Below are 72,089 nucleotides of genomic sequence, written 5' to 3'. Positions count from 1 at the left end.
TATTTCCACTCCATTTCCAGACTTGGATCAACAAGAATCAGAAAAGTGCTTACTAATTGGGGATCAAAAATCAAGCTTTGAAAAGAAAAATCTACAAGTCAAAACTAAAGAAAATTCCTTTAGTCCAAATCAAAATCAAAAGCTATTGGACTCTGAGGTCAAGGATAAAAATCCTATGAAAGAAAAAGAACAAGAGATGATCTCCCCTAATATCAAAATAACTGGGGGCAAAAGTTCTAAAATTTCAAGTAAAAAAGAATACTTGTTGATCCTAAGTCTCCATCATGCTATCCTACTTTCACTTCTTTTCACAATCATAAGCCTCCATCACTCATCCACTTGTTTCACACATCCATTCCCTTCTAGCGATACATCATGGACCTTTAATGAAGCTTCCTCTAGGGAATTTATTATCAGGGATGCCCAAACTTCTTTAGGTGACACGCATATGAGCCTACGTATTCCACATACTAGTAATTCTATCTCATTTCCTTTATGTAAAGCCTCACACATTTGAGGTAGGTGACTTGGTTCTTAGAGAAAATCCTAAAAATCAGCAAGACAGATAGGATAAGGACAAGTGCGAACCAAATTGGCTTGGTCCTTACATCATTACAGCAACATATGGATCTGGGGCATATCAGTTCTCAACTACAGAAGGTGTAACTTTGGAGGATCCTATCAACAGCATGCACCTTTGCAGGTTTTACACATAGCTCTTCAGAGTATCCTAATTCAAAAAATACCAAAAAATTCAAAAATTTCAAAAACACAAAAAAATTATTAAACAAAAAAATCGTTACTTGGTGAAAACCTGACAAACAGGCGCCTTGTGACACAAAAAAAAAAAAAAAAAAATTGAAAAATCGAAAAAAGTAAAGAGAAATAATTTCATCCAAAGGTGAAAACCACTTTGGTGGCGCCCTGGGCAAGTACCATGGTGAAAAATGGGTCACCAATGCCATGCGTAGAGACATTGCTCCTCCCTCCTTCAGGATTCACTTTCATCCTTTCACTTTGCACACACTCACAACCTATTCGTTCATAATAAACTTACCCATTCCCATCATGGCTTGTTATTGATCTACCCAAGATTGGTTAGCCATTCATAATAAACCTCCCTTTTCACCTCCCTTTCCATCCATAAAAAATCAGATCCTATTTGTGGCTAAGGCAAATCCTACGTCTAGTGATGGGTGTGGAATTGAGAACATCACATGTTTCGAGGAGTACAGTTTCTTCCAACTTCCTTCAGTCTATCCGTGCACAATCTACAATAAAGCATCATCTGCATCGCCAATCCGCAATAAAGTTTCATCTTCTCCGCAATAAAGTATCAGTTTCATGGATTCAGTTAGTTTCAGATGAGACAGTAGCAACAATGGACTTCAACAAAATCAAATCTTTCAACAGACTCAAACAACATATGGTTCTGTGCTATCTATCCTTTTTGTGAAAGTAAACATTGTGACCACAATCAAATAAGAATTATACAAGTGACAAGAGACACTAAATTTGAGGACTACAGTGCATGTTGGTGTTGAGTCTTGATTTTCTTTTGATTTTATCTTTTGGTGACATGTCTTTTAGCTTTTCCAGGATGTCTCTGACTAGAGATTCTATCTCCAGGATGTCTTTGACTAGAAAGGTGAGGATGGGGTATCATCACCTATTTGTATTTGTTGTCTGTGGATTATCTTTTAGTAATGCCATGACTTGTCCAAGGATATGAGGACACTGTGAGTCTAGTATGAACTGGGGCATTCCTTGTTTGCAACTGTCTTATCTCCATGCAAACGGGTACAATGACTTTCTGGGTCGAACATATACCTTGATTGTCATAACCTATTTTTCCATAATAAAGCTCAATGATGATAACGCACAAGAAGCTCTTTCACTTTCATATCTTCTATCTTTCATCCCCCTTTCTTGATTGACTCCCATCGTCCTTCTTGAGTCCGTGTATCCTTCTATCACACGACTGAGTATAATGATACACCACAAACATTAACATTTCATGTAGTTGCACCTGCATTACCACATATAAGTATTTCATACATACATATAGATATCACAACTACATCACATCCTGCACACAACACCTATTAACACAATTTACATTTGCATTATCATATTCATCTGCATTACATACATTCACATTTGCATCATGCATACACATATAAAACATAGAAGAACAAAAAAATATATTGCATTGCATCATATACATATTTGCATCCATTTCATAAGCATCACATAGAAAAATACATCACATAGGTACGCATGCATATAGATGCCGCAAAGATGAATCATCTCATATATATAATCATAAGTGTCATGATACAATAATGTCAAAATCATATGGCTACAATCACCCACAGGTGTCTACATCATCATACAAAATGGTACAAAACTGATACATAAGAACCCACCGATCACTCCTGCCAATACTACTGGTAGTGCTAATCCTGTCTGTGTCATCGTGTCCCATGCCACGTGTCCAGCCCTCATCTCTAGTCCTAGATCCTGAAACATTCATCTCAGGGCCTCCCTATCTCCATCTCGATCGTATGGAATCAACTCCCCATCGATCGGTATCCGCAGAATCTTGTATACATCCTCTAAGGTGACTATCATCTCCCCCATTGGCAAATGAAAAGTGCAAGTCATAAAGTGCCACCTCTCCGCCAGTGCAATCAACAATCCCATGTTCGCCTGAAACTCAGGCACATACAGAATATGTCTCAATCCCATAGCCTCAATCATAGCTCGGTCCTTGGCTGTCAACTCAGGTCGCAACCTCTGAGTCGATGGGAATCTCTCCCGTGACTCCAGCATAGGCAAATACTCTTACAGTCACACAAATCAATCATCTCAGTCCTAGTGACACTCACTCTTCATCACAAAGTGTTGCTTCTATCCTAGTGGTACTCCATGTTCATCACAAAGTACTACATGTTTGGCACTCCCTGTTCATCACAAATTTCTACTCACATTTGCACTCACTGTTCATCACAAAGTGCTGCTCATATTTTAGTACTCCCTGTTCATCAAAAAGTACTATATCTTGGTACTCACTGTTCATCACAAAGTGCCTTGATCTATCTTATCCTAGGGCCTATGCTTGAGTGAATCCTCTTGAGTAGTTTCCTAATTGGCAACGTATCTTCTATCACAGAATTGTCAATCCTAGCCCTATTTGCTATCCTAGTTTTCCCTAGAGGACCTGCTTGAGTGTATCCTCTCAGCAACTTATCCAATCGACAGCGTATGTTCATCACAGAACTGTCGATTTGACCTAGAAGACACCAATTCACATTTTTGGACACAAACGCATTTTCCTGACATAAACGTGCATTTATTACATTATCTAGCATGCATTAATGAAAACAATAAATGCATCAAAGTACAAGGAGGTTTTGTGGTACTTACTAGCTCTCCTGCCTTTGCTGGCCTCTGGAATCGGCGAATGCGGTCGAATCTATGAACCAAAGCCATCACTGCTGACTGCTGCTGCTCTTTTCTCTCTCTGCACTCTAATCTCTTGGAGGTGTAGATGACAATGAGGATGTATTTCCCTCATGGTCTATCTTATGGACTGCCCTAGCCCTTGTCTCCCGAGTCAGTCTTCATTATCCCGTGACTCTGTCACTTTATCTGGTCAGTCCATTTTATCCTGTCTTTCTTATCGAGAGATTGTCTGCGATCTTTCCAGACATTTTCATCCAATCTCTCAAGGGGGCATATCATTCCCATCTTGGGGCAACTTTGTATCAGTTCATATTATCTTCTTTGAAACAACACGACAAGCTGCATTGTCTCAAAGAGGGGCAAAATGTAAACACCTAAAATTGTCCAATCTAATTAAATAAATATCTTTATTTATTTAATTACTTTAGCCTAATTCATCTATTAATTAAATAAATCCTTATTTATTTAATTAATTCATTTATCCTCTTCTAGCCTTATTTCTCATTTAGATAAATACATTTATTTATTTAAATTTTCCTTTTTCTAAATTAAATAAATATCTTATTTATTTAATTATCGCACTTCTTCTATTAATTAAATAAATCTTTATTTATTTAATTAATTCATTAACCTTTTCTACCTATGACACATGTCATTCATCTCTTAATTAATACACTACCTACCCCTTTCATTATTTTATTATTTCTTTTACCTACCCTCTAATCATAGCCGACCTCCTTTTACACCTCTCAATCTTATCCCTCCATTTCATATAGTGTCTTCTATATAAGGAGATTCTTCCTTCATTATCAAACCCTAATCAATCTATGCACCCCCTGTTGACTACTTGACTACATTACGCTTTTGAACATAGGCAATCCTACTTGCAACCACATTTATGTTCTTTGTTGAGCTCTTGTGCACACATAAAATCTGAGAGCAAATATATCAAGCAAGATCAATGGAGATAGGAAGAATGGAGATCCAAACCCTATTGGACATGTGATGGTATAGTCTTTGTGATTTCATTTGATTTGCATTGTCTTAGGTAATCTTCATATGTTATGGTGGATCTTTGTTGTTGTTAGGCTAGGGTTTTGTGGTTGAATTCATTTAGCTTTTCAATATCGTTATTATTGTTATCCATTTTCACCATATATAGGGACCACTCCATACTGCATCAAATTTTGAGTGTTTCCCAGGTTTTGCTCTGTCAGCATCCCATTTTAGGATAAAATCTCTAACTTGCAAGGTCCTCAAAATGGATTTCTTGTCAAAATGTCTCTTCACCTATCCCTAATGTACATTTAAAGTTTGCTTGTCTTTCTCCCTGACCTCTTCAAGCTATGTAAGTTCAGTATACCTTACTAACAAGGCATCATTTTCTAGGAGCTCCAACTGATTTGCCAGGTCTAGGGATGGAAACTCAAGGGATAGAGGGAGCCTAGCTTCCCTTCCATATACTAGCATGAAAGGTGATTTTCCCAAATCCCTCTTGGGCGTAATTCTATCAGCCCATAAGGTTGTTCCCAACTTGAGGTGCCATGACCTCTGATTGTCTTGAAGAGTCCTCTTGATGATTTTGATGAGATTTTTGTTAAAAGACTCAGCTAAGCCATTGCCTTGGGGGTAGTAATTTGATGATATTTTTAGAAAGACATCATGTTGGACTGCCCACAAACTAATTTGAGATCCCACAAAGGCCTTAGCATTGTCCAATATGATGGTGGAAGTGGCTCCAAATCTGGTTCCAATCCCCTCAAAGAATTGAGTCACTGAATTTTTTATTGCCTCCTTCAAAGCAACAACCTCTATCCATCTTGTGAAATATTCTATTGCAGCCAAAATCCACTTGTGGCATGTACTTGACATTGGATTGATAGAGCCAATGGAATCAAGCCCCCATTGTACAAAAGGTTGATCAATAGAGATGGGATTAAGGGGCAGAGTTGCTAATATCCACTTACCTACAAAAAGTGCATACTCTTTGCACTGTCTAACCCATTCGTGAGAATCATTTAATAGAGAAGGCCAATAATAACCTTCTCTCATGATCTTCATAGTTGTAGTTTTTGCTAAGAAATGTCCACCAGAGGGCCCATTATGAAATTCCTTTAACAACCTACCAGTCTAATCTCCATGGATATACCTCAGCAAGACACTATCTAGGCTCCTTTTGAATAATATACCATCCACTAAGGCATAGAGGATGGATTGCAATATGAGATTCCTTCTCTTGGTTCTATCAAAGTGGGAAGGATAGCTGCCATCTTTTAGGAAGGCAGTCATAACCTCCAACCAACCTGTTTGTGCATCTCCCTAGTTACCAACCTATTCTTCTACGTGTAGCAAGAGAGAGGTCTCTGACTCTTCCTTAAAAGATGAATTGAACTTCTCATAGAGTCCTCTTCCCCTCACTAATCTGGTAATTTTGATGTCAATTTCATACTCCATGACCTTAGTGATCCATTTAGCTCTCTTCTCACCCATATCCTTGTTGAGAAGGAAGTCCTTAATGCTGACATGTGGGACTAGGAGTTGAATCCTGTTGTTTGAGAGAATGTGTCTGAACTTTTTTAGTGCTCTCACAACTATGATGACTTGTTTTTCCACATAGTTGTACCCAAGTTCATAGTCTTTTAGGCCTTCACTAAAAAATGCTATGGGCTACTCCAAATTATCCCGATTTAACTATGTTAAGCCAGCAGATATGCTAGATTCTCCTCCCAAGGTGTAAAGGATGAAATTCTTCTCATAGTTTGGATTTACTAGGACAGGATCTTGAGCAATGGCATGTTTGATCTGATCAAAGCCCTCCTTCCCTTCCTTAGTCCATTTGAAGGGTGGGTCCTTCTTTAGCATGGTTATGAGAGGCTTAACCAAAGCTACAAGGTTTGGGATAAACCTTCTGACAAAGTTGATTCTTCCAAGGAAGTTTGGAAGTCCTTTCTTATGATGTGGAAGTGGAAGAGACACAATGGCTTCCACTCTCTAGATCTATAGCTAGACCATCTTTGGATATAATGTGTCCAAGTAGTTTGCCCTGATCAATGGCAAATACACACTTGTTGGGGTTCAAGGACACACCATATTCTATGCACCTTTTGAAAACTTTCTCAAGATGAACAAATTGATCTGCCGCATGCTTGGAGTATACAATAATATCATCAAGATATAGTAATACAAATTCTGCTAATACTCCCTTGAAATCCATATCCATGGCTCTCTAAAAAGTTGCACCTACATTCGTTAGTCCAAAGGGAATATTACAATAGGCATAAGTGTCCCATTTAGTAGTGAATGTAGTCTTGTATTGGTCAGATTCTTGGACTAAGATTTGATTATAACTTGAGTATCCATCCAAGAATGAAAATCTTTTAGAGCCACTAACCTTGGCTAAAAAAATTTCCATGTAAGGAAGGGGATAATAGTCTTTAAGGGAGGCTCTTTTGAGGTCCCTAAAGTCTACACATAATCTAATTTCCCCATTTTTCTTCCTAACTGGGACAAGACTAGCTACCTAAGAAGAATGTTTTATTGGAAAAATAATGCTAGATTATATAAGCTTGGATAGCTCTTTTCTCATCAAAGGCTCAATTTTGGGGTTTATAGGCCTTTTCTTTTGTCTAACTGGTTTAGAATTAGGATCTAACTCTATGGTATGTTGAACTAGAATAGGATCAAACCCTTTTAGATCCTCATAGGTAAAAGCAAAAATGTCATTATATTCTTGATAGAGATTTAGTAAAGTATTTTGATCTGATTGGAAACATACCTTTCCCAAATTGAGATTGTGAGGCCCCACCCTGAATCATTCTAGCATTTCAGTGATCTTATATGTTGAGACTATTTTGGATACTTTATTTTATGCATTTTGATTTATAACTTATATGATTCCATGATTTGGGATAACATTGATGTATGTTGATGCTTCATTTATATGCATTATGATATAGATCTCTATATGAATTTTAGAATAGGATAGATTTGTGATGGTGTGTGTCATTATTGGAATTGAAGGACTTTATCATGATGATATAATCAAGATGTATGTTTTATGTATGGATCAAAATTAGGAGAATTATGATAATTGCATATGTGGAGTTATTGGGATGTAAGATGTATTGATTTGTTTTATATGTATATACCGTATGCAGAGTGTTTGATGTGTACTATTATTCTTGTGTTTTATATTATATGAGGTTATTTGAAGTTACTAATGTGTAATTGAGATGCGTAGGAAGTTATCCATCTGACCATGGAAATATTATGGAGAACCAAACCTAGACCTATGTATGTTCATAAAACCAGGGTTTGTCTATTTGGAGAGACAACACCTTGTTTGTGTCGTATTTTATTCGTAATAGTAAATGATGCATGTGTGTTAAATGCTATTTAATTGATTTATTTAAATCCAACAAGAGACATGATTTCATGTATAATTTTGTAAAAGTATTTTCTTTGTGTCACTTGACACATGTGTGGATTTATGTTTGAGTTTTTTTAAAATTTGTCTCTTGGAGGGAATTGTTTAACTATAGCTTTTCAATTAATGTAATGTGATTCCATAAATGTCTTGGGTAAAGAATATTTGGGATGGTCAACATAGGTTTGACCCGAAAATAAACTTCAGAGGGGTTAAAAAAGGGTTAAAGGGACACCTAGGGGTAGTTTAATAGGGTTTCCTAAAGCCCATAAGGTATACCTAAGGGTTAGGGGTAATTTTAGGCAAGTTTCTACTCCCATGTGACCTTTTAGACACCCTAAAAAGTGACTTCTCTAAGTTGTGCGAAAATTGAAATTAGAAGGCTTGAACTAAGTTGTGAACCTTCCTTTTCGAATGAGAGTTCCCTTTTCCATTTTACCTTACCTTCCTTTTTTCAGTTTTTAGAAACTTGTGAGAACTCTCACAAAGGGCTTCTTAAGAAAGAATTAGAAAATTAGTGGGTAATCACCCACTCTCCATTCTTTGGAGACAAAGAATTTTGAAAAGAAAAAGATAGATTTGGGATTTAGAATTTGGCTAAGTGTAGAAAGAAAAGACTTGTGAAATTGGGCTGCTCATCCTCAATAAAACTAGCATACCTTTGGGTAGTTTAAGGTTGGTTCTACCTTTCTTGTAACATTTTCTTCTTGCATGTTGTTTTGAAAGAAATGCTTGTGTAAAAGACTAGTCTTCTTGCATGTATTTCTTGGAAATTTATTTGGTGTTTTGTGCTTATGTAATGTATGTGTTTTGGGAGTAATCAAGACCTCCTACTCTTGGGAGAGAGGATGGTCTTATAGGTGGTAGAAGTGACAGCCCTTGAGTGAGAGGCTCTCGTTATGAGAGTGATCACAAGGGATTTTATGTGACCCTTGCTGCATGGCTTGTTTATGCATTGGGGGTCATAAGGAGGGAAATAAGACATGAATTCCTTGGGGGGCATAAGGAATATGGGGTTGTTATACTTGATGTATTTGGTTTTCCATGAGGTGGCTATATGTTTTACCATACTTGCAGTCTCCTCAGGGTACTTGGTCCACTACCACCCTTGAAAAGACATCACAAATGTGTGGTGCAGTGTAGCCTGGGTTGGGGTTGTGTTTGAGTTTATGTATTCTCTTGTCTTTTGTGTTTGCATGTGTGTTACCTGTCTAGGGCTTGATTCTCCAAGCTCGGGGGTGGCTACCAGTTAGCCTAGGCTGGGAGGTGAGCTCTCCATGGTCATAGCTTTTGATTTAATGCAGGTTGTTGGAAGGAAGGAATAGGACATGTAGATGTGGCTGGAGTTATTTGTTGCAGAAAAATGTTGTAAATGTAATTAATATTCTCTTAAAGTCCTCACTTATTTGAAAGGAGAGACCTATTTGTAAAGTGACAATAAAGACTTGGGAATATGTTTTAAAGATATGTAATATTTATTCATGCAATACTATAGAAAAGAAATGAGTAACTTTGGTTTTAGTTTTCTAAATGTCTGAAAGATAACATTGTTGTGTTTTAGGATATTTTGATAAGAAAGTGATTTATTTATTCCTTTTATGCATTTAAAACAAAATATTAGAAAATAAATGAATTTGATTTGCATGCATGCAAGAGGCTGAAAATAAAAGCATTTAGATCAATTCATGGAAATGTAAAAGTCATTTTATTTAATTCTGTGATTTTATTTTTATTTGCAGAAAATAAAGCCTAAAGTTAAAATAACCATCTCTATAGTTTTATTTTAATAATTTCTAGATAAATAAAGTGGCTGTTAGAGTTTATTTAATTATTGTCATTCATTTATATGCAGAAAATAAAATCTAGGGTTAAACAAATTATTGGAAAGTAAATAATTTCTAGATCTAAATAGCCGTGTTTTCAAATTTATATACTTCAGTCAATTTTTAATTTCATGCAAAGGGTAAATCTAAGGGATCATCAAACTATCTTATTTAAATTTTAGCTGCTTGGCATTAAATTAAAAAGACGTATATACATTTATTAAAATTTGAAGCCTTTGATTTATCTATTAAAATAATTTTCAAATATACAAAAGAAAAAAAACAAAAAAAACAAAGAAAACAGCATAGATTTTCAAGAATGCTCTAAGTTTAATACGCAGTTAAAATATAAGTATTTAAAATATATATATATATATATATATATATATATATATATATATATGAAAACTATATTCATTTATTTAAGTTTAAACGAATTCATTTTCTTTCTTTTCTAAAAATAAACTTATATATCATATATATATATATATATATTTATATATATTTATTATTCTAAGCATTTTTAAAAAATATATATATTAAAAAAGAAAAGGCAAACCAGAGGGCTAGGGCTCGGGCCGAACCCACTGTGCGAAGCACAGTGGCCGGCGGGAAAGCCGAACCACTGTGGTTCACACAGTGGACGGTGCGGCCTACAACCGCCACTGTGGGAGTCTACAGTGGACGTCGCCACTGTGGCATCCATAGTGGATGGCCCGAAGGCCGCCACTGTGGGTGGCCACAGTGGTCGCCGCCACTATGGAAACCCACAGTGAACGACGCCTCCGTGAACGCCCGCTGCCATCACAACCCCCACCCTCGCCTAAATGCATGGCCGCTGCTCCTCGGTAAAAAAAATCTTCGGCCCCTGCACAAAAAGATAAACAAATTCAAAACCCTAACCCAGTTTGGGTTAGGGTATTCGAATAGCAATGAAGGAAGTAAAGAATGAAAGAATTAATAAAAAAAAATATATATATATATAGATAAAAGAAAGAGCATTTTTAAATTATGATAAAAGAAGGCTAGGGTTTTCATGGTGATTAGGTTTGATGTTATTATATATATATATATATATATATATATATATATATATATATATATATATATATATATAGTTATACTTTTATTCATAGAATTTAAAATGAAAAAGAATAAGACAAATTTTTAGATTGAAAGATTTAGTAAGTGTTATAAATTATATATGTCTTAATAAACATATGGATTAGTAATTGTTTTGATAGCCATAAGGGTATTTTAAAGATGTAAAAAAATATATATATTAAATTTTTCAAAGTCTAAACATTTAGAACTTTTATAGTAAACTGGGTAAAATTAATTTTGGATATGGGAAGTTAATTAAACTTATAGGTAAATATCCATTATGAAATTTATTGGCCTTTTTTGTCAATTATATTTTAGCGAGTTGGTTTAAAATAAGCTATGGATTAAAATTGAGAGAATGAAATAATAATTCTTTTAGTATCTGCATATGATTTAAATTATTTTTGTTTACTTGAGTTAGAGGTTTAAGTTGACTTAAACATAGTTAAGACAAAACATGTTATAGCATTTTATATTCGTCAAATTAATGTTTTAAGATGTGATTTTTTTGAAAAAAACAATTATCCCATCCTTGCCCTAAATTTTGGGCATGACAGAGATATTTTCCTTCTGCCATGGCTACTGATTTGTAGTCTCCTTTCTTGGAAGTCAGGTTCATTGCTTTCCCTTTCATTTGATCATCATGGTTGAAGATCCCCTCAAAGGTGATCAACCCTTGGGCAACTTGTTAGATTCGAGCTAGATGATTTGATCTCCATACTGGTCCTGTAGCATGCCCTGCTTCCTATGGGAGAACTTTGCTTCATCTTGTAGGAAGTTCACAATCTGTTGATTAGAGTCAAAGACCTGCCAATTCACTTGGTTATCAGGTCTCACCACCAGTTTGATTTGTTGTTCTTTCTCTGCTGCAACATGAGATGGAATGTCATGTTGGGCACATATGGTTCTCAATCTATCAGCATGTTTATTTTGATTTCTCGGGACACTAGAAATATTGAAGGCTTCAAATCCCTCAATTAGGTCCCATACTCTATGTTTGTAGGACTTGAGAATGTTTCTCTTGGTAATATTTTGGTCTCTGACCTGATTTACAACCAGCTCATTGTCTCCATGCACCTTTAAAGATTTGATCCCTCTCCTTTGTGTTGTTTGGAGACCCAAAATCAAAGCTTCATACTCAACTACATTGTTAGTGCAACTAAATTGAAGTCTAAAAGAAAAGAAATATTTCTCCCCCCTGGGAGATATAAGCAATACACCAACCCCTGCATGATTTTTGTTCCTTGAACCATCAAATAACATGTCCCATATCCCCTGCATATCATTGTCTTCCTTTGAAATATTGGGAATGGGGGTGTCTTCTTCATGTATACAATATGTACCCAAGCTGGTACCATTGACCTCATCAATGGGGTCAAATTAAAATAAATTTGCCCACTCATAAAGTAGGCAATCAAGAACCTCATCCAACTAAGTTGCAAGCTCTCTTACTAAAATATCTTCCTTCTCCTCATGGAGAGTACAATTCTTGTTGATAGGACTTGGGGTATAGGGTTCGATATGATCATTGACAACAAGTTCATCCCTAATGGTGACTTTGGTACCATATCTTGTCCTAAACAACATGTGTGACCAATCAGAAGATAGGTAGCCACCTATCTTGGCAGTGAATTCCATAGATAAATAAATGGAAAAATAAGCAGGGATGTCAATTATTAAGATGTCTTTCAACACACTACAACCCGGGCATGCATGCAAGGTTATATTTAAATATTTAATGAATCCCATATTCTGAACTGATATGCCATCAAGATACACCACCCCTCTTGTTATATGTTCATACTTGATACCTAGGCGGTCAGCTATCCCCTTTGGCATAATCGAAGTACTAGCCCCACTATCTATCATGCAATTATGAACAAGTTTATCTCCTATGATTAATGATAGATAAAAGGGAGGAGGCTTACAAATTTTCTTAGAATTCTCTACCTCTAAAGTTTGCACAAAGCTTGTGGAAGTTGAAGAACTATAACCTTGACTGGTACCTTCCGCAACATCCATCCCCTTTAGGGCTTCTTGAAGTAGGTCTCTTTGAGATGGGATAGCAAAAGAATCCCACATAGATACATTGAGGCTGGCCCTCTTCATCTATTCAACAATATTGAAGGGAATGATAGCCTTAGTAGGGACCTTTGCCACAACAAGGTCCGGTTTTGATATTATAGGGGTCTTAGGTGGCTCTCCCTCCTTAAAATTTTGTGTCAAGTCTCGCTCTTTGTTCGGAGAAGTCACCTTGTCAGGGGGCTTTGGCATTATAGTCTATAGGACAGGTTGAGAAGCTTGAGCTATAGATGGAGTCTGAACTACTACTACAGAACTTGCACTAGGATCTATGGCCCTTCTTTTTGATCTTGTGTTGTTGGCCACATTGTCCCCACTCGCCTGATTCATTCCACAAAAATCGGCCTCCTACCAATTCATGAAAGTTGTATCCCCTTGTGTATGATTGGGACAATCAACAAATTGATGTTGCCCTAATGTTGTTGGCTCCTCTTGTTCTACTAGGCCTCAAGAAAACTCACCACTCTGACATGAGGCCTGATTGTGGGGCTAATTGCATGAAAGAAACCAATCTCGTTCCTCAGCAAGATTATTCTGAACTGGCACTATAGCCTTTGAAGTTCTTGCAATTGTGGGATTTAAACTGTTCAAGGGCCTAGCATTACTCCATTGGTTCTGCCCTTAAAAAGTAGGCCTCTCTTGCTGATAATTCTAGTTTTGGGGCTAATAAGGCCTATTGCTAGCCTATGGCAACTATCTCTTGACTGAGACCAAATCATTTCCAAACCCTTGCATCTGTTGGCTAATATTTTGCACTAAAACCTTGAGCTCTTGAATCTTAGAAAGTGGAGGAGGTACAGGTGTAAGCATTTGACTTGCAGACGCCGTCGGTATTGGTGTTAAAATGGGTCATTGGGTAGGATCCTCTATAAATAAGGGTATTGGGGGCCTAGGAGACAATTTTGCTACCTGTATTAAGCAATTTTTTGCCCTTATGGCAATTTCATAAGATAAAGGGAGATTATTTCCCCTCATGGATTGAATCATTGCAGCTATGTCACTATTCAAAGCCTTGAGATAATATAGAAAATAATGGTTTGATGAAGGCTTCACTAATGATGGGGTTATATCCCATGTCTTTTAAAATCTATAGTTGAAGTCACCCATGAACTCATGGGGTGTTCTTTTAATTGTGGTCAACTGTTCCATAAGTGTTAGATGGTCACTTTTATCCTCAAAATGCTTGCATATATTTTCTCCTAACTCATCCCAATTGCGAATGGAGCTAGGATCTATCCCTCTATACCATTGGAGGGCTTTCCCCTTGAAAGAGGAGGCAAGAAGCCTCATTGCAACATTATCTTCTGTGACATCAAACACTATGCAGATACTTGCCAAATTTTGGATATTCGCTTCCAAGGAGGTAGATGTTTCTCCAATAAAAAATGGTATAGCCTTCAAGGATGCCACTGGAATATCATTCTTTTGGGCAAGAACTAAGGGGCTGCCACCATTGAAGGTGATAAAGGTATATTCTCTTGGCACTGCCATAGCAAATAGGGGTTTGTTGATATGCATGGCAGGGCCTGTAGACTATGAAAGTCTGGTAAAAGAAGGGGTAGAATGAGACCTTAAGGGTGTAGGTGATTCTCCTTGAGTTCCCCTTGTCGATAACAATGAAATCCTACCTCTAGTTCTTCCACAATTTGAATATGAAAGCTCAAAGTATTGGAAATTACCTCTAGAAGATTCTCTAGTTTGAATTCTTGGCATGTAAATGGCAACTGGTCCTCACCAAGAGTCTAAATTTGTTCCTTAGAGTCTCCAAGTGCTTGATTGATTTCCTCCAAAGGTTGGGTTGCTAAGAGCAAAACTCAATCCTTAGCAGATATGTTGGAATTGTGTCCCACCAAGCGTGCCAAAAATTGTTGTCACAAAATTTTTCACCCTTGGTGATCAGGCTTGATCACCAACCTTGTGAAACATGGAAACAACCTCTCAAGTGTGGGATCTTGCTAAATGTGAGGTTGAGTCTCTGAAGAAGGATAACTTCCTTTCCAATCAGATGCAGGTGTTGGACAAACCCAACACTGATAAAACTAATCTATGTTTTGACAGGGAAAAGAGAGAGATAAGAGGGTTGCATGAAAGAAGGGAAATAAGGCTTGCACCTAGACTAAAAGTTGATCTACCCCACTTGTAACTACACAAGATATTGACAAAACCGCCCAAAGATACATTAGTTCCTATCTAAGTCTAGCTTTCTGAGACTGAGTCAAGGTTGGAATTATTAACAATGGCAAAGGAACAAACAATGTTATCAGATGCCACTCCAAGAGGGATCAACACTATTACAAATGCTAAGAAAACATGCATTCACACAACTAGGTAAAGAAAATACATAATTTACATAAAATGAAACTAGGTAAGACAAGCAGATTTTATTAATGAGAGGCAAGGTGATCATACGGTTGCAGAAATCATGGATTACTACCAAAGAAAAAAGGAGAAGATCTTAAGAAAATGTTACAAAATTGCCTTTATAGTTCAGGCATAACTCAAATGGGCTACAATTGAGAAAACCCTAACCCTGCCCAAGTTAGGTTACAAAAAATATAAGAGGGAGAAAAAGATCAAATCAAAGAGTGATCTGATGACGTGCTACATCAAACTCTAGAAGCATCCTCTACCTCTGGAAAAGTGAAAACTATGCCTTGGTGAAGAAAACCCTACCGACAAGCATGGTCGAGCACACTTGCAGGGACAAAAGTCTATGTTTTGCATTGAAGAGGGCATGAGGGTGTCTGAAATTGATCCATAAAAGTCACCTCTAGAGTAATGGCGTCCTAAAACTAGTGATTGGAAGAAAATTTGACCAAGATCTGGCGCAACTGAGAAAAAAATATCCTCGACCAATGGGTCAACAACCACCGTGCACAGAGAACTGAATGCCAATGGTCATTGATAATTTGAACCTTTTTTGTCGATCAAGAGATATCATGTGTAGACAAACGTGTGAGATCTCTCCACATAAGCATGTTCAAAATCCCAACAAAAGATGAAAACATCATCATTGGATCGAGCTTTATGAATATCCAATGGTCTTTGATAGCTGATGTGGCACCTGAGTCCACACCTCCTTCACTGTGTTTGACCATTTAGCAGCCTTGCATTCATACCCCATAGCATCTCTGCGGGTCCATCTTTACTCCATAGGATAAGACCCTCCATGCTCCTGCTTCTTTTCTTATCTTGTGAATCCCTTTCACTATCGGTTCACCCCTGCAGGATAGCCATTGCCTTCATTTTTTCATGTCTTCTTATCCTGTGACATCCTTTTTTGTCTTTGTTTACCCTATGGGATAATCCATTTGAGCTTTGTCGTGACACTTCCTTACCCCGTGAGATGCTGCTGCTAACCTAGAAACCTCGCGGGCTAAGCCAAAATTCCTCCCACCATCAACCATTCTTATCCCGCGGTGCTTTGCACTTCTTCATTTTACCTCGCGGGATAAGGTCCCATTGGTTTTGCCTTTATTTCCTTATCCTGTGAAGACGTGCGGGATAAGAAAGTCATTTGTTTCCTTGTATCTATTGTTCTCTTATCCCGTAACTCGCCTTGATTCTTTACTTCATCCTGCGGGATAAGCATTTGATTGTCTTTGTTGATTCTTATCTCGCGACATCATTTGGTCACCATTTCCCCCTCATTGGATAAGAGAAAGCCTTTCTCTTTTCTTGTCAATTATTTATCCTGTGAACTATCATTGTTGCCCTTTGTTCTCTGCGGGATAAGGGTGAATTCCCCGCTGTTGGTGAGAGAAGACCGCCATCGGCTGGTGAGAGCAAAAGGGAAAACCAACCTGCCATCGACCATCGAACCCTCCAGCCAGTAGACTTAAGTGAGTTGATCGGACGACCTGGGCAACTCAAAAATAGAATTAGAGTCCTGCCGTCGGGCATGTGCACAAAGATGGTGGTCAGAAAAGTAGACACCACCCAAAAAAAACTTGGAAAAATAGGTAGCGCATACGCGGTTTTAAAATTTCAAATTCCTGCGTACGCGCTTAGGTTTGTTCTTCTCGAGCCTAGAAAAGGTAGCGCGTACGCGTTGAGCTTAGGAAACTGAGCGCGTATGTGCTATGCCTAGGAAAATTAGTGCGTACGTGCTGCTTATAGGAAAATGAGCGCATACACGCTAATAATCCTAGTAAAACTGCATACGCGGTGCCTGATGAAAAAAGTTTTTTAAAAAAACTAGGTCCTCATTTACCTGAAAAGTGCATTTTTTACTTTCTTTTTTTCCCATTTTCTAACCTAAACTGTGAACGGGGTGTGAAATTTGTCCTCAGGCTATGGATCAAGGTTGGTTTTTGTTTTTTTTTGTCTTTCTTTCTGGTTTATGCAATTTGTTTTACATTTCAAATTTAATTTCATTAATTTTGATTAGGTTTTTTCATTTTTTGTTTAAAAAACCAGATTCTTCTAATCCAGAACAAGAACAACCAAATGCACCTCCTGAAAACACACAACCACCCCCAATTCCTCCTTTTGACTGCACAGCCGAAACACAGGAAGAATTAATTAATCAGTTAGGGCAAAATACATCCAAAATCAATAGACTGATTGTAAAATTGAAAACTTCTGAACTTGACCATCATCAATCCCTCGCCACTAGCCTAGAAACATTAGCTAGTGGTGCCATAGCTATTTCCACAGAAATTACCAAATGGGGAAGCTTTAGGGATAGGTGTCATCAATTCTATGCCAATGGGCTATCATACGATGGAGTTAAAAATAAAAATATTTCTAAACAACAAATATGTGCCCTTTATGTTGACCCCAAAACTAGTCAGCCATTACCTCCTAATGCAAAGAGGTTTCCCATACATTGGTGTACCAATGTGCAGATGAAGAATAGTTTTTGGCAGAGGTGGTGGATGGTCTTTGATGATCCACCTTGTAATAATTATGAGGTGCCATTATATTTTTTGAGAAAAATATATTGTGAGTTTGTGCTCAATGTGCACCCAAATTATTTTGACATGAGAGAGTTTCATGGTAGAGGTGGTGGCTCTGCCCAAGATAGACCTGGAGCCCATAGGCGATTAGCCGCGGAGAGTCGCTGCCCCCTAGCACCCAAACCCAAGGTGCATCAGGTTGTCCCATTAGAGCTGAAAGAGTCGATGGAGCTACTGACTCTTCAGGTAGCCACAACATTGAATGGTGCCATCATCCAGCATGGGACATCATTAGCACACCCTATTGTATTGGATGATGAGCCATTAGAGGGTGACAGAGAGCCCATCGAGCATATGTGTGTCAGTTGCTCAGGGATATGCTCAGGGATAGATGATGCAGTCGGTGCAAATGGATACTCATATCATCTATGCATGATTTGCGATTGTAGATGTCAAGCTCACACGATTGAGGATGTCGCGTTGATAGATGAGTTGATGGACATGGTGTTTGCCCATGAGCCACAGACATAGGTGTGTTGATTTGAATTCATAACATTTTATTTATCAGTCACTTTAATTTTGTAATTACATAAATGAATTTTCATTTATACATCAATTTAAATTGAGACAAATAATATGCATTTCAGGATGCAGCAGCAGTATCCCATACACCTCCCCCAGTTACCACAGCTGCAACTTCAATGCCTGAGGTATAAATTTTGTAACATGTTAAAATAGAATAGTACACTTTGAATTCAAAAAAATACAAGATATACTAACTATCTTTAATGCTTGGTCCAATTTCTAGTTTGTAGGTGTTGACAGGGGATGAAATGTCCTAGATTGATGACATCACGCTGTCGGCGATCGATTTTGGCCTACAAAGCTATACGGTATCATATTTTGTACAACTCTTTTTATGTATTGTTTTGATGTAATATGCAAGTCATTTCATTTTAGATTTTTAAAATTATGTTTAATTTATTATCTGTACTAATATCTCATGTTAATTTTCTATTTTTAGGGCACCCCCTCTGCGTCTAGGGCTCGTCCGAAGAAAAAGAATATCTCGAAGATGCCAAAATGTGTGAAGAAGGTAATTGAACATATTTTTAGTTGTACAATTGTTTGAAAATGTTGAAATCAAGTATTAGTAGGGGTTTGTAGATTGATTAGTGTTTTTTGTCTATTTTACATGTACAACAGCCATTGAGCTTTGTGGATATGTTGAATGCACCTAATTCACCCGCGAATCAAGAGAGGGCAGAGGTATGTATCTCTACTTTATTTTCTTGATTTCATGATTATATGCACTCGTACATGTGAACTTGTGATATATTATAATCTTATAGTTTTTTCATACAGCAAATATCCATACCTATTTTGCCAATGGCAAACCCTCCTCCTTGCACTGGAGAAGCATATCAGGATCTGGTACACTTTTGTTTGATATGTAAAATTAATTGTTTTCAACCTTCAATACTTATCATTATATTAATTGTATTTAATCTTTGTACATTTTTTGTATAGGTAATAGTGACCGTTTCTACATTGATGGTGAGCCATCCTCAGTCCATTGGAGAAGCATCTGAGGCATAGGTACGTCATTGTTCTCTATATTATAGCTTTTAAGTGTTTTTGATATATTTATGTTAGTACATTGTATTAATTGTACATTTAATCTACAATAGACTTGTTCATGGTACGGCCATAACGTGGATCCATTTAAGTATGTCTTCAAGAAAACTCCTAAGAGTGACAAGGAGAGGAGAGTGAAGACATTAGCTCCTGGATTAGCCGATGAGGTAATCTACATTTCAATTGCAAAGGAATTAAAGTTAAATTCATAGTTATGATGTCAATTGTGAACTATTTTCTACAAAAGAATTCTAACTTGGCTTTTGAATTGTGGTTTTGCAGCCATCTACAGAGCCGCATACTGCACCGAAGAGGCTTGATTTTGATGATCCACCAAAAGTTTAGGATCATATAGTGTTAGTTTTGGTCATAGAATGACCAATACATGTAGATATATTCTACAGTTTTATTGTATATTGATTTGGACATGGCATATGCCACATTTTTGTAATACTTGTATTGACTTGACAAACATGCCTTTTTTTATATATATAAATATCGATATTCAATCCAATAAATGTGTAATGAGTTCATTATTTTGTATTCGTTGTATTTTGTGGTTGTCCTTTTATAAATTTAAATGAATATTTGTATATGTAATCAACAATATCAATATAAACAACAAAAATATATAATATAAAGCATTGCAATCATGGAATATGATTTGATAAAATTTCTAAAATGTTGAATTAACCGTACAAAACTCCTTGTATTCAGTTCATTATTTTGTATTCGTTGTATTTGTTGGCTGCCCTTTTATAAATTTAAATGAATATTTGCATATGTAATTAACAATATGAATATAAACAACAAAAATCGACAATATGAATTTAAACAACAATGTGTTTGGTGCGAGAGCACCCTCACGCTCGCAATGGTCAAATTTTATTCCTCGTGTGCACAAAACGACATCGCAAGCACATCTGGGTGGGCATGTTTACGCTAGGCATGCCCCTGTCATGCATCCCAAAGCACTAGAATGTCGAGAGACATACCCTACCGGTGAGATCTCTCAAGTGCCCTGAGTCCAAAAAATTGTCAAAATTTAACGGACTGTTTCTTCCAATCCATGATACATACGGTCGATCTGTTTGATCACATGGGGTCATGTGAGGATCCTCTACAATGGCCTATCTCGGTTTTTGATGACTCGAAGCCATTTTCAATTAGTAGCATTTCTTCGCTTGCTCAAAAAATTGGCAGTTGCTTGCAAGGAAAAGTTGCAAGATTGGCTAGAATTGATTTTGTTCCTCATGTACATAAACCGACATTGTGAGCGTGTTTGGGTGGGCATGTTTATGCTAGGCATTCCCCTATCATGCATCCCAAAGCACCAGAACGTCGAGAGTCATACCCTACCGGTGAGATCTCTTAAGTGCCCTGAGTCCAAAAAATTGTCAAAATTTGACAGACTATTTCTTCCAATCCATGACACATACGATCAATATTTTTGATCCCGTGGGGTCATGTGAGGCTCCTCTACAATGGCCTATCTTGGTTTTTGACAACTCGAAGCCATTTTCAATTAGTATCATTTTTTCGCCTGCTCAAAAAACCGTCAATTGCTTGCAAGGAAAAGTTGCAAGATTGGCTAAAATTGATTATGTTCCTCGTGTACACAAACTGACATCACAAGTGCATCTGGGTGGGCATGTTTATGCTAGGCATGCCCCTGTCATGCATCCCAAAGCACCAGAACGTCGAGAGTCATACCCTACCGGTGAGATCTCTCAAGTGCCTTGAGTCTAAAAAATTGTCAAAATTTGACGGACTGTTTCTTCCAATCCACAACACATACGGTCAATTTGCTTGATCCCATGGGGTCATGTGAGGCTCCTCTACAATGGTCTATCTCGGTTTTCGATGACTCGAAGCCATTTTCAATTAGTAGCATTTTTTCGCTTGCTCAAAAAATCATCAATTACTTGCAAGGAAAAGTTGCAAGATTGGCTAGAATTGATTTTGTTCCTCGTGTGCACAAACCGATGTCATGAGTGCATCTGGGTGGGTATGTTTATGCTAGGCATGCCCTTTTTGTGCATCCCAAAACACCAGAATGTCGAGAGTCATACCCTATAGGTGAGATCTCTCAAGTGCCCTTAGTCCAAAAAATTGTCAAAATTTGACGGACTGTTTCTTCCAATCCACAACACATACGGTCGATCTGCTTGATCCCATGGGGTCATGTGAGGCTCCTTTATAATGGTCTATCTTGGTTTTTGATGACTCGAAGCCATTTTCAATTAGTAGCATTTTTTCGCCTGCTCAAAAAACCATCAGTTGCTTGCAAGGAAAAGTTGCAAGATTGGCTAGAATTGATTTTGTTCCTCGTGTGCACAAACTGACATCGCAAGCACGTCTGGGTGGGCATGTTTACGCTAGGCATGCCCCTATCATGCATCCCAAAGAACTAGAATGTCAAGAGTCATACCCTACTGACGCAATGTAGAAGTTGCTTGACAACTTTTTTGACAATTTTTTTGACAACAATGACAATTTTTGCTCAAATTGTATCTAGTCTCAATCTATCACCCCTATGACCCGATAATGACTGAAATAATTATCCATGATTATACAAGAATCAAGAATGCTCATGATTGACCAAGGACACATCACATATACTCAAAACATAGTCACAAAACATTGACACACAAAATAGTCACAAAACATTGTCACATATTATTTAAATCAGCTCTTAGCTATTTGATTATACAGAAAATTGTCTTACAAATAATCTCATGGGATTTTATACAAAATTTGGCATTACAATATATGCGATTCATCTCATCTCCATTTTAATACACAAATCATCTCATGGGCTTTTATACAAAATTTGGCATTACAATATGTGCGATTCAGCTCATCGCCATTTTAATATACAAAATTTGGCATGTACATATGTACAAATCAGCTCATTGCCACTTAAATATACAAAATTATGCCCCTAAACATGTAAAAATCAGCTCATAGGCATTTATATATACAAAAAATGAATATAGAACAATTCGTCGATGATTTATACAAAATTCTCAAAATCATTCTACTCTGAACCATAGAATCAATCAAGTGAGCCTTCAGGATCGGCTCTAACCCGTATTGTGTCAAGTATTGCCTCGTGGTCAGATTCATGAACTTTCCATAAAATCTTGTTATGAGGTCTACCACAATACTTCATCAAATGAATATTTGTTGCAACAACAAGGTTAGAGAAATGAAGAATATGTCTGTGTGTTTCAAAGTCCTCGAGCAACCAAACATCAGAATTCTTGATAGGGTATCTCCGAAGCCATGTTCCTATCATGACAACAAACCCAATTGGGTACTCAATACCCTCTCCGTCAATGATTGTGGTTGTCAATTTTCTTTTAGGCTCAACACAATGACACAAATAGTAATTTGTTCCTTCTTCATTGTTCTCTTCTGCAACAACTACACACACATGACCTGCATTTTATAAAGTGTTAATTAATACCAAAAATAAAGTATGATGTACAACAAAATGAACCAAAAAGAATACTTGCAAAAAAATTAACTCAAAAAATCACCTGGATCCACTAGGTTGGATACATGGTCAAAATCCATTGATGTCTCCATCTGGCTCAATTTTAGTGCTTTGGGAATTTGATATGAATCAATGGGAACCAATGGTATACAAGACCATTTGTCAACCCACTCTTCTGATTCACATTCTTCCCACAAAAAATACATTCATGAAGAGCAAAAACATACCATCTATCTCGTATAAATTACCAGTGAACTTGAATTTGAACTCATAAATGAGTGCATGTCACTCGATCCTGCAACTGTACAACAATCTAGATAGTTTTCAATGTTAGATTCAGTAATCAACCAAAAATATCTATGAACCAATGATGTACCTGGATTACCTGGACCCATCATAGACTTACACCATCGCACAATTGTTTCTGCATCTACCAACTCAGCACCACCTTCGTACTTCAATTCTTCCCTGGCTAGGGCTCTTTTCACACATGCTCCTGCACCATCGTGCTCTCCCTTACCATGTCCAACCTCAGTGAAATTCCAAAAATGTTGTACACCACTTGTCACATGCATCCTTGTTGGCCAATAAAACATCCTTCCATTCTTGAATTGTGCGGTGCAATTATCTGACCATATTAAGTGTCGGTTGTATCATATGTTCCTTTCCCTTAAACTATCATAGAAAACTTTAAAGCATCCTTGTGCAAAATCCGATGAATGAGTACGATCATCACTTATGTAGAAGTGATACTCTCTTACAACCTTTCTATCCTCCTTTGTGCTATCATCTGCATGCATGAATGCTATGTGTACAAAAATAGAAACTTGTGTAGAGTGATAATACATGGATTGCACTTCATTTTGAGGTTGTAGAGTATAATTTTCAGCGAAATCAATGATAGAGACAATGGTGCCAAGAGGAAATGTGTCCTTACACAACTTGAATTGCTCATCTAACCATCAAGCTCTATGTGTATGCATTATGTACTCATAAACTAGTTTCTCTTGAAACATTTTCATAAATTGAGCTACACATATATCATTTTTCACTAGCTCACATCTCTTCAAATCTTTTCCATCTTTAACTCCATATGTGACTCTCTTGTATTTTCCAAAAGAAACTAGTTTCGTACCAATTTCATGTGTGCTCTCCAAATGTATGCATCTTGGTAAACGTTGCAAACCACCACATATAGCACAAGAACCTTCCAAACAAGGCATCTTATAATAAATGCAACCATCATGTCTATTACATAACACACTTGAAATAAATTCTCTTGCCGACTTAGGAGGTGCTTGTATATTACATTCCTGCAAAACATCATTAGTGTGCAAAGTAGAACAAATATGACGAAAAATATCATAATGCATGGAAAATTCAATATGCATCCTACAACAACACATGGTGCGTACATGATTAATCTTAATATAAAAAGGTTTTGCCATTTCAAAAAATCTTTGAGAAATTTTTATTTGAGGAAACTTTTGAAGGAATCTTTCATAAAATTTAGTTTGAGTCATATCCAAATAGTGTTTCGCATGTGGCTCACGATTTTTAGACCCAATTCGCCTTCTAACAACATCTCTTTGGTTGGGTGATACTCTTGTGTTGTCATGCCAAAAAATTTTAATTAATGTTTTTAGTGCATCTATAACAACCTTGTCTTTGCGTGGTAGTCTACCCGAGAATGCCCAAAGAGAATTATTGTTAGGTTCCTCTATTTGTTCTCACCTCTTTAATGCTTTACTTAATGTTGTTCTACTAACGTTCAATGACTTACTTGTTTTGCTTATCAAACGATCTTTTTTTATTTTCTTGCTCATTATGGTTGATGTAATGACACATCGAGTAGCATTAGAATCTTTACTACATGATTTTGAACCAATAGATTGATATGCATCAAATAGATTTCTGACAATAGTTCTTTCACTGTTACTTTCAGATGATCTTAGGCCTAGAATTTTCATTGTCTCTCTAAAATTCAAATTTTTAATCATTTGAACAATTAATTGACATCTTGCGGTTTGATTTAAGTTTTTAAAATAGTTTTTCCATATTCTTTTAACCATTCTCCTACAAGTTCGTTCATTCATTTTATTGGGCATTGACTTCAATATATTCTCATCAATGTCAATCAGATACTTTGGTTTCCTACGAATGATTCTAGGAGGTGTTAACATCAGTGCATTATGTACATTCAATTCATCAAGTAGAGAAGGTGTAATATGTTCATCATTTAATTGATTATTCAATGCGCTATCTTCTTCAATTGCATTAGGTTCCAACAGTAAATTATCAAATGTTTCTTCTTCAATTGCATTAGGTTCAAACGGTAAATTATCAAATGTTTCTTCTTCAATTGCATTAGGTGCATTATATTCATTTGGTAAATCGAATTGAGATGTTGAGGTTGACATACCTTCTTCTCCCATTGTTCTTATGTCACACAATTTCTTCATACGCTGCCTTTGTCTTTCCTTTTAAGCCTCTCATTGTTCCATCATTCCTTGCTTGTTCTTTCCCATGGTTGAGATCGGTTGACCTAAATAGAATCATATTATATATATATGTAAAGAAAAGTTCAAAAATAAATAAATAACCATAAGTATGCATCTTATCACTATTTTTTGGAATCAAACTATTAAACAATCAAAATTTAATCATTTGAAACCATGCAAAAACAAAAAACTGATAAAAACAACAATTCAATCATTTGAAATCATGCAAAAAACAAAAAAATCACTTACTTTTATGTATACAATAGTGATAGAAGTGCAGACACAGTTACATTGATAACCGCGTACGCGTTGCTAGGCCATAAAATGTTGGCAAGCCCAATGGTATTCTTGGCTTATGAGTAATAAGTACCGCGTACGCGCTTATGAGTAAAAAGTACCACGTACGCGCTAATAAGCCTTAAAAAGTTATGGAAGGGGTATGGAGGAAGGGAGAGGGAGAGACAGAGAGAAGAGGGGGGGAAGGGAGAGAGAGGGAGAGAGAGGGAGAGAGGGAGAGAGAGGGAGAGAGGGAGAGAACATGGGGGGAAGGGAGGTATAGAGGGAGGGAGAGAGGAGAGAAGAGGGGGGAGGGAAGGGAGAGAGAGGGAGAGAGAGAGAGAGAGAGAGAGAGAGAGAGAGAGAGAGAGAGAGAGGGAGAGAGGGAGAGGAGAGGGGAGAGGGAGAGAGAGAGAGGGAAGGAGGGAGAGGGAGAGGGAGAGAGAGAGAGAGAGAGAGAGAGAGAGAGAGAGAGAGAGAGAGAGAGAGAGAGAGAGAGGATAGGGGAGAGGGAAAGAGAGGGAGAAAGGGAGAGGGAGAGAGAGAGAGAGAGAGGGAGAGAACATGGGGGGAAGGGAGAGGTAGAGGGAGGGAGAGAGGGAGAGAAGAGGGAGGAGGGAAGGGAGAGAGAGAGGGAGAGAGGGAGAGAGAGAGAGGGAGAGAGAGGGAGAGGGAGAGAGAGAGAGAGAGAGAAGAGGAGAGAGAGAGAGAGAGACAGAGATAGAGACAAAGAGGTAGAGGATAGGGGAGAGGGAGAGAGAGGGAGAGGAGAAGGGAGAGGGGAGGAGAGGGGAGAGAGAGAGAGAGAGAGAGAGAGAGAGAGAGAGAGAGTAGAGAGAGAGAGAGAGAGAGAGAGAGAGGGAGGGAGAGGAGAGAGAGAGAGAGAGAGAGAGAGAGAGAGAGAGAGAGAGAGGAGAGAGAGAGAGAGAGAGAGAGAGAGAGAGAACATGGGGGAAGGGAGAGGTAGAGGGAGGGGGAGAGAGAGAGAGAGAGAGAAGAGAGAGAGAGAGATGAGAGAGAGAGAGAGAGAGAGAGAGAGAGAGAGAGAGAGAGAGAGAGAGAGAGAGAGAGGGTGGGAGAGGAGAGAGGGAGAGGGGAGAGGAGAGGGAGAGGGAGAGGAGAGGGAGAGGAGGAGAGAGAGGAGAGGGGGAAGGGAGAGGTGAGGGAGGGAGAGAATACATGATAAAAATCAAAGAGGAAGTTGCAGATAAGAAATAAATCACTTACTTCTATAGAAGTGCAGACACAGTTGCAGCTGGGGTATGATGGAGAGAGAAGAGGAAAGAGGGATGGGGTATGGAGGAGGGAGAGAGGAGAGAGAGAGAGAGAGATGAAGAGAGATGAGAGAGAGAGAGATCGCGAGACTCTCTGTATGTGTTTGAGAGGGAGAGACAATACACTTACATGTGTATATCTATGTTTAATATAATAATATAAACATATAAATATACAATGTCATATATATACATATATAATACTGAATATACACATATTATACAATAGCGTGTATGTGTTTTTTATAGTAAAGATAGCATGTACGTGTTGTTAATTGGGAAACACGCGCGTACGCGCTTCTTACACTATAAATACCCCCCGTACGCGCTTTTTAAACCATATGTACCCCCGTACGTGCTTTTGAATTTTTAGGCTTGGAAATAGGCCTGAATGACAAAGCTACGGATTGGAAGTTTGATTTCCCTCCATTTCTCTCGTTTTTGACGTGTTTTATTTTATCAACTTGGTTTATCGACTTTGTCATCATCAGGTTTACATTTCATAAAGTGGGTATTTCTAAAATTGCCACCATATTTTCACCCATCTTCTGAGCTTTCTAACCATATAATTTTTTTTCATTTGAACAACAATAACATATTATTATTGAATTTCTTTTACTAGTGTCTCCATAGTTCTCACAGACATAGGTGCACCATTTTTTGAATAACTTTTGATATACGTATCCAAATTTTAAAAACTTTATTTATTATTGTAGTGCACTTGATTCTTTACAATTTTAAAAAAATAAATTGTATTTTCGATTTGTTTAGTGCAACTTATGCTTCATGCACGAACAGGTACCAAATTTTTAGGATGTGCTCGATTGGAAAAATCATTAAAAAAAAATACTCAACAAAAAATTACAAAAAAATACACATCTTCTAGTGCTCACTCTTAACTATCTTTATGCCAAAGGATTTGTCAAAATACTAAATCTAACTATGACTTTTTTGATGAGCACGTCAGACACTATGTTATGTTTTTCAGAAAAAAAACAGGGTCAGTTTTTCGTGCACGAAGGATTTGACCCCCTTAATCTTATCCAATTTTGAAAAGGTTTAGTAGTTTGGAAACTAGATTCAAATTACTACAATATTTGTTCTGTGATTATCTTCATATCTTGAGTGGATGACTTTCAAATTTTTCCTCTAAGTCCAGGTTCACCTGATTTCAGAAAAAAAAGTGTCCACTTATACCTCTCTTTTTTACCACCATCTTTGTGCACTTACCCCGCCGCAAGTTCTCAACAAGGAACAACACATAACGTGAAGGTTATGTAGACACATATAACATGCAAATTATGTAGGAAAGCATCTCATAGACTGGACCCTTAGTTGATACAAAAATATCAACAAGAATCACTCAAAAAATTAGATCATTGGAGACAAGAGCAAGGGTGTTCAGACAAGAAGAAGACCTAAAGAACTTAGTAATCAAGCAAACTATTACTTCTTATCCCAAGCTAAACTAAGGACCTTTATGGAAGCTAGAAAAGATGAAATTTGGATAAAGGCAATGGAATAAGAGCTAAACCAAATAGAAAATAATTAGACATGGGAACTAGTACCAATACTAGTAGACAAAAATGTTATAAAAACTAAGTGGGTGTTTAAGAACAAGCTAAATGAAGAAGGAAAAGTCACTAGTAATAAGGTAGGATTAGTTTACAAAGGTTACTCACAAGTTGAAGGTACAAATTTTGAGGAGACATTTTCTCTATTAGGAAGGGTGGAAGCTATAAGAACGTTCCTTGCGTTTGTAAGACATAAAAATTTCAAGGTATATCAAATAGATGTCAAGTCAGCATTCCTAAATGGAGAACATGAGGAATAAGTATATATTGAACAACCAGATGGGTTCAAGTTAATAGATGAACTGGATATGGTTTGTAGATTAAAGAAGGCACTGTATGGAGTCAAGAAAGCTCCTAAAGCTTGGTATGCAAGACTAGAAAGATATGTGTTACGATAAAACTTCAAAAAAGGTATGACCAATAACAATATTTACTTCAATATTGAAGGCAACAAATTATTGATTTTTGTCATGTATGCTAATAACATCATACTTGGAGGAGATGAAAGTGTTTGTAGGAAGTTAGTAGAATTTCATGCAAAAAAAATAAATTAAAATGTCTATGATAGATGAGCTATCATTTTTCCTTGGTCTACAAGTCACTCAGTTAGAAAAGGGCATCTTTATTTCTCAGGCCAAATATATCAATGAATTATTAAAGAAGTTTGAGATGGATGATTCTAAAATAGTTGCCACTCCTTTGGCTAATGGTTGTAAGTTAAGTAAGGATGATGAATCTCTAGGTGTAGATCATAAAAGATATAGATCTATGATTGGAGGATTATTATATCTAACTACCTCAAGACCAGATATTGTGCAAGCTATCTGTTTCGTAGCTCAATAGCATGCCAGCCCTAAGCAATCGCATGAACAAGAAGTAAAGATGATATTTAGGTATTTGAAAGGAATTATGGACTATGGCTTATGGTATAAGAAAGACATGATAATTTCAAAATGAAAGCATATACATATGTTGATTGGGTTCGATGTGCAAATGATAGAAAGAGTATAAGTGATGGTACATTTTTATTGGGAGACGGGTTGGTCACTTGGTTAAGTAAGAAATGGGATTCAATATCATTATCCTCTGTAGAGGTAGAATACATTGTAGCAACATATTTCTATACTCAGGTGATGTGGATGAAATAGACTCTAAAATATATCGAGGCAGTGTATGATGAAGCAATTCCTATTTTGTGTGATAATACAAGTGTTATTAATATTTTAAAGAATCTAGTAATTCATTCAAGGACTAAACATGTTGCAATCAGATATAATTTCTTAAGAGAGAAGGTTCCAAGGAAGGACATAAGATCAAAATATATACCTACTAAGGAACAAATTGTAGATATATTTACCAAAGAATTGGCAAAGGATATCTTTAAGTATCTTTTCTAAAAGTTGGGAGTCAATGCCCCCCCTCTTTTAAACTAGATGCATTCAAGTGGTGCATCCTTCTAGGGGGATTTCTAGAGTTCATCCTTTTCTCCTGGATTGATGCAATGACTTCTCTTAGGGGGAGTAGTAAGCATTGTAATCTTGAGAAATAAAATATAGTAGAGTACCCTTTTTCATTGATGTCGAAGGAGGAGAGAGTTACAAATTGGGAGAGAAATTAGTTGAATGTTCTCCTCATTGTTGGTGATGTTGCCATAAATGCAAAGGGAGAGAATGTTGGAAACTTGAGTTGTTGTGTTGTATTGTCATTAATGTCAACTTGTCTTATCTTTTCATTGATGTCAGCTTGTCTAAAGTTATCGTAGATGTTTAAGGAAGGATGTTGTAGTGGAATTTCCAATATGCAGGAAAGACTATTTATGTGTTCCGGTACTATTGAATTATCTAGTGCATATGCTCATGTATTTTTAAAGGGTTATACAATAGAAGTCTTAATGTGAAAGAAATAATATTTAATATCTCAATGGAAGAATTCCTTACATTCCTCTATCATGTGAAGATTATATGTTATGGGTCTACATATAATGTCTATGCTCTATGTACATTGCACTTTCTATTTCACAAGTCCTCTACTACTCAGCTGGTAGAGTTGGTTATTGTTTCTTGTAACAGTAAGGTTGTTTGTCATAATAGGTCTGGAGTATGAATGGTCGCTTATGGATATGTGGATTTAGGTGTTGTGGTTTGAAGCATTTATTCATGTGATCTATGTAGTGTTCCAATTCTATTTTTAGGTGGCAACTTGATCAACTAGTGAATTTATGATGTTTTGAGTTTTATGTGTCATCTATTCTGGTCTCGAACTGATTGTGATGTTGCATTATACAAGGATCATATTATTTTGGTCTATATGTTCCTTGATGGTTGAGTTTGGATGTTAATATGTCTCATCGTGGCATGTGTAGATCAGCATTGAGTTTCATGTACTGTAAAATATTTTTTAGGCAAACTAGTTGGTGTGCTTCATTGTTCAACTATGTATGTTTCATTTAATGTTGACCTTAGAGGATGTGCTAGTGTGTGTGGTTCATTGGAATTGTTTGGAAATGTATTATAATATTTTTGGGTCCTCTCTATCTCCTAAAGTGGATTGTATTTGATATTTTAGGTCCAACTAGTCGAATTTATGTAATAATGTATATCATATCTGTCGCTAACCCAGTTAAGGGTGTTGATGATTAATCTTGGTTATAAAAGAGTGTGGATGTATTAGTGAGTGTGTGGAATGGGTGTGAATTGATTTTCCAAAGGTGTGAAAGTCCTATACAAATGATATGGTATTGGAGATGTGTGAAAGACTATTGTAAAGAGCTTTGATGATGATATTCTTAATGTAACAAAGTTCAAATATAGTTTTTTTAAATCAGAAGAGTTTGTTATGATATTGAACCCTTGACACATTGGTTCAAGGTCAATTTCATGATCAAGAGATCTTATTCATTCTAATTCAGCTATACCATTCTCTATTTGGAAGATAGTGAGTCTCTTGGCAGCTTTTTGTATCTTCCCCTGAAATGGTGACTTTAAGCCTTGCAAGTCTGCATCATTTCCTAAGGTTGTGCACCTTAGTTTTGCAAGTTCTATTAGGAGCAGAGTGTTCTAGAGACAATATTGTAACATATTATATTTATGTTGTGAGTTTGATTCTCCCCATGGTTTTTGCCTAAATGGGTTTTCCAGGTAAATCTAGTGTTCATGTATTTGGTGTGCTTAATTCTTTCATTATTTATTTTTTCTCGGATTATATGCTTGTGGTTTAAATTTTGAAGATCAATATTTAAGTGTTTGAAGGTCTAGACTAATTCACCCTTCCCCCTCTTAGTCCTATGGTGTGTTCAATAGTAATTCATGTTGTGAGAACACATTATCCATTTTTGTTTCATGTATATGGTCAATAAAAGTTACTATATCATTTGGTCTAGCAGAAGGTGATACAACTACCTTTTGTAAGACTTCTTGGGGCATCCCATGGTATGTAAGTGAAGTTTGAATCAAAACCCAAAGGAAGATCTTCGCTAGAGTGGCACAAAGTTTCTCAACAAGATCATACTCCTTACTAAAATGTTGTAAGAAATGAGGGGTGAAGGAAGAAAAGGTTGAGAAGAAGGAAAATAATTGAATCTTTCTTGGTGTTACAAGTGTTATATGTGTGAGCTACTATATGATAATCAGGGTGTTGTAACACTTGTTGATTCATCCTATCTCTTTGAGTGAGTTGTTTTGTGAAGTTTAATATGTAGTTAGGAGGTTTGGTTGGATTCTTAATGCCTTTTAGAAGAAGCATAGGTTTGTTTTGAGATTAATAGGCATCTTGGTGAATATGGATAATAATTAGAGATTTTGCATGGTTAGAAATATGGATATCATTGACTTGAAATTGATTGGGATTTTTATTCACCAAGGCTTCATCATTAGAGAGAGAGAATTGGAACACATTGTTAATGATATCCTCCTCTTGCACCAAAACATGCTCATGAGTGGGACCAATTTTAGGAGAGGGACATGCATGATTTACCAATACTTCATCTCTAGAAGAGGTTTCATTAAAGTGAATGTTAGGTAAAGTTTCATAAATGGAAGTCTCAATGGTATCATCCTCTTTCACTATGATATCCTCATGGGTAGCGCCATGATTCATCAATACTTCATCTCTATAAGAGAGATCATTGGAGTGAATATAAGGTAATGTTTCATTAAGGGGATTAATCTTTTGTATCATAATGTCATCCCATTGCACCAAGGTACTCTCATGGGGAGGTACATTTTAAAAGAATCAACATCATTCTTCAATGCTTCATCCCAATGAGAGAGATCATTGAGAAAAGTGTTAAAAATATCTTCTTGCACCAAAATATCCTCATTAGGGAGAGAAAATTTGGGAGAGGTATAAGGTGATATAAGAGAGGCTAAGGAAACATCACATGCATCAAATATATTGGTTGTAGAACTACTAGGAAAAACATATTGTAGAGACAAGACAATAGAAGGCTAACATTTTATCTCAAATGTGATGACATGGAATGGGATCTGGGAAAGTGGCTCAAATTTTTTTTTAGCTACGTGAAAATATTATAAAATATCTTTTTTTGTCTATGATGTCTAATGCAATGAAACAAAATTTCTTTCTAACATACACAATTAATAGAGAAACAATGCGATTAAATAAATAATTCAAGTACATAAGCAATTAATTCAAAAAGTGAATGCATCTAAATCTAAAAATTTCATACAAAAATCAGATCTAAAAAATTAGAAATTGTACAAGTTTAAGAAGAGTCGGGTTCACCAAAATGAAATGTTGTAAAATGGGATCTTAGTCTAGAGATATAAATTAGGACTCAAATCAACATCTTTTCATTAGGGGAAATAACCACCAAGATCTAGCTTCCTCCCTAAAGGAAACTTGGATGTTGTGTATGATTATTTCCTCTTTTTGTGTTTGATATGATTTGATATCAAGATGCAAGAATTGGGTAAAATACTATGAAATCGATAGTAATTAGCATAAATAGATAAATATAGAACTGAAATTCAACTCAAAAGTACAAATCTAGAAATGAGAAAAAAAAGTGAACCTCTCACTAAACTCTAGACCTGAAATAGTCATTATATGGAGCTATGTGCCATATTCCTAACATGTGTCCAGCGAGTTGAGGCTTTGAATCTTAGATCGAGAGATTTTGTAGCTTTCTCTCTTGAGGATTTTGCTTGTTTGAAATCTAGAATTGTGTGTCTTGATCTACTCTATACAAATTTCCAACTTTCTATCATCGAATCTGTAAGATGTACATAAAAAAGATGGAAGATGTTGTGCTATATGGTAGTTTACCTAGGTTAAACCTCAGGTAGGAAATAACCTTGACTATAGTTATGATTGATTATAAAAGGGAGCTTACCCCTGGTAGCATAGAGGCCAAATTTGAAGTGAAATGCTAAATTGATAATATTATACCTTTTGATTGATAATGGTGGTGATGCAATTTAGATGTGTCCTCCAAGTGTTGATGCAATAAAATGATAAACAATATAAAAAACCATCATGAAAACATACTTGAAGATAAGTTGTTGTAGCTTGATGCTCATTGTAATCAAATTTTCTCTTGAATGAATGGTTGAATGAAATTTGTGTATTATGAAAAGATTATCAAATGAATTAGAGATGATGCCTTTATATAGGTTTCTTGAGGTATTTTAACTTTTAGGTTGACTTCCAATGGTCATGTCAAAATATCATGATTAGAACAACGTTTCGGATCACACTCCGTGATCCATCATCAGGATGATAAATAGAGCATAAGGAGATAAAAAATGTAAGATGTAGACCAATAATCAAATTAAAAAGGAGACAGGAGGGAGGGAAAGGAGAGGGGTGGTATTACATGAAAACCTAGGTACAAAAAGAAACAACAAGACAAGGCCCAAAGGGAAACCAAGAGTCAAAAGGAATAACCAAAAATATTAAAAAAAGAGAGAAAAGAATAGTAAATAAATAAATAAATAAAAGACAAGTTAAAAATTGAACAAAGGAAAAGAAACAGATACAAATAAAAAATTAGAAATAATAAGAATAAAACTCTTGTGTTTGTGTGTTCTCGCCCCTTTTGGGGAGACTATGGAGCTAGGCACCATAGTCCAGCTTGAAAAGGGAAAACTAAAGGTGGTTGCAGAGTGCACAAGCCTATGACATTGGAATAGGTCACCTCATAAGCATATGACGATAAGACCAAAATGGGCTAAAAGGACCTAGAAGGAGGCACACTAAAGCAAGGGCCTTGAAAGGCGTGTGAAATTGTAAGGGGTTACACTTTACGACACCACACTATGTTATTATATGAATATAAAGTGAACCTATGAACTTTACTAGAAGGCAAATAGTTTAACTCAAATCCTTCCCATGTACCTCCATAAGCATTTACGTGTGTTAAATAAATAGGCATAATCCTATTAGGAATTTCAATTGTCCTAAGAAGTCATCAAATTATGAATTTCAGACAATTCTTGGTGTTATTATTATTTCTAAACATGTGACAATACCACTTAATGAAGTGATGAAATAGTTGCTTCATAACTATAATGTACTAGTGATTATGAGATTACTTTCAATTAAATTAATAATTCAAAAATCATCATCAATTATTACAAAACCACCACTAATGATTAAAAACACCCTTTATATTATAAATCAATAATTTAACACAAAATTACCTAAACCTTTATTTTCTTAGTTATTTAATGTACAATTTTTTCCTAAATTGTATTCCATTTCTCCAGTAAAACCAGCTTATCTTTTTTACTTATCAAAATTGACTAATAATATTCCTATATACAATATCAATACAATTGTACAACATTGACTAAATAATAGAAAAAGTTATAATCAATATAGTTTTGTGAATATACATTGAATAATAAAAATGTGTGGTCATTTTTATCTTTTAAACTTTAATGACAGCTATTGCTATTTGAAAATCTTCGTCCATTTTTTTATAATTACTTAATTAATATATTAATCTTTTTGAAAAAGAAAACAAATGTGATGAACTATCCACCACTAATCATGTGTGTAATTTAAATGGTGAAAATGTTTATCTTACTTATATTAGATGATTTGGTCAACAAAATATAATGTTAAGTTAAAATAAAAATAATAAAATAATGCAACCAATGATGTAAATTTTCCTCGTGAATACTTTAAAACATTTGAAAGGTACAACCTAATGTTTTCACTAGATGCACCTAATCTAGAGCCAATAGTTAAATCATCATGTTAAAGCTTGTCAAATTCTATGGGATAAATGAGACAAAAGAAATCCACCGTTACATAAAACCATGGTTTTAAAACTATTTAAATTTGATGTACAACTTGATATTTTTAAGATTTTGTTTTCTTAAATTATAATATTTTCCAATTATCCTGGAATCCCATGGTGATGTATGTGATGTTAGAGCTGGAGAATATTTTAAAACAAATTAAAAGCAAAATAATTAGGAGTTTAGAATATAGTTTTGATTTTTTAGATTAAATTAGTTATAATTTAAAGGTTTGCAATCCTTAGAATATATGTTGAAAGGAAATTAAAAATTAATAAGGGTCACGGAAAGTTACATGGACAAATTCACTGCTTTATGACAGCTTTTATCCACATGGCAACATATGAATTCAATTTATGAGGACTTTTTGAATAAAAGATGAAAGGTGTACTTGATTAGACGTGTGTTTAGTCTGGAACATACATTTTCTTGTCCAGGTCCATTTCCCAGTTGCAAAATGACAAGCAAGCTTTCTAAATATTCATTTTTAAAACACATATACAACAAGAGAAATCTACTTTTGTTATTGAATTCACAGAGTGTCAATACATGTCTTTATCATCTTAAAAAAAAAAGGAGAAGCTTTTGTCATATCTTAATCATAAAAAAGAATACCACAAGAAACTCTTCAAATCCGTCTGAATCCTTCCTGATTTGGATGGATATCTTATCAACTCAAATGGAAAACACTTGATCAACACACAACCATATGCAGACTGGTTTAGGGGAGGAAATAACTTGAAGTTACAAAGCTGTTATGGATTTGTTCTCTTCTTTCTGATGATAGATCATAGAGTTTGATTCCAAACGTCGAGGAAATAAACTCACACAGTTGATACCAAAAACTAAGCACAATTAAAACAACACTTTTGTTACAGCTTTAATGTAGTATGAGAGGAATTAACTTGAAGTTATAAAACTGAAACAAAGTTGTTCTTGTCTTGTTCTCTTGTTTTGGATGATGGATCGTAGAGTTTGATCCAAAACGTGAAAATGAACTCACAATTGATACCATAAATTAAACACAATTAAAACAAAGCTTTTATTAGAGTTTAACTTCCATTTAATAGGTAAGCCAATATGATTAACCAGGAAGGAAGCTGTTCACAATGTTTTATGGGTACACTGTACCATTTTTAACACCATGATGATCAGACATAATAGAGTGGGAATGTACTATAGATAAAGCAAAGTGGTAAAAAAAACCTGCATTATATTTCCACAGCTTCATCTCTTATGGATACATATAATGTTTCTCTTGCCAAGGCCTATCAAGAATATGTATAACAAACAGTAAATGTAGAGGAAAACTGAAATTGGAAAACTACCCTGAAGTACAATAGTTGTGAGAGCATTTAAAACCCACGAGCAAAAGGGTCAAAGGGTCTCTTCCATGGTATGCATTAATGACTCCATTCTTCTATACTATAGACATGGTACGGTGGGAATATGTGATCTTGAAGGAATAGTCATTGGGAAGGAATCCTGCTAAATTCTTATAAGCAATAAATGCTTCTGCATTTGATCTGGTATGCAGATCATTCGTACCATATTCTCCCGCTTCAAATAAGATGCTTTGAACAGGAGATCTCTAGAATGAGAATGTACTACAAATATATGGAGACATGAGCCTCCCTTGCTTTCAATTCATGGTGTTGGAATGGATTATATTGAAAATCTGATGCACTGCTGTTGCAATTTCATCAGCCGAGGTCAACTGGCATTCATCTTCAATCTGCACAAGAACAAAACCCATATGAAAATTCATTTTCAAGAAATCAACTCTATTTAGCGTGAATGCTCCACTTAAACCATCCAATAGATCAGTTGGTTTTTAACTAAGATAAACATCTTACCAGGCAATAGAAAATGCCATTTGGCATTGTAAATTGGGAGGATCATCTATAAAAAGGTAATATGATTATACTATTAATAGTAAGAAAATGAGCATAAATAAAATTTCATATGGATTAGTCACACAAATGGGTTCTACGGATAGTGCCTATCAACCCATTTGGTCCCAATAAGAAAAACTCTATCTGACTAATCCTTTAACACAGAATTTTCATGTCTAATCTAGTGAAAAAAATGAGAATCCTAGAGGTTTTCTCTTTTTTTTTTTACCTTGACATTAAATGAATAGAGAACTGTCTGGTCTATAGTGGTTATGTTGAGGTGCAAAATCGTCATGCGAAGACTTTGTAAAGCAGCAATGGTTTTGAGAAGTTGTCCAGGCCTCTTTTGAGATAGAATTTTGAGGCTTGCATGAGTTTCTATCATGGTGACCTCTATATCTGCCACTGCAGACTTATTCTCTGCAATCAGATCGCTGGTAACATCATTGAAAGAGTCACTGGTGTTTTTCCACTGTGCAGAGTAGGATGTATACTGTGGAGATTGGAAGAAGCCATTGAAGGGAATGGGAGAATTGGGACTGTAACCTAATTCCTCAGACTCGCGCCTTCTCTTCTGGGCTTGAAGTGATTGCAATAGCTGTTCAAGTTCTTTCACAAAATCTATGGCACCACCAATAATAGATGCCTGATCTCCCTGCATATTTAGAAACATTCCATTAGAAGGCCAAGCATAATATTGGGTACAACTGTAGAACTAAAGTTTGCAGAGAAATCGTACTACATGAAGCCAAAAACAAAACAAAGAAAGAAATCATCTCTGAAATCAGAGTAGACTAGACGGCGTCACAGCATCCACGTTTCAGTTTCATGACAATCAAAGGAAACTTAAACAAGAGCTTAAAACTTAATACATTAAATATTAAAAACCCACAAGAATCAGACAAAGCCAAAAAGTATTTATTTTTATTCGCAGACAGGCTTTACAGAGATACTGTAAACTAAGCTTGAAGGATTCATTTAAGCATGAAAAATGCCCCTACTCTTTGAATGTAGGATCCAGGCATGAGAGAACGTAAGACAGACAGATGCTCGTTCATCTGCTTGCGTCTATTGCGTTCCACAGCAATATGAGTCATTCTTTGGCTCTCTACTTCTTCACTGTTCTTGCAGGTTTTGGACCGTTTTCTCTTCCTTCTCTCCCTGCCCTCCATTCTTGTACCTACAAAAAAATGGCCTCTTTCGTTAAATTTATGCAGTTGTACTTGAATTATAGTAACAATCAAGAACACCTTACAGTGGATTAGTTACATGAATCTAGCTCTATATATTGCAACAAGTTTGATGCAGGCAAACAGATTAGCTCTTCTGTCATATTTTTGTTAGCAAATCTTAAATCACGGTAGGCATTTTTTATCTTAAATCTATGACCGTTCTTTGTTTTTCTTTTGGTCTGTATCCCCATTTTGACTGGTGGGTGTATGGCTATTTCTAGCAAAATAAAAACCCAAAGGCATTTAATCTGCATAACATTAGCTCATGACATCACAGCACTTCGCATATTGTAAGCTACACTGTAAAACGTAATTTGCCAGTAACCATTTTGATAATGATCCTAATCATTGATCTAAAATCTGTTCAAGAATCCTCTCGAATAAAATCACTTTGAAAACCATATTTGCAAATTCTATAACATCTTTGATTAAGTGTATACTATATATATTAAGAAAAGAAGAAGCTGGGCTTGGGCTTATTATCAGTTTTGAGTGTTTCAATTCTACTCCTCCATAAGTGGGTGAGTTTGCTCATACCTGCAAACTGGGCTGGCTTAGTCATTGGTTCTGAAGAAGTTACAAATGCCCCACCGGTGCAATTCTCAGAAGAAGAATTGACAGTCACACAAGAATTAGGCTCATGTAGTGTAGAGGAGCTAACACCTTCTTCTATTGCCTCTGAGCCAGATTGATCTTTGGCCTCGGTCTTCAAATCAGAAACATGAGTAATGCAGCTTTCGAGCTCAAAAAGCTGCTGCTGCTGTTGCTGCTGCTGCTGCTGCATCTGTCCCAAAATGTTCAAGTTCTCGGATGCATAAACGTACTGATTATTTCCATGAATCCCAAAAACGGATTCATCATGAGAGAGAGGAAAGTTCAAAAGCTGCTGAAAGCTATGTTGCCATGGCTTATGTCGTTTCTCCAGTTGGTCCAGAGCAGCCAGCTTTTCTTCCATGTCGTCAGCGAGAGAGCAGCTGTTATTTGTGATCCCTTCCAACATCTGGAACAACGCCAGGCCTCCTGTTCCTTCTGGATGATAAAAGCCTCCTTCTTCTTCATCAGGAGGCCCAAGAAAGACTTGGGATGTTGAGTTTAAGGCTTCTAAAACCATGACTTTGCTCTTTTTCTGATCGACAATGTCCCAGGAAAAATGATTCTCTGTCTATCACAATGCATACAATTGTGGCTTTTTTAATACCTGCAAGCAAGGCAAACATGTTCTATGAATACAATATTATTTCTTTGACTAAGCAAATTCATCCATTTATTCACATATTCTTTGCTGCGATGCAATGTAATAATTCATTCTGCAGTAAACACACGAAGTGAACGTGGCAGGAACTTGCATTCCTCATAATTTTTCCTTTATTGCACACGTTGCATCCATTCGCAAAATGAGGAATTTATTAGCCAAAAAAAGACAGCAAAGGTAGAACCTTTATTGCTCTCTGAAAAAAAAGTTCTGTTTAGACGTCTGTCATAAACTAATTTGATGATGTAAGGAGTCTCCACTATTGTGTTAAGAAGAAAAATAAAATAAAAACTCTGACCAAGAAGATGATCTTATGGATAGTGCAGCCAAACTAAGGTCTAGAATATGCGGGGCAAAAGAATTACAATGCAGTTGCTGAGTAAGACCATATTTCATGCAGAGAAAGATTATTCAAGGCAAGCTGCAGCTTTCATTTTACAATCAATTGAATCACTGCAAATGCTTTACATACAATGCCACTAACTCCTTTTACTGGAGGGTTTCTGAACTGACTGCAAAGCATAAGAGCTATGATAGATCTTAGCCCAAATGGAGGAAAAGAAAGCGCTGTAAGCTATGAAAATTAGTAGAGAAGTTAATGAACAAATATCATCAGAGAAGAGACGACAACCAGGCAATGAAATGATCACATGAGGAGGATAACTAGTGATGGGTGAGCTTCTGAGCTACTCAAGGGGACACTAAAGCAAGCAATAGGATATGGATTTACTCGCAATAGAATCATTCCCATTTCTAAAAGTGTGACGCAAACAGTACAATTTATAGACTTCTTTGCGCTCTAATAATTATGTTCAATGTCCTAGATAAATTGTTTGGCATTCGTCATGGCATAAGTGGGTAAGGAAAACAATACCCAAGAATCGCCTAGGAAGAATGGGTAGTAGTAATAGTGATGGAGATCAAAATGAAATGGGGAATATAATTAGTAACTGAAATGATGAAAAGGAGAGGACTACTAATGAGTGTACTTCAGAAAGGCCATACTGAACCAAGCAGTATGACATAAGACATGGATTTTCTTGCAGTAGAATCGGTCGTATCCATATCTGAAAAAAATAGCATCAGAACTACTCAACAATTACGGTCAGTAATGTATGAACTGCAAGTCCACAACCATAATGAATGAATTCCACAACTTCACCAGAATATCCTGGACTCTACTAAACCAAAGATGAATTAGTGGGTTACATTAAAACAAAAAGAATCTAAAACCTCTAATGCTTCTCCATGTACCAAAAGTTAGCTTGGTAGTGTGGAAAGAAGACAATAAAGTGCCAAGGAAAAAGCAAATGGATTCTATCCATGATTTGTCCACTCACCTATAGCCAGAAGCATGGACTTGATTCTGAAAGAACAAGTGGAATGAATTCATATTGTCCTTGCAGATATCTGGAAAACACCATTAAAGTGTAGAAAACTCTCATCTCAGGGTATTATGGTAAAACAATTAACAAGGAGGGAACTTAGGACACCAAATCCTATGGCAATCTAATTAATCAGTGCCCAATAAAGGAAAAGAGAGTAAAGACAAGTAAAGATCTAAAACAGACTTGACTAAGTAATTTTGCAGGCCAAAAAGTATTACTCAGTAGTCTGCCATTGAAGAAGAATTCAGTCAGCCCATCATAAAAGTTTGCAGCGGCGGCAGCAGCATTTAGAGATTACCTTCAAAAGCTCTGCGACAACAACAAGATCATCATCATCATCATTATCATCATCATCATCCAGTTGTTGATAAACAGCTGACAGCACAGGACAACATTAGGACCCTACAAGCCTTCTCTACTGTCCTCACATATCAAAAATCTTATATATGTATGTATTTATATATCTATATTTATGTGTAAACCAGTTTAGCCAGCCGCTCAGCTCAACTCAACTCCACTCCACTCCACTCCATTCCAATCTAATCCAACACCCAAATCCTTTTTTCTCAATCTAATCCAACACCCAAATCCTTTTTTTTCTCAATCTAATCCAATACCCAAATCCTTTTCTCTTTCTCAATCTATAAGCTTGGGGCAGGCACACATAATAAGTCTGATCAACACACAACACACCCTTTTTATGATCACCGCTGACGTCGAAAAGCGTGTTGGACAATTTAAAAAAAATCTGTAAAACAGCGTTTCAGAGGTCTCAATCATAACCCGCTTCAACACACCCACACAATCAGTCAACATCCTCCTTGCTTTGCTTTTCCGAAACGCATTAATATTCCACAACGACGTATGTGAAGCGAATAAAATTAAAAAAGGAGAAATTAAGAGTTGAGACAAAATGCTCAGGGCCCCTCCTCATGCAAGAAACGGTATCCTTAGACAAAAACGACAAGCAATAAAATGTACCCACTTTACTCACCTCCATTTTATACTCAGAACTCTGCTGCACACTACTTAAGGTACACTTACCCTTATATATTACAATAGAAGCCCCTAGACTAGTTCTATACAATACAATACAAGACTCTCGTAAGTAGTGCAATTACAAGTTACAAACCACCCCTTCAGTTGACATCTCACTCTCCAAACCACTGCTCCTACTGTAGTCTACAGGCTTAGCCTTCCTTTCTTTAGACATGTCAGTGCTATATCCCATGCAACTCCGCCTTTCTGTCCAACCTTTTCCTTACAACTGCCAAACCCTAGCGTTAAAACCTATCATGGGAATACAGATTTTTTTCATGGGAATACAGATTTTTTTATCTTTCTCTACTGCTACAAACTATAATCTCACAGTTGATTGTCCATAGGTGTTTGTCTTATTGAATTCTTTTGTGGTTGTCATGAACGCTATTGTGGGATCCAAACTTTTCAAGTTAAGGTACACCTTTAAACATTTAGGTCTCACCAAGTTACACAAACTTTTTAATCGAATAAAATGAATGAAGTTTAAAATGTCATGCAGGGGATGAATTTGGCAGCTCTAGAACTGTATCTATGTGATGTAAAGTACAAGAAGTCTTTTAAAGATATGGGTTGGGACTATGGGTAATTCTAAAAATATGTAGATGTTTTTTAGTTGCAATATTCTTCATATGATGACTAGTATATAAATGATGGATTATGGAGTGTGATCTAAAATGTTTATGTAAAAACTAATACACAGTTTAATCAAGAAATCTAGAGACGTGTATAAATGATGTGTTTTGATATAAAATTTCATAGATAGTCTAAGTTTTATTTAATTTCATTTATACATAGTTTAGGGCTTCTTTGGATTCTATTACTTTCACTCACATCCCTAGAGGGTGGAATGGAGTAGTGTATTGTTTGGCCAAATGGACTTTGGATCAAATGCAAAACTAGAATATTGTGGATAAGGGTCAACTACCATTGGGTTTGTCTCAACAGCTAGATCACTCAGTGGATCTTGATAGAGTTGTTTGATGCCCTTGCTTTGTATTTCTTTTTCTTTGAATAAATTTTAACCCCTCTTTTATTGAGAGAGTTTAGGGGCTAGTTATGTTTTCTAGTTTATCCATTCATTTTCCTAGGTTAAATTGTAATGAATGCAGAATCAACCTAATTCAATTCTTTAACTTGAAAATAATCCTAATTTTGTTAATTTAAATTCAAATAATTTGCTTATGTTCCCTTCCTTCTCCTCATTTGTCTGTGTTGACTTGAGCATAAAATCTATTAACTAATGGATGAGGGTGTTGTATTTAAGGACAAACCTTAACTTCAGTCTTATACATTTGAATTTATCTAATTTCATTTTCACATATTTTAGGGACTAATTATGATTTCAATTTTATCAAATACATTTTCATAGGTTAAATCCACAAGTCTATAATCAATCCAGTTCAATTCTATGACTGTGGAAATAACTCTACAATTTTATAATTGAAATTCAAATATGGGCCCTCCCTTCCTCCAACCCACTAGAATATATTGACTTGAGTGTAAAATCCATTAACTCATGTGCACGAGTGTTGTATTTAAGGACAAATATCAACTTCAATTTTATACATTTAAACAACAAAGACCCATTCATAAATCAAGAAAAAATGTTGTTGAAAGATACATCATTAAACATCAATGTCATGTCATCAACTTACATTAACATCTTACACATGCACCACATATTCCCCTTCTTGCTCTGATCCTTTTCACAAAATTATCAAAGAAATATTAGCATAACAAGTTCTTAAACCGTGTCTATCACTACCACACATTTACAAATATAGTTGTAGCTATCAAGGAGAACAGATTCTAAATTTTAAGTTCAACAATGTTTAGATTATCATATAGGATGTGATATATTTGTGTAGACTAGGGATACTTCTAAAAATGTATAGATATCTTTTAGTTGCAATATTCTTCATGGAATGACTAGTACCTAAATGATGGATCACAGAGTGTGATCCAAAATGTTGATGCAAAAATTAATACATAGTGTAATATGGAAATCTAGAGATATATATAAACGATGTGTTTCGACATGAAAGTTCATGAATAGTGCAAGTTTTATTTAATTTCATTTATACATGTTTTAGAGACTAGTTATGTTTTCTAGTTTATCCTAACATTTTCCTAGGTTAAATAAACAAATGCAAAATCAACCTAATTCAATTCTTTGACTTGGAAATAACACTACATTGTTTTAATTTAAATTCAAATAGTATGCCCATGTTACCTTCCTCCAACTCACTTATAGTATTTAGTTCCAGAGCATAAATTTTGTTAACGTTTGGATAAGGGTGTTGTGTTTAATGACAAACCTTAAGCTCAACCTTATACATTGAAAATACCCGATTTCATTTATGCATATTTTAGGGACTAATTATAATTTCTAGTTTATCAATTCATTTTCCTAAGTTGAATCCACAAGTCCATAATCAATCCAATTCAATTATGTGATTGTGGAAATAGGTTGATAATTTATAATTGAATTTCAAATATAGGCCCATGTTCCCTTCCTCCAACCCACTAGAATATGTTGACTTGAGAATAAAATCTATTCTCATGTACAATGGTGTTGTATTTAAAGACAAATCTCAACATCGATTTTATACATTTAAACAAAAAAACTCATTTAGAAATTAAAAAAAAAAAATTCTTGAAAGATAGATTTGTAACATCATAAAACATCAATGTCTTGCCATTAATTTACATTAGCATCTTATGCACACACCACATATTCCCCTTCTAACTTTTATCCTTTTCAAAAAATTATCAAAGAAATATTAGCATAACAAAGTTCTTAAACTATGTCTATCAACACCACACATTTACAAACATAGTTGTAGCTATCAAGGAGAACAATTTCTAAATTTTTAAATTGAGCAATGTTTAGATTATCATATATGATGTGATATATTTGTGTACATTTTATTGGTGACACATATGATTATGCACCCCCTTAAATTTTGGCCTTGGGGTTTTATTTATGATTTCTAATTTATTCTTCATTTATTAGACTCTTCTATTTTTTAAAGCTCTATTTCAATAATCTTTCTCTTGTATTATCATATTTATCCTTGTAGGGTTTGTATATTAAGTGTATATCAATTTCTCATTAGCATCCTCATTTTTATTTGACAAGAAGTCCAAAATATTCTAATGGTTTGAAAATTCAGTCGACCATGAGATATTTAATTTGCAATTGACTTGTGTTGATGAATATCCTTTTGGTCATAATATGCACTTGAAAAAAATTGATAGGAATAATTTTATTATGTGGCCTACTTACTTTCTCAAAATATTGTCACTTGAGCCAATATCACTTCTCATATTTAATGTTGGAGTTCAAAATCACTGGTTTGATGGTCCCTAAGAGCATGCCACCTTATATGATCAAGACCAACAACTGATTTTGGCCAACTAATGGAATGACCAATTAGGTCTTACTTCCCTTCACTTCTGGTTCTTCCAGACCAAGGTGGGTATACCTTATCACCAGCTATTCTCTTATTGTACTGTAATCAACTAATGATACTTAGACAGATTATGTTACAATATTCCTATTTGAAATCACTCTTCAATGGCATGGAAATGAGAATGACCTCAAGTTTATCTTCTACTTCTACTGTGCAAAACTAAAACTGAAATCTATTTTATGGAATGAAAATGTTTTCTTGACTTGGTTTTTGTTGGCATTATGTAAACCGGCATGAAGACCTAATGATATTGTATGTTGTAATTGATGTCAATATGAGACATGGTGTGAACCGGCACATGTGATAGGTGAAGAGAGAGAGGAACTGACATATGTATGAACCGGTCTATATGCCAAAGTGAAGCAGCATAGTTGTTCAAGGTGAATCAGCATGTAGTTATGGGAACCGACACATGGAAGCATTGTATGACTACCGGTTGGTAGGTAGCTTCCACTTCGGGGTTTTCGGTTGGAGTACCTTAAGTTTGTGTGACTCAATCGGTGATCCTTGTGTGATGAGTTAGTAGTATGATGGAGGACAAATCATGTTGCCACGTAAGCTCTATGTGCGTACAGGATCTTGCATGAAGATGACTATTCCTATCTACCTCGGGAATGTGCGAAGTCTGTTAAATGGTGATAACGCGTGATGGGTTATCAGCCGCCATGAAAACAGTGGATAATGGATGATGGAGAATGTCTTGAGATCGATTCAAGATTGTTGCATTTAATGCAACATGATTCAACGGTCAGGATCGAACCGTTTGAATTGCTTAACCTAATAGGTTTAGGGTTTTTGCTACCAACCTGTATGTTTCCTATAAGGTCAATGTTGGATTTCTTTCTGAGGTTGTTGGCAAAATTTGTGAGTGTGTATCCAAGGAAAGTGATACGTGATTCTTGCTAGACCAAAGGAGAGAAGAGATACTTGCAAAGTGAATGTGCAAAAGGAAAAGAGGAGCCTAAACGGACCTGCATTAGTATTGAGTACTGTTAACAGATCATTGTAATACCTGTTGATCTCTAACCACTTCAACAGTTGTAAAATCCCCTAATAGGGTAGCCTTAACTGGCTTGATTCAAAATCCCTTAAATCGGGTGGTCTTAACCAGCTTGATTCAAATCCCTTAACCGGGTAACTCGAGGCTAATGAGTTTTGAGAAGCTAGAGAAGCTTAGGAGATCCTTTCAGCTATTGAGTTCTTGAAATTCTCTAACAAGGTGACCCTAACGGGTTTAACCCTTAACCGGGTGATTCCTAATAGGATCGGTTCCTACTAGAACCTATTGTAATGTCCTTAACCAGACAAGGCTCCTAACAGAGCGGACTTCTAAAGAGTTCAAAAAGCAACTTGTGGGTATTCATCCCCACCGTGGTTTTTCCCAGTTGGGTTTCCACGTGAAAATATGTGTGTCATGTGAAATGCTTTTGTCTTGTGATGCTTTGTTTTATCTGTTAAGCACATGAAGGTTCTATGTTTTATGCCTATCTATAAAACATATCGAACTCACTGTTGTGAAGATCTAACAAATAAGTTTACCTGTTTATGCATAAGAATATAATGATACTGTAGTATTGAGCTAAGAGGAAAGCTTATTGAGTGACCAGTTCATGACTGACTGAGCTATACTGGATGTTACCGGTTGCACTCTGTTTTATCGGTATCCCTGTTTGTCAGTCATTTGGAGTATTTGCTATCAAACCGATTTTGGACTGTATTGTGTTGGTACTGATTCACCCCCCCCCTCTCAGTACCGGTTTGGTACAAGATATTCATCATTGAGTTATTAATTGGTATCAGAGCCCTCCAGGTCCTCTGTGTTGTAAGCTTAACCGCTTGAGGAAAAGATCCTAGTCAAATGATGAAGAAGGAAGGTCCAAAGTTTAACAGGGAAAATTTTGGTATATGGAAAGACAGGATGAAGATATTCATCAAAAGCATGGGTGTTCAACACTGGAGTTATGTTGAAAATGTATATGTTGTTCCTACCGGTACTCTCACCGATGACCAAAAGAGAGAGATTCAAGAAAATGGGCAAGTCATGGAAGCCCTCATCAGTAGTCTATCTGACATTGAGTTCATTGATGTTCAGGACAAGGCAAATCCCAAAGAGGTATGGGATGCTCTTGAAAATATCTATGGTGGTGATGAGCATGTAAAACAAGCTAAGGAAGAGAGCCTTAGAGGAAAGTTTGAAGACATGCGGATGGTTGAAGGAGAGACCATTCAGCAGTATGGAATAAGAATCAAAACAGTAGTTGGAGAGATAAAGAGTGCAGGTGGCAAAATAGAAGATTCCAGTGTGGTTAGCAAAGTCCTGAGATCCCTGTTGCCGGTCTATGCAATAAGGGTTGCTGCTATTTAGGAGCTGAGATCAATAGACAAGTCTAAGGCGTCCTTGGACTCCATCATAGCCAAGTTGACAGCCTATGAGCTGAATAGTTTTGATGGTAGTGTTCAAAAGTCAGAATCAACTTTTAGAGCCTCTACTATACCTTCCAGAAAAGGAAAAGAGGCTAGCACTAGTGGGGAACCTAATCAGAATAGAGAAATGAAGGATGAAGAGTTTCTGATGGAATTTGAAGCACTTCTTGCTAGGAAATTCTCAAAAGGAACTGGTAAATACAAAGGTAAGCTACCTTTGAAATGTTTCTCCTGTAACTGGATAGGACATATTGCTCTGAACTGTCCTAATAATGACAACAAGGATAAACCGGAAAGGTTCGAGAAATTCAAAGGAGGAAACTGGAGAAATTGTTTTGTGGCAGTTGATGAAGGTGTCACAGATGAGGAATCAGAAGATGAAGAGAATGAAGACATTGTGTTTGTTTCTATAAAGGAAGATGTGGTAGACAAGAAGGCTCTTGTCTCCCGGTTTGATGATTCCAATGAGTGGATCATTGACAGTAGTTGTTCTCACCATATGACTGGTGACCAGAGCAAGTTTCTATCCTTAGAAGAGTATGATGGTGGTGTGGTTCACTTTGGCAATGATGCACCATGCATGGTCAAAGGAAGAGGGTCCATCTCTTTGAATGGAAAGAGTAGTGCTGACAATGTGTATTGGGTTGATGGTCTCAGACACAACCTTCTAAGTGTTGCCTAGCTAAATGACAGTGGTCTCACTCTGCAATTCAAGAATGGAGTTTGCAGAATCAAAGGTAAAGATGGTAAATTGGTAGCCATCGGCATGCAGACTAAAGGTAACCTATTTCATCTGAATGCAAATATAAGTACATGTCTTATGGCTAAGCTTGATGATAGCTGGATATGGCATAGGAGATTCTGCCATGTGAACTTTGATAACATTGTGAAGGCTAGTAAGATCAAGGTAGTTAGAGGGTTGTCGGTGCTGAGCAAACTAGATAATACCTTGTGTAGAGAATGTCAATTGGGGAAAATGTCTTCCTCAACCTTTAAAGGTAAATATTTCACTGCTGACAACTTGCTTGATCTTGTGCATACTGATTTATGCGGTCCTATGAAAAGTAGAAGTGTGCAGGGTGATAGGTACTTCATGATTCTCACTGATGACTGTTCAAGAATGATGTGGGTCACATTCTTGAAAGACAAGTCTGAAGCTTTTGGGAAATTCAAAGCTTTTAGAGCATTAGTGGAGAAGGAAAGCGGTAAAAGGATAAAATGTCTCAGAACTGATCAAGGAGGGGAATTCACTTCCAATGAATTCAACAAGTATTGTGAAGAATTTGGCATCAAGAGACAGTTGTCTACCCCTCGGACTCCACAACAGAATGGCCTAGCAGAGAGGAATAACTAGACTATGGTTGAAGCAGCTAGAACCATGTTGATCCAAGGAAAGGTTGCTCACACCTTTTGGAGAGAAGCGGTGAGCATTGTAGTCTACACTATGAACTGGGTACTCATCAAAAAGGGTAAGGACAAAACTCCTTATGAGTATTGGACCGGTAAGACACCTATGGTTAACTACTTTAAGGTATTTGGTAGCAAATGTTACATCAAGAGGAGCGAACATCAAGGCAAATTTGAAGCTAAATGTGATGAGGGAATATTTCTAGGATATTCCACCAAGAGTAAAGCTTTCAAGTGCTACAACAATAGGACTTAGAGAATTATGGAAAGCATCAATGTAAGAGTTGATGAATCCTCTGAGAAGACTGAGGAGGCCGGTAGTGAGCAAGCTATAAATGAACCAGTTGCAACTTTCTGGCAATCGGTTGTTAGTCAACTGAGTACCAGTAACAGTGTTCCTGAACTGGTGAATGTTGATACTATTGAAGATGAGGATGAAGAAGAAAAACAAGAAGAACTAGTTAAGACCATTCCTCGGTATGTCAAGTTGAATCATGATCCCAAGCAGATCATAGGTGATAAGGATGCAGGAATCCTTACCAGAAGAAAGATTAGAGAAAACTCATGTATGATCTCTGAATTTCAGCCTAAGTCATTCAAAGAGGCTCATAAAGATGAAGACTCGATCAAGGCAATGGTAGAAGAACTTGACCAGATAGAGAAAAATGGTACATGGTCCTTGGTACCCAGACCAAAGCATAAAAATGTCATTGGCACCTAATGGGTGTTCAGAAATAAGTTGAATGAGGATGGCACAGTGATTAGGAGTAAAGCTAGACTGGTATGCAAAGGATATGCTCAAGAAGAAGGTGAAGACTATGGGGAAACCTTTGCTCCTGTCGCTAGATTGGAAGGAGTTTGTATGCTTCTTGCATATGCAACTTTTAAGAGGTTCAAGATATATCAAATGGATGTAAAATCAGCATTCCTAAATGGTATACTTGAAGAGGAGGTGTATATTGAGTGACCAGATGGGTTTTCCCTATCTAAAGACAGTGACATGGTATGTAGGCTACATAAAGCATTATATGGTCTAAAGCAAGCACCTAGGGCATGGTATGAGTGCCTACATTCCCATCTTGTGAAGATTGGATTTGAGAGAACAAGTGAAGATAGCAATATCTACTTGAAGTCTGAAGGAGATCAGATTTTGATCTGTGAAGTTTTTGTTGATGACATCATCTTTTGGGGAGATGACAAGATGAGTCATGAGTTTGCTGATGAGATGAAGAAAGAATTTGAGATGTCACTCATAGGAGAGATTAAGTTCTTCATTGGACTGCAGATCTAGCAGATGGAAGATGGAATCTTCATCACTCAATCCAAATATGTCAAAGAGGTGTTGAAGAATTTTGGCATGGAAGATAGCAAACCGGTTGGTACACCGATGGTGACCAGTTGCAAATTGACAAAGGAGGATGATTCCGCACTGGTTGATGAGAAGGAATACTGATCAATGATTGGTAAGTTGCATTATGTAGTGCATAGCAGACTGGATATTGCACATGTAGTTGGCATCACTGGAAGGTTCTAGAAGAGTCCAAGAGAATCTCACTTGAGTGCAGTCAAGCGAATTCTTAGGTATCTGAAGGGAACAATTGACTATGGATTGTGGTACCCATACAACAATAATTTCATTCTGAAAGTATTCACAGATGCTGATTGGGCCGGTAATGTGGATGACCAGAAGAGCACAACCGGTGGTGCATTCTTTCTCAGTGGTAGACTGGTCTCATGGATGAGTAAAAAGCAGAGTTGTATCTCTCAGTCTACAGCGAAAGTAGAGTATGTTGTAGCTTTCATGAACCGCACTCAGACAATCTGGATGAAGCATGTACTGGAAGGCTTCAACATCCCTGTATCTGAACCGGTAAGTATATTCTATGATAACACAAGTGCTATCAATATATCAAAGAATCTAGTTTTACATTCTAGAACCAAGCATTTTGAGCTTAAGTATCATTTCTTGAGGGAAAAGGTTCAGAATAAAGAGATTGCACTGGAGCATGTGTCCAGTTAGGAGCAGTTAGCAGACATATTCACCAAGCCTCTCTGAAAGACAACATTTGTGCATTTGAGAGGTGAATTAGGGGTATTGCCCCTTCAGGAGGTGAACTAAAAGTGATTGTTCCACATCAGTCAGGTACTGGAAAGACAAATCTTTGGTTGATTGGTGTGTTTAAGGATGCTACTCCTCAGGGGGAGCAGCATGATGGAACAGTGATGATTGTACCTCCACTTTGGCATTGTTGTCAAAGGGGGACAAGGAGTGAAGCAAGAAGATATCTCTTGTATATTGCCTTCAATGCCAAAGGGGGAGATTGTTGGCATTATGTAAACTGGCATGAAGACATAATGATATTGTATGTTGTCATTGATGTCAATATGAGACATGGTGTGAACCAACACATGTGATAGGTGAAGAGAGAGAGGAACCGACATATGTATGAACCGGTCTATATGCCAAAGTGAAGTGGCATAGTTGTTCAAGGTGAATCAGCATGTAGTTATGGGAACTGGCACATGGAAGCATTGTATGACTACCGGTTGGTAGGTAGCTTCCACTTTAGGGTTTCCGGGTGGAGTACCTTAAGTTTGTGTGACTCAATCGGTGGTCCTTGTGTGATGAGTTAGTAGTATGATGCTCTATGTGCGTAAAGGATCTTGCATGAAGATGACTATTCCTATCTGCCTTGGGAATGTGCAAAGTCTGTCAAACGGTGATAATGCGTGATGGGTTATCAGCCGCCATGAAAATGGTGGATAATGGACGATGGAGAATGTCTTGAGATCGATTCAAGATTGTTGCATTTAATGCAGCATGATTCAACGGTCAAGATCGAACCATTTGAATTGCTTAACCTAATAGGTTTAGGGTTTTTGCTACCGACCTGTATGTTTCCTATAAGGTCGATGTTGGATTTTTTTCTGAGGTTGTTGGCAGAAGTTGTGAGTGTGTATCCAAGGAAAGTGATACGTGATTCTTGCTAGATGAAAGGAGAGAAGAGATACCTGTAAAGTGAATGTGTAGAAGGAAAAGAGGAGCCTAAACGGATCTGCATTAGCATCGAGTGCTGTTAATAGATCATTGTAATACCTATTGATCTCTAACCACTTCAACAGTTGTAAAATCCCCTAACAGGGTAGCCTTAACTGGTTTGATTCAAAATCCCTTAAATCGGGTGGTCTTAACTGGCTTGATTCAAATCCCTTAACCGAGTAACTCGAGGCTAATGAGTTTTGAGAAGCTAGAGAAGCTTAGGAGATCCTTTCAGCTATTGAGTTCTTGAAATCCTCTAACAAGGTGACCCTAACAGGTTTAACCCTTAACCGGGTGATTCCTAACAGGATCGGTTCCTACCAGAACCTATTGTAATGTCCTTAACTGAACAAGGCTCCTAACAGAGCGGACTTCTAAAGAGTTCAAAAAGAAACTTGTGGGTATTCATCCCCACCGTGGTTTTTCCCAGTTGGGTTTCCACGTGAAAATATGTGTGTCATGTGAAATGCTTTTGTCTTGTGATGCTTTGTTTTATCTGTTAAGCGCATGAAGGTTCTATGTTTTATGCCTGTCAATAAAACATATCGAACTCACTGTTGTGAAGATCTAATGAATAAGTTTACCTATTTATGCATAAGAATATAATGATACTATAGTATTGAGCTAAGAGGAAAGCTTATTGAGTGACCGGTTGCACTCTGTTTTACCGGTATCCCTGTTTGTCAGTCATTTAGAGTATTTGCTGTCAAACCGGTTTTGGAGTGTATTGTGTTGGTACTGATTCACCCCCCCCCTCTTAGTACCAGTTTGGTACAAGATATTCATCATTGAGTTATCAGTTTCGAAGGGATGCAATGTTGAGTACACAATATAGACCAATGTCTTTCTTCTCAATGGGCACAGTGTCTTATAGAACATTATCTCTTTTGGTCTCCTTACTAGAAAGTCTTACAACTATCCACTTTTGTTCTTCCTACAACTACTACTCTTATTATGATGGTCACTATATGACAAATTTAATCAAGCCCTTATAGCAACTTATCCAAGAATACATGTTTTGTTGTTCATGAACTAAAAATAACAAGATAGCAATAATATATAGAAAGAAATCTTAATGCAGTCTCCAATTTTCTCAGTATTGAAATAGCAGGCAGATTCAAAATAATGAACCACATTAACCTGAATATCACATATACATAGGAAGAATATTGATTTTGTATTTCTTAAAATAGAATTACACTGGACAACAGTGATAATACCCTTATGGTATGATATATTACAAAATCTTATGATTTTTTTTCGTATTATCTTTTTTACAATTCCTAATTATTTCTTTTTTTTTAATTTACATTTTGAATCCTATATATATGAAGAAAACCTGACAGAGGTGTCTCTTTGATATGTTCATGTCGATTCGTGTGCTTTCTGCTTTGTCGGCAAAACTTTTTTCAATCACCTGAGAAATCCTTCATTTCGTTTGTATTTTCTCTTTGAGTTACCTATGCCAAATGCATCTTGGATGATACTTATGAGGATTGTTTTAACTATCGGCATACCAAAAAATTGTATGCCCAACTTCACATGTTATCTCGATGGAATTTTTTGCCATTGACTCCTCCTTTCGCTATAAGTTATTACGATACAGGTGTTCGGTCGAGAGTGTGCCATCAAAGTAGTTGTTCTGATGTCATTACATATACTTACTTTTAGAATAGGTTGTACTATTGGATTATTGATAATCCATTATCCTGATCTCATTAGTTATATCAACAGGGGCATCTTCTTTAATCTCCTTTATCGCCTTAGGTTTTACCAATATCAGTTCCTCAGTCATAAGTACATAATCGGGATAGTTCTCCCGACACTATTCTATCTATCCATCATAGAGATAGTTTTAATGGTCAAAACTCTATTGACATGCTATTCTGACTTCTTTGGTTACTTTGATGGACCTACATAATGCATCTGCTTGTATTTAATTTCGTCGGGATAACTTACACCATCTGGATAGCCTTTTGAACTTACCCCAATCTCATATTCTATTCGGCCAAGACTTGTATCGACATGATGTATCCTGAAATGTATGCATCGAGATAGTTTACTCTATTGATATTGAAAAATATAGTTTGTTCGCCTTTGATGGCTATTCTAATAGGCAGTCAAGACTTCATGTTCGACATTGCTATCCCGATGTTCATGTTCAACACTGATTTATTGGATCGACTTAGCTATCCCGATATTAGTATCTGACATTGATTTATCAAATCGAAATAGCTATTCTGATGTATACATGAAATATTGATTAGTGAAGGTTATTCTACTGATCTTTCCTGGGCATGTCAGGAATTATTCAAGTAGGATTGAGGCACAATGGAGATAGTATGTGGGTTTTTATGCTAATGTAAAAGAAAACTTCTATAGCTTCAACCTTTCACCATTTTAAATACAAAATCTTGGTGATCATGTTAGGGGTATTGTTATGCAAATTTAGGGTTCTAACAATGGTTGTGTTTGGGGATGCATACCCCTTGTGGGTATAGCAAGAATCCAACTATCTCTGGTGTAAGCAAACCATGTGCCAATCACATCTCGTTTGAAAATTACATTAAGACTACATCTGATGGCCCTAGGTCACCAAAAACTGAACATTGATTTTTCTTGGATCAAATACCTGGTTTTCATCATGTATTAGCATGCCAACCTGGTACATACTATTGTGCAATCTAATTCCATCATAAAGCCTATCAATTGTCATCTTTCCATGTTTGCCATATATGTTATAATTTCTTTTGTTGTCATCTCCATATTCCATCATAGAATCATGGCAAGGATCCTTTGAACTATTTTCTTTTCCTTTCTTCATCACAAGAGACCTCAAACTCTGATAAACAATGATACCCTCATGTTTATGAAAATATACCTTTTGGAATTGTCTCTGATTTACATATTTTTCACTATTGGTCCCTATATTCTGGGCATCTTGCACATTATCTATCTTACCACAGTTTTCACATTTTATTTTATTTTTAGGTGAAATTATTTTAGGAGTATCATCATTAGGATTTGAGGAATAATTATTTTCCTCCTCTTGTACTGCTTCACAATACACCTTATTATTGCCATAAAAATTTTGGAAGTCATTTTGGGATGTAGTTACCTCTATGTGATGATCATATTGCATAACCTTGTCTGGTGTACCTTCTTCCTGAAACTCCTTTTCCTCTATGGATTTTTTATCACATGATTTCATCATATTATCACCCATGTTATTTCCACACATATCTATATTGTCCATACTGTCTGAAATTTTTTCTTTTTCATACAATGGATTTGGGAACACATAGAGGTCTTTATCAAGTACATTATGGCATTATATCATTTCATCATCGCTATCTAAAAAATTGAAAATGATCTTTATACTCATTTGACTCTTCAATTTGTCGGTCATCATATGTGCTCTCATTGTCATTATTGTATTTATCAAAGAAATAGGAGGACTTATCACATAAAGTTTTTTCCAAATTACAACCATCCTCTGTCATGTCACTATCCAACTGATTAGAAAAAAAAATTGAAGTTATTTTCAAGTGTATGTTCACATGCTATCCATTGTCCATGATACACCTCATTGCCTTTCTTTCATTTCTCTGATACTCTCTATCCAAAAGATCTGAAATTTGTTCACTACTGAGAAAACATTCTTCCTCCTCTTTGTTACTGATACATGTTTTTGTTCCTGTCAAAGTATCCTCATGGCTTTTAGGTATGGATTCACTTTCTTCATGACTGGTACATTCTTCTTCATCAATTAAATCATTGTACTTCTCATATTTGGATGAATCAATCATTTGTTCACTGTCAGATAAGTATGCTTCTTCACATGGAGATCATTCCTCGTTATTAATGTTAGCAACTATTTCTTCAAGTTTTGACTCCCAGTCATGAATATCAATGATTGTTTCCTCATCAAATGGGCTTTCCAAAGGGATAACTGATTCTCCTATATATTCATCTTCATTTGCATCTCTTATGTTGATATTACTCTTCTCATGTACATAATGTAGTGCCATGTTTATTTCCATAGCAACCGGACATGCTAATTGTAAATTATCAGGTCTGTATACCCTCATGAGTAATTTTGTAAGTGCAGATATATCAGGCCTTATATCATCAGGTATTTGCAAATAAGTTATTATCATTCTACCAATCAATTTTTTTTATAGATTCACCTTCCTTTCTCTTTATGTTGAAGAATGCTTTAATATGTACCGAAGGATCAATATATGGATTTTTTTGAATCTGATTATGGAATGTAGAACATTGTGGAGAATGGACTAAGGGATTGATGACATATACATTTTCTTCAATGATGCCATAGAACTCCTCTATGAACCACCATTCAAGTTCCTCCCATGATGAGATGCTTCATGGGGACAATAACCTAAAAAATCTTCTCTGCAACATCTTCCAGTGTCATCACAAAAAGTTTCATGATCAATTCTTTTGAGAAAATCTCAAAGTTTCAATAAACTAGTAAAATGCTTTCAAATGCCTAGTCACTGATTCACTTTCCTCTTCATGGAACCTCAACATATATTTTTTAAGCTCATAAAGAAGCTTTTCTAAACACTCAGAAATATCATTAAAACCCAATGGCTCATATAGTTTAGGAATATATCTTCCTTTCTATGGTTGTGGTAGTCATTGTTGTTGTGTGCATTGCATTCCTCTACATGGGGCTTCGTAAGTGAAGCAATCACCAGTTAGGGACCTCAAAAAGATCTATCCGGACCTATCAGCAAGAGTAAACACAATGAAAACACAAGGACATGATGGAGGAAATGTAGAAAAAATTGTATTATAACATGAGAACTTATTCCAACCAACCGGTAACAACCCAAGTTACAAAAACTGGCTCACAAGCTTGCTAAAACATGCTCAAAATATAGAACAGGTCACAACCGGGACCTCAAATCTTAAGATCTATCTTTTATGCTCTATCTAACTTCTTGATAACATTCTAATAATCTATTAAAATGATTTATACGATCCAAGGGGATCCGATCGGTTCAAAAAGGGATCAAAACTCGAAGAACAAGACCTAACGTGCAAAACTAACAAGGTAAGCCTCTGTTGAAGAAATTCCTCTGGAAAATCCAAAGGATGAAGTGTAGATCATGAGAAAAGGTCAACCACATGCTAAGGAACATCATAATCAATGCTCAGGGCTCTGCAAGCTACGTAAGGGATCTAATAGATCACCCATGCAAATAGGTCTAGGCAACTAGTAACAGGAAACTATCACATAAACCAGTAGTGATAACTTGCCAGAAAACAATCCAAATGCTCCACAGTTTGGGAATAAGGAAGATGATCAAGTATTCAAGTAAAATCCAACTCCATGGGATCTGGTGAGCCAATTCTGGGACACACATGAAGAAATGTTGAAATTACAAACAGAAAGCAAAACAGAAAGGAAATATTTTTGGTTGATGCAAGATTGCTATGAACCAGCGATGCTCCTGCATTAGACATCTGAGGTTGTTGAAAAAGTGAGTCTCTCACTTTACTGGGGTTAGCAGAAAACCAAGGCAGTCTACCTCTACCTAAGAAATCGAAGATGAATCTTCAACTGGTATGTCCTTCCAATTCACAAGATACTCCTTATACTGACTACTTCGGGTACTACGCCCAATCCTACTGTCCAAAATATCTTCAATCTGATCCAATTCCTTCCAGGGCAACTGTTTCTCCAAGTTTGCAATATTGTCTTCACTGAATTTTGGTTCATGATACTCATGAAGATCTTCAATGTTAAACACAAGTGAAATACTCAGACTATTCGGTAACTCTACTTCATATGCATTCCCAAAACTGAACTTCCTCAAAATCTTGCAAGGTCTAAACTTTCTCATATGTAATTTATTATAAGTTCCAATCGGGAATCTTTCTTTTCTCAGATACACCATCAGTTCATTGCCAACTTTAAATTCCTTATGTCTCCTCTTCTCATCTACTTTCTCATTATACTTGTCATTCACGTCATCCAAATGTTGCTTAACCTGAATATGTAAGTCCTTCATGTGATTTGCAAATTCTTCTACTCTTGAACTCCTCAAGTATTCACTCCTAAGATCTCTTAATTCTAATATACCTCTAGGATGCACTCTGGTAACAATCTCAAAAGGTGTTCTTCCTATTGAACACAATGTACCACCGAGAGGGGGGTGAATAAGTGGTTCCCAATATTCTAAACCTTTTAAACCAAACTCTTGGTATTGGTTAGCAAATCAGACACAAGGAGGATATATCGGTGAGCTAAGGAAAGTGATCAAATGCAAACAAACAGAGATACTCAACACATAACATCATATATACGAGGAAAACCTAATGTGGGAAAAATCTCGATGAGAAATGTTGCTAGAGACTACTGCTCTAATCTAGCCTCACAATAAACACTAATCACAAAGTTTAGGGCACCAACCCCTGCACCAAGAACCAACTCGGTGTAATACAATTAAATACAATTTAATGCAATAATAGTACCTTGTTGCAAATGAGTTTTGCAACACTTGATCAAGTGATGTCTGTTGGTTACCAACCTCCTTTGTTTCATCGGTTCTTCGACTATCGGTTATTAGATTACTCTCTCTGATCACTTACCGGTTACTCTCTTCCTTTCTTCTCTTTCTTTGAACCTCACCCTGTGAAATACCACACTTGGATGCCTTCCTGACCTTTCAATCCCTATCGGTACACTTGAATATTAAGACTATAACAACTCAATGGTTACTTTATCTCTGCCAGTTAGAACCTCTCACTGGTAAAACCTGCTAACTCCATAGTTGGAGTCTTTGTGAAAGTAACTTTCAGATAGATAGTCTCTCTTCTTTCTCAAGCTCTCTTTTCTCTCACAACTCGCATCCAACATCAATCGCTTTAGTCTTCGAGTTCACATATTTATATTTGAGAGTTCCCACCAAAAGCAATATTCAAATGGTGGTATGCTAGGGCTTTCATCTACTAACTCAATCCGTATCATATCTGATCTGATCTTCTTTTCTGGAACGATGATCTTCATTATATCAATTAGCACTGCCATATCCTTGCCTTCCAATGCACATTTTCTATTTTTAGATGTCAGCAACATGCGTTTTGGTCTTTCTTTGTACATCACCATTAATAGTTCAGTTGTTTCCTTCAACCAACAACCAAAAGGATTAGATTGTCCTACAGGATCAGATCAATCATATTGCCTCTCTGTCTTCCTTGAGCTGTAATATCCTGCCATCGTTCCATAATGTGTGGGTTCTTCATTAATGCCAACGTACTCATCAAACTACCACATCGATGAACACTTCACCGACCTCTGGGTGTTGACCACTTGGTGTCCACCTATCATCCTTGTCAACATCCACCTATGCTTAGACTACAAAGTCGATTTGACATCCTTCACTGACCAAGACTTAATATTGGTTCAACTCACCTTACTAGTATAACCTAACTTCATCGGTGGACCTTCATACCTGCTAACCTCTTCTCTATCAGTGGATCAAGTTGATCTTCCATAAAACACACTGGTCCACCCACTAAGTCTATTTACCAATTGTATTATACTTCTCTTTGAATACAGGTGATCACATCCATGTTATCTTTTGCTTGCTTATGGGTTGTCCTTCTTACCAGTAGATGTTTCACTTCATGTGTATCGGTAACATACCTTTTATTTCTACTTACACAGTGCATCCTTCATACCGGTCACTACTACTTACTCACCAGTGACAATTCCATATCGGTTGACATCAATGACAACCAAATGCCAGTAATCTCCCCCTTTAGCATTGATGTCAACACACCTACAATTATCCACATGTTGACACTTGCAAGTCTCCACACTAGTAGATTTCTCCCCCTTTGACACAATGACAAAGGGTCAGGGTATTTTATTGTCTGATTTATTCCCCCCCTTTGACACACTATCTGCTCAACCAGCAACATATAAGATGGAGGACAAAGACACCAACTAACATCAATTATTCATAAGAATCAAATGTGATTGTACTATGAGCGCTACCAATTGATAAAGTAAATTCCCGTAATCATGAAATTCTCTTGGATATTCCTACAATGATTCCCTTCTTCTATAGTTTGTTCTTCCGGTACACCTGTCTAGTGTTCCTTTCACCCAGTGGTCCAATTGATTTTTTATTAAAGTACAAATTGAATAGACATTAAAATAAATTTCAAATGAGGACTAATGAGTATTGCCCAAAAGCTCAAGCATGTCGGTATTGTAGCATAATCACTTGATGTCCTCTTATGTCCAACATATGGTCCAAGAGATAGGAAATTTTGCAATGAACTTCCGCTAAACCATAGATCTTCATACACATTTAACTGCATGAAGCAAGTGACACCACTCCTAACTTATGTCTCAGATACTCAAATATGTTCACCAGTAGAGGCTTGGTGAAGATATCAACCACTTGTTCACCTGTAGGGACAAACTCTACCTTGACTTCCTAATCTACCACCTTCTTCTTGAGAAAATGATATTTGATGGCAATATGCTTTGTTCTTGAGTGTATAACTAGATTTTTTGATATGTTAATTACACTGGAATTGTCACACTAGATGGAAATGGGGTCAGACATCTCTACCTGGATATCCTTGAGGGTCTGCTTCATCCATAGCACCTAAGAATAGCATGTGGTAGCAGCAATATATTCTACCTTAGCTGTAGATAGAGAAACTGAATCCTACTTCTTGTTGTGCCATGAGACCAACCAGTTACCTAGGAAGAATGCACCACCACTTGTGCTCTTTTGGTCATCAATGTACCCTGCCTAATCATCATTAGTGTAGGCATGCAAGATAAAATCCCCTTGCTTGGGATACCATAGTCCATAATCAAGTGTCCCTTGTATATACTGGAATATCCTCCTAACTACATTTACATGTGATTGTTTGTGTGCAACTTGAAATCTAGCCACCATGCATATTGCCTACACTATATCCAGTCTAGAAGCAGTAAGATATAGAAATCTGCCAATCATGGATCTATAAAATGTTTGATTTGCTACCGTTGATTCATCATCCTTGCTCAACTTTCATCCGGTCACCATGGGGGTACTTACTAGTTTGTTGTCTTCCATTTGGAATTTCTTCAACATGTCCCGAGCATACTTGGTTTGAGAGACAAAAATTCCCTTGTCTCGTTGTGAGACCTGGAAACCAAGAAAAAATGACAACTCTCCAAGCATGGACATCTCAAATTTTGTTTTCATCTAATCAGCAAAGTCCTTGCATAAAGAGTCCTTGTTACCTCAAAAAATGATGTCATCCACATACACAACCACAATAATCATGTGGTTGCCTTCTACTTTAACATACAAATTATTGTCTGCACTTCCTTTTCTGAACCCTTGCTCTTTTAGATACTTATCTAGTCTAGAGTACCATGCTCTAGGAGCCTGCTTCAACCCATAAAAGGCCTTCTTCAATCGTCACATAATTTTTTCATCATCATGTAACAGAAACCCTTCTGGTTGCTCCATATACACTTCTTCTTCTAAATTTCCATTGAGGAAGGCATATTTTACATCTATTTGATATACCTTATAACCCTTGTAGGCTGAAAAAGCTAGAAACGTCCTAATTGCTTTTAGTCTAGCTACCAGTGCAAATGTTTCTTCAAAATCAATGCCCTCTACTTGAGAGTAACCCTTGCACACAAGTCTATCTTTAAGCCTAACAATTTTACCTTCTTCATTCATCTTGTTCTGGTAGACCCATTTGGTGCCAATGATATTCTTGTTTGTTGGTCTAGGGACTAATTCCCAATTCTTGTTCTTCTCAATCTACTGCAACTCTTCTTCCATTGCATCCATCCATTTCTGACTTTTGCTGGCCTCATTGAATGTCTTTGGTTCCATTTCAGTCATGAGGCATAAATTGACTTGTTCATCATTCCAGGCAAGTCTTCTTCTAGTCTGCACCCCATCACTCTTGTTACCTAAAATCTTCTCTTTCGGATGGTTTTTCTGAACATACCTTTTATGGACCTTATTGGATGCTTCTTCCAGTTCATTGTCTGACTGATCTTCTTCACCTTCATCACCAGAATCATCATACCAGTTCACTTGTGCTTGTCTTCCTTTATGCATATCCTCATCAACTCTTACATTCACACTCTCAATGACTCTTCTTAGTCTTTTGTTGTAGCATTTGTAGGCCCTACTATGAGTTGAGTAATCAAGGAATATCCCTTCATCACTCCTAGAATCAAAACTACCTAAACCATCCATGTCTCTCTTGATAAATATTTACTTCCAAATACTTTGAAAAATTTGATTGATGGTTTATGGTCATACCATAGTTCATAAGGTGTCATATTGTTGTTTGTTATCAACTGAACCTGGTTCAAAGTATATGTTACAATATGAACTGCTTCCTTCCAATACATATCCGATAAATTTGCCTCATTCAACATGGTTCTTGCTATCTCCTTGACTATCATGTTCTTCCCTTCTACCATACCATTTTTTTGTGGTGTCCTGGGGGCTGAGTATTATCTTCTGATTCCATGTCTCTCATAGTAATCTTAAAACTCATTTGATGTGAACTCTCCACCCCGATCAAATATTAGCTGGCATTTTAGCTTGCATCCACTTTCCTTCTCTACCATCTTCTGAAAGATCTTTAATCTATCAATTCTTGTGATTTATCCTGTAGGAAAGTGACCCATGTCATTCTTGAATAGTCATCAATGAAGAGCATAAAGTATCTCTCATCAACAAGAGCTCGTGTCCTAGTTGGACCACACAAATATGTATGTACAAGTTCAAGTGGTCTTGAGGTGTTGTGTTCTTTTGTCTTGAAGCTCACCTTAGTCTTCTTTTGTTTCACACATTCATCACAAAATGTGCTTATCGGTTTGATGATTGTTGGTATATTTCTCACACAAACCTTTTTTCTTACTGCAACTAGATTATCAAACTTATGTGGCCTAATCTTATGTTCCACAACCAACTTTCATCCACTTGTCCCAACATGCATGAGGATTAAAAAAATTCTTTTAGATTTTATACATTTCCATCTGTCCTCTCTCCTTCAGCTACAACCTGACTGATACTCTCCTTCTTTATCTGGCAACTGGTATAGTCAAATGTGAGTTTATAATCTTTGTCACACATCTGACTCACACTCAACAAATTGTGCTTCAGGCCTTCCACATAATATACATCATGTTCTTTTAATTTTCCATCAATATTAAGAGTACCTTTTCCCTTTACCTTGATGGAGGAATTATCTCCAAATCTTACTGAGCCACCATTCCAATCTTCAAGCTTGATAAATTTATTTTTATCACCGGTCATGTAGTTGGAGCAACCACTATCTACAACCCACAAGTTTCTTCTTTTTGCATGTAGAGAAGTCTGCACTATCAGACTTGATTTTGCTTTGTTCTTTCCTTTCTCAACCCAAACCGGTTGAGTTTCCTTCTTCTTGTCAACTGTAATTTTATGCTTTGGTTTGGCTACTAATTCTTGTTTAGGAGTTGTACTCTTTTGTTTGATTTTCCTATTCTTACAATTCTTTGCAATATGTCCAAACTCATGATAACTATAACACTTTACATTCATATTCAATGATGAGTTTGAAAAATTATTGTAGGAAACGGGTTGACTTCTCCTGCACTCATAATTGCTATGACCCGATCCATTACATTGATAGTAGATAAAATTCATCTCCCAAAGTGCAGCAAAAGAGTTTCTATTTTCATAGCTCATAGTGGGCTTATTCATTAATCTACAATCACCAATTCTATGACCAAACTTGTTACACTGGTAACAATAGCCATGAAAGTTTGGTACAAACTGGTTTGGTTTCCTTGGTCCTACAAACATCTATCTCACTGGGGGTCTTCCTTTCATGTTGCTGACTCTAGTGAACCCTTCATGATCAACCTTTTCTTTTCTCTTAAGATTTGCATTCCGGTACATTGAGTGTGGCCTCCGGTTCATTTATTGTGTATACTGGTTTGTAGGGCGGTTTCTGATAGCTTCTCCATAAGTCTCCTTGTCAGTTACCTTGCTTACTTTGAATGTTTTCTTCTCTTCACCTTCACTTGAAAAAGTGAACTGTATCTCCTTACTATATTTATCTTTATTGTTTGACCTTTGTCCTTCTTCAAATCCTAAGCCATCGATATCTTTATATTGCTTCTTTTGCTCAGCATCTTGTGTAAGGCTTCTATGCTACCCTCATATTTGCTCCTCATTTTCAGTTCATCCTTACTCTTTCAAGCTCATTTATGAGCTTCACTATTTCTTCTTACAGGTCTTGATGCTCCTTTTCCTTCTTCATAAAATCAAAGGATGTAACTTCACATATCCTCTTGGCTTCTTCCAACTGGAGTTTCAAGTCAAAGATACCTTGATTGGACTCATTTAGGGATTGCTTCAAGAGACCTTGTTCTTCTACTGCAACAAGCTTGACCTTCTTCAATTATCTTCTTGTCTTACTTAACTCCTCAAGAGCACTTATGAGCTCACCTTCTAGATGCACTTAAGCTTCAATGTCTTCTTTTTCCTCATCTTCACTAACTGGTTCATCTAGTGCCATAAAGATATTAACTTCTCTTTCATCCTCATGGAAGTCATCTTCTGATGCACTTTCTTTATTTGTGGCATCATCCTCAATGGTATATAAGTTGTTCTACTTCTGATAGATTCTTCTTTCTTGTCGGTAGACTTTCCTTTCTTTATCTTTACTGATAGATCTACCAAAACTTATTTGCTCATCTCCACTAATTTCATTATAGGGACATTTTCCAGCAAAGTGTCCAACTTTACCATAGTTGAAGCATTTGAGTGGTAGCTTTCCTTTATACTTATGAGATCCTATCTTGAGCTTTCTAAAAAAGTTTTCTCCCTCTGTATCTGAGTCTTTACTGGATCCTTTATGAGAAACCTCTTCCTTTCCCTTTTTGATTGAGTTGAAGGTTGCCTCTTTCCTTGAATATGCTTCACCAGTTGTCCTTATTTCACAGGCAGTTAAAGAATCAAATAACTCATCCATTGTGAAGGTTTTCAGATCCTTGTCTTCCTCTATGAAAGAAACCTTAGTATCATACTTATATGTGAGAGAACTAAGTACCTTTTTGACAATAACTTCATCAACAATTTCCTCTCCGAGTCCTCTGATGGTGTTCACAGTTTCATCAACTCTGTGAAGGTAGTCTGCAATATTTTCTTCATCTTTCATCTTCAAGCCTTCAAGCTGACCTCTTAGGGATTGCAGCTTTTCCTCCCTAATTTTGACATCTTCAAATAATCTCTTCATTTTGTCATGTCTCATTAGTGGATGAGCAATGCATAACCTTAACAAACTCATTATCTGACAACCCACTTAGAATAGCATGTTTAGCCTTTGCATTGTTTACATATTCCTAATTAGCAACTAGATCTATGAGAGGAACACTAGGGATAGTATACCCATTCTTGATAGACATCCACACATCAAAACTAAGAGAGGAAAGATAGGTCTCCATTCTTCTTCTCCAGAAGGCATAGTTAGTTCCATCAAACATGGGGGCTTTTGAGGAGGCAAACTCATTTCTTGTCACTATGTCCTTTGACTAGAATCTACCCAAGCTAGAGAAAGGTTTGATCAACCGGGAACCTATGCTCTGATACCAATTATTGAACACAATGTACCTCTAAGAGGGGGTGAATCAGTGGTTCCCAATATTCTAAACCTTTTAAACCAAACTCTTGGTACCGGTTAGAAAATCAGACACAAGGAGGATATATCGGTGAACTAAGGAAAGAGATCAAATGCAAACACACAAATATACTCAATAAATAACACCAGATATATGAGGAAAACCCAATGTGGGAAAAACCTCGATGAGAAATGTTTCGAGACTACTACTCCAATCCAGCCTAACAATAAACACTGATTACAAAGTTTAGGGCACCAACCCAAGGAGCACCAACCCCTACACCAAGAACCAACTCAATGTAATACAATGAAATACAATTTAATCCAATACTAGTACCTTGTTGCAAATGAGTTTTTCAACACTTCATCAACTGATGTCTATTGGTTACCAACCTCCTCTGTTTTACCGGTTCTTCCACTGTCGGTTATTAGATTTCTCTATCTGAACACTTACCGGTTACTCTATGCCTTTCTTCTCTTTCTTTGAACCTCACCTTGCACAATAGCACACTTGGATGCCTTCCTGACCTTTCAATCTGTACTGGTATGCTTGACTATTAAGATGATAATAGTTCACCGGTTACTCTATCTCTACCGGTTATAATCTCTCACCGGTTCAACCTGCTAACTCCACATTCAGACTCTCTGTGAAAGGAACCCTCAGATAGATAGTCTCTATTCTTTCTCAAGCTCCATTTTCTCTCACAACTCGCATCCAGCATCAATTGCTTCAGTCTTCGAGTTCACATATTTATATTTGAGAGTTCCCGTCAAAAGCAACATTTAAATGGTGGTGTGTTAGGGTTTTCCTCTACTAACTCAATCTATATCAGATCTAATCGGATATGATTTTTTTGGAATGATGATCTCCATCATATCAATCAGTGCTGCCATATCCTTTCCTTCTTATGCATGTTTTCTATTTTTAGACATCTACAGCATGCATTTCAGCCTTTCTTTGTACATCACCATTAATGGTTCAGTTGTTTCCTTCGACCAATGACCATAAGGATTGGATTATCTTGCAGAAATAGATCAATCATCTTGCCTTTCTATCTTCCTCAAGCTACAACATTCTGTCATTGTTCCATAATTTGTGAGTTCTTCATTAATTCCAACGTGCTCATCAAACTACCACGTCGATGAACATTTCACTGACCTCAAGGTGCTCACCACCTAGTGTCCACTTGTCATCCTTGTCAACATCCACCTTTTCTCAGATTGCAAAGTCGATTTGACATCATCGACCAAGACTTACTACCGGTTCAACTCACCTTACCGGTATAACCTAGCTTCACCGGTGGACCTTCATACCTAATAACCTGTTCTATATTAGTGGATCAAGTTGATATACCATCAAACACACTAGTTCATCCACTAATTCCATTTACCAGTTGCATTACACTTCTCTTTGATTACCAGTGATCACATGCCTATTATCCTTTACCTGCTTATTAGTGGTCATTCTTACCGATAGATGTTTTGCTTCATGTGTACTGGTAACATACCTTTTCTTTCTACTTACACAGTCCATCCTTCATACCAGTCACCACTACTTACTCACCGATGACCATTCCATACCGGTGTAGAAACTTGTAGGTGTCAACATGTGGTGACTTGTAGGTGCGTTGACATCAATGACAACCTAATGTTAACACTTTTGGTACTCCTTTTTACTGAATTATTGAAGGCAAACTCTACTTTTGCAAGAATCAAATCTCAACTTTTGGCTTTATCTCCAACAAAACATCTCAACAAATTTCCAATCTCTGATTAACTAATTTTGTCTGTCCATCAGTCTGTGGATGAAAAGTAGAACTGAACTTCAAGTTTGTCTACATCTTCTTCCAAAGTGTTCTCCACAAATAGCCAACAAACTTAGTGTCTCTGTCTGAAACTATGCTCTTAGGTAATTCATGCAATCTCACTACTTCCTTGAAAAATAGGTTTGCTACATGTAATGCATCTGATGTCTTCTTACAAGGTATGAAATGAGCCATCTTTGATAATCTATCCACTACCACAAATATATAATCAGTCCCTCTTGGTGTTGTAGGCAATCCAAGTATGAAATTCATGCTTATATCCTCCCAAGTTCTTACCGATACTATCAAAGGTTTATACAATCCCACATTTTGACTACTACCCTTTGCAACTTGACAAACTCTACAACTTTCCACATATTTCCTAACATCCTTATGAATCTGGGGCCCAGAGTAATGCTCACTCACTAATGCTACTATTTTGTCAATACCAAAATGTCCAGCTAATCTTGCACTATGTTTCTCCTTTATCAGATTCTCCCTTATAGAACTCTTAGATATGCACAAATGAACTCCTCTGAATAACATCCCATCTTTAACAAAGTAATCCAACCACTTTCTTCTATCTACCACTACCGGTTCTCTACATGCTCTCCAAGGTTCTGAGAATTTCTTCAATACCTCATTCATCAGCTTCATGAAAGTACTTGGTGCATTAGTTAACTCAAAAGGCATCACTAGCCATTCATACAGTCCTTCATTTGTCTTGAATGTTGTCTTCCACTCATCTCCTTCTCTGATCCTGATCTGATGATATTCACTCTTCAATTCTATCTTTGTAAAGTATTTGGCTCTGCTCAAACAGTCCATTATGTCATCCATCCTAGGAAAAGGAAACCAGTATTTCATTGTGACCTTGTTTATTGCTTTGGAAGCAGGACACATCCTCCACTCTCCATTCTTATTAGGTGATAATACTATTGGTACTACACAAAGGCTCATACTTTCTCTAATCAAACCTTTATTCAATAGCTCCTGCACTTGTCTATTCAATTCTTCATTCTTTGTCGGTGTCATCCGATGTGTAGCTTTGTTAGGCAAACTAGCTCTGGGAACCAGGTCCATGTAATGACTGATACTTCTCACAGGTGGCAATCCATTAGGTACATACTTTGTCAAAAAATCTTTTATCTCTTCCGGTTGTTCCTCTTCATGCTCCAAATTCTCAGTATTCTTAGGAACTAAGGCAAAACACACATTTTCATGTCTCAATCCATCCAGGAATTTCCTTCCATCTACCAAACAGATTCTAGCATTCTTATAGACATCAGTCTTTAAAGGTTCCTCCAAGGGAAACAAGGTTTTCTTCATCCCATTGGAAACAATAGTATATGTATTCCTCCTTCCATCATGTATTGCATGTCTATCAAACTACCAAGGTCTACCCAACAAAATATGACAAATATCCATAGGCATAATATCACACAAGACTTCATCATGATAATTCCCAATTTTTAATTTCACCAAACATTGCTCACTTACTAATAACTTATGTTCATCCCGAATCCATGCTATTTGATAAAGCTTAGGGTGTTTCAATCTTTCCAAATTCAAATTATTCACCATCTCTTCTGAAACAAGATTATCTAAACTACCACTATCAATAACAACTTTACAGCACTTACCAGATACCTTACATCTGGTCTTGAAAAAATTCTTCCTCTGCAAGGGCTCTTCATCTCTCCTGGTATGACACAAAGCTCTCCTCATCATCAACAGTTGTCCATCTTCTGGTTTATTATCTCACCCAGTGGGGTTTTCTTCCACCACTGCTACTCTTCTGGTATTCTCAGTCTTCTTACACTTGAAAGCATGATCTCCTTCTCCTCCATACTTAAAGAAAGTTCCTCTAAATGTTATCTTGTCTTTTCTTCCAAAATTCTCATTCTGGTAGCCATCCAGTTTTCTCCTTTGGTAAAAATTTCTATCATCCTTCCAGTATGAATTACCTTCTTTACTTACTTCCTTGTCCTTGTTCTGATCTGTATAGGTTCGTCTACCTCTAGTATATCCTCTTCCTCCTTGAAATCTTCCTCCGGAAAACCTTCCACCTCTGCCTCTCTTCCTTTGCTCATGTCTTTTGTTTACCTTTTCTTCTTCCTTCTGGGCATATTGGTAAGCCTCTTCAACACTCTGTAATTTGATCAAATTGAGTTCATCTTGTATAGGCACCCTCAATCCATTCAAATATCTTGGAACTTGTTCAACTTCAACATCAACATGTTTGGATATGATATTCAACTTGTAAAATGCTTCAGTGTATTCCGTCACACTAGATTTCTTCTATCTAAAATTTTGCAACTTCCAAAATAGATTCACTTGATAATCAGCTGACATAAATTTTGATTTCAACTTAGCAACCATCCTATCCCATGTCTTGATCTTTTCTTTACCTCTTCTCTATCTATCAACTTTTAAATGCTCCCACCAAAGAGATGCATGACCTTTCAACCAGGTGCAAACATATTTTACCTCCCTTTCTTCTGAAGTGTTTTCAAAATCAAAATATTTCTCCATCTCTGAGATCCAATCCATCAATTCATTCGAATCCATTTTTCCATCATATTCTAGTGGGGTAAATGAGCTTTAGTATTTTCCCTACTCAAAACCCTAAAAAACCTTTCCTCATCTAGATCAACTACCAATGAGTTTACTTTCTTTGTTGGGGCTTCTTCTCCTTCATCTTCACTTACATCTTCAATGTGTCGACCTCTTCTCTGGGCTGTATCGACAGCTTTCAACTAGGCTACTATTCCTCGCAACATTTCCATCACAACAGGGTCTGCATTCCCATGCTCTCCACCATTCCTAGTTCCTCCTCACACAATATTCACACTAGTCCTTTGCAGCTGTAGGTCAAATCCACAATTTACCACTCTACAACAAAAATTCTCAGGACAATGCAATCTTCGAAACGAAAACTCGCTCTGATACCACTTGAAGCAGTCACCAGTTAGGAGGGACCTCAAAGAGATCTATCTAGACCGGTCAACAAGAGTAAACACAACGTAAACACAAGGACATTATGGAGGCAATGTAGAACAAATTGTATTATACCATGAGAACTGATTACAACCAACCGGTAACAACCTGCGTTATAAAAACCGGCTCATAGGCTCGCTAAAACATGCTCAAAATATAGACTAGGTCATAACCTAGACCTCAAATCTTAAGATTTATCTTCTATGCTCTGTCTAACTTCTTGATTACATTCTAATCCTCTATTATAATGATTTATATGATCCAAGGGAATCCAGTCGGCCCAAAAAGGGATCAAAATTTGAAGAACAAGACCTAACGTGCAAAACCAACAAGGTCAGCCTTCGCCAAAGAAATTTCTCTAGAAAATCCAAAGGATGAAGTAAAGATCACAGGAAAAGGTCGACCACACACCAAGTAACATCGAGGCTCTGCAAGCTACAAAAGGGATCTAGTAGATCACCCATGCAAATACATCCAGGCAACCGGTAACAGGAAACTGTCATGGAAACCGATAACGATAACTTGTTAGAAAATGATCCAAATGCTCCACAATTTGGGAATAAGGAAGATGATCAAGTCTTCAATTAAAATCCAACTCCATGG

The 72,089-nt window shown here is 36.6% G+C and overlaps 1 protein-coding gene across 6 annotated transcripts; it reads right to left on the bottom strand.

Annotated features, from left to right (window-relative positions):
• Positions 1-37,030: 37,030 nt before the first annotated feature.
• On the bottom strand, positions 37,031-42,300 carry LOC131062439 (transcription factor bHLH57). 6 transcript variants are annotated; one of them, XM_057996102.2, is made up of 6 exons: positions 41,823-42,300; positions 41,557-41,626; positions 39,502-40,162; positions 38,734-38,912; positions 37,962-38,387; positions 37,031-37,572 (listed from the first exon to the last, which is right to left on the bottom strand). In XM_057996102.2, exons 3-6 carry the CDS (start codon positions 40,073-40,075, stop codon positions 37,480-37,482), a joined length of 1,272 nt encoding a protein of 423 aa, XP_057852085.1. In that variant the 5' UTR covers positions 40,076-40,162; positions 41,557-41,626; positions 41,823-42,300; the 3' UTR covers positions 37,031-37,479. The 6 variants fall into 6 exon arrangements, with proteins under 6 accessions (XP_057852085.1, XP_057852084.1, XP_057852082.1 ...); XM_057996101.2 differs by having other exon boundaries at positions 41,557-42,300; XM_057996099.2 differs by lacking the exon at positions 41,557-41,626.
• Between the last annotated feature and the right edge of the window lie 29,789 nt (positions 42,301-72,089).

The sequence above is a fragment of the Cryptomeria japonica genome, chromosome 8 (genome assembly GCF_030272615.1).
Source record: "Cryptomeria japonica chromosome 8, Sugi_1.0, whole genome shotgun sequence".
Classification (NCBI taxonomy): Eukaryota; Viridiplantae; Streptophyta; class Pinopsida; order Cupressales; family Cupressaceae; genus Cryptomeria; species Cryptomeria japonica.
Note: the sequence above shows the minus strand (reverse complement) of the source record. Positions and strands in the feature narration are given on the sequence as shown.

Bases quoted from the DNA above. Each gene is read 5' to 3' on its own strand.
- LOC131062439 (XM_057996101.2), bottom strand. From the start codon at position 40,075: ATGGTTTTAGAAGCCTTAAACTCAACATCCCAAGTCTTTCTTGGGCCT. The intron at 38,913-39,501 runs GTATGAGCAAAC...ATTTTTTTGTAG, and splicing joins TAAGCCAGCCCAGTTTGCAG to GTACAAGAATGGAGGGCAGG. The intron at 38,388-38,733 runs GTAGGGGCATTT...CTAAATATGCAG, and splicing joins CTGGATCCTACATTCAAAGA to GGAGATCAGGCATCTATTAT.